Source organism: Miscanthus floridulus, chromosome 6, assembly GCF_019320115.1.
Source record: "Miscanthus floridulus cultivar M001 chromosome 6, ASM1932011v1, whole genome shotgun sequence".
Taxonomy (NCBI): Eukaryota; Viridiplantae; Streptophyta; class Magnoliopsida; order Poales; family Poaceae; genus Miscanthus; species Miscanthus floridulus.
Window position 1 is genome coordinate 24309768 of NC_089585.1, and position 72089 is coordinate 24381856.

The 72089-nt window shown below is 47.0% G+C and overlaps 2 protein-coding genes across 2 annotated transcripts; both read left to right on the top strand.

The window, feature by feature from the left end:
- Positions 1-11030: 11030 nt before the first annotated feature.
- LOC136461879 (beta-1,2-xylosyltransferase XYXT1-like) lies at positions 11031-15419 on the top strand. Its single transcript, XM_066461233.1, has 7 exons — positions 11031-11313; positions 11344-11542; positions 11654-11737; positions 11883-11984; positions 12209-12415; positions 12587-12826; positions 13795-15419. Exons 2-7 carry the CDS (start codon positions 11353-11355, stop codon positions 14991-14993), a joined length of 2022 nt encoding a protein of 673 aa, XP_066317330.1. The 5' UTR covers positions 11031-11313; positions 11344-11352; the 3' UTR covers positions 14994-15419.
- Positions 15420-46106: 30687 nt separating this feature from the next.
- LOC136461880 (beta-1,2-xylosyltransferase XYXT1-like) lies at positions 46107-50693 on the top strand. The gene is made up of 6 exons (XM_066461234.1): positions 46107-46609; positions 46721-46804; positions 46950-47051; positions 47278-47484; positions 47656-47895; positions 48865-50693. The coding sequence occupies exons 1-6, from the start codon at positions 46420-46422 to the stop codon at positions 50061-50063; spliced, it is 2022 nt and encodes a 673-aa protein (XP_066317331.1). The 5' UTR covers positions 46107-46419; the 3' UTR covers positions 50064-50693.
- The last annotated feature ends 21396 nt before the right edge of the window (positions 50694-72089 follow it).

Consider the following 72089-nt stretch of genomic DNA (forward strand, 5'->3'; position numbering starts at 1 on the left):
GTCGACAACAGAATACGGGTGAGCTTGTTCTTATATATTGCCTTATTCGTAGATCATGTATTCATCTTGTGGTTGGCCATGATGCTCTCGTTGCCTTGTCAACGTTATAATTAGTCGCTGCCTGTGCCTGGTACTGGACAACCACAGAACCACTGTGCACTGACGCACGTCTGTACACGTCGCGTACACGAGGAGCGTATAAATGTTCAGTTCGTTGGCTGATAAGTCATAGCTGAATATACTGTTGACTGATTTGTTGTGAGAGAAAAATATTATTCATTGGTTGAAAAGTACGGCTTATAATCTAATCAAACAGGACGAAAATTCATACCTACAAACACGAATATACAAGGACAAACTGTGTATCATATCATTAATAGTACTGTATGCAACAAAGAATCGGAAATGGAAGTAATTGATCGCTGTCGAACAGATTTGACCAGATTAGCTAGAGTCGTCGTAGGCGGCCGCTGGGTGGGGGTGCTTTTGTCCGTTTGCTTGCAAATCCTGCCGCAGGTCCAGTTAGGCAGGCATAGGCAGGCCGCAGCCATCTCGATCGGCATATCCACGCCAATCGCGATCTCCCTCCCTGACACCACCCGATCCCAGTCAGTGCTACTGCTGCTGTGGCGTGCTACACCTCCTAGACCCAACTGCTTGCACCGACGGTGAGCACAGGCGCGTCGTCGTCAGGTTCAGGTTGGGCTGGTTGGCCTAGGAGTAAGACGATGAGCAGTTGATTCAGTTCAGTAATAAGTAGAGAAGAGAATCACAAGTGTTTCCGGACGGTGAATGGAATTCGCCAAAGGCTACTACCACCATGTGGAGAAGGCCAAGGAGAACTCTCAAACAAGGGATCGTCTCGTAGAAGAACCAAGGGCGGAACGGAAGGAAGGCCTATGGAAGAGGAGTGGAAGAAGCAAGGTTAGCAAGATTCCAAGTTCCATCCAAGTTGGTTCCTGCCCTCCGTCCGAGGCACTGGCACTGGCACTGGCACTGGCAGTGTGGCAGCAGTGCCGATGGATGTGCAAGTGCGACCGGATGGCCACTCGTCGCTCTCGTGAAGCGATGTTGCAACCACTGCATCTCCACATGGTGCCATGCTTGCTGATGCCACACCATCCATTTCCAATCAGTGCCCGCTCCATCAATGATCATGGTCATGGACGGACGGCCCTTCATTCTGCAGTCCTCCTGGCTGCTACAGCACGTGCGTACGATCTGCCGTTCCTCTCCGTATGACGGCGATTCAGCAAGGAATTGAGCTACTAGGTATAGCTAGGTCTACCTGTATCCCAGCAATGGTATGGGAGTAATGATACTCCTACGTAGGAGTAGTGAAGAGGGTGGCGATATCTGGTTGGTACGAGTGTTCTCATGCTGCTACAGCAGTGCAAGGGTGGTACTACTTCACTGCTGCTGCAAGTGTCCAGGATTTATTTATTTATTATTGAGCTTTCCGGCTCGTAGGGGAATGGCGAAAAGGTCACCTGTGAACATACGTGTAGCATGTAACTTCTCCTGCCTTCGTCGTGAAGTTGCCCCTACGTACGCATCTTGTTGTCCGTTTGGCAGTTTCAGAATTGGGCCGGCAAAGCAACAACAGAATTATCATCAATAAATACACGGGCAGAAAGAAAAGATTGTGCGCGAGGCTGAGGCCTGGTCGGTGCCGAGGCTTGTACTGCGGTGGGGGGTCTCGGCAGGCACGAACCCCGAGATTGCCGAGGCCCCGGTGTACAATGCCGAGGCCTTGAGCGGGCGGCGGGTCGTGGGTGCAGCGTTAGGACACAGTGGCCGGTAACCCCCGTCATACCCTGTCCCAGGCGCTGATCGTGGACACAGTGCTGTGACACAGTTACCGGTAACCCCCGTCATACCCTGTCCCATGCGCTGATCGTGGACACAGTGCTGGGACACAGTTACCGGTAACCCCCGCCGTGCCCTGTCCCAGCCGGTACGGCGCTGATGCGACTTCGGGTCGCGTCGGCCATTCTGTGACGTTGAGCCGCTGTCCGACTGAGATTGCGGGAGTGGTTGAAAGTATTAATGAGACGTGACGCGCTGTCGGGAGGGTCGACCGAGGCGGGGGGCGACGGACCGCGGACGAGCCGGCCTCGAGCGACACGGAGAATGAGGCCTCGCGCGAGACGGAGATCAGGCTCCTTGCCGAGGCCTCGCGCGAGAGGCCTCACGCGATACGGAGAACGCGCTTCCTGCCGAGGCCTTCCGTGGAGAGCCTCGGGCGGGGCGGAGACGACGTTCCTTGCCGAGGCCTTCCCTGGGGAGCCTCGCGCGAAGCGGAGTTGGCGTCAGGATGCCGAGACCTTCTGCTCGAGGCTCGAGGCGAGGAGGGAGAGGACCCGGTGGGCTTGGTCGTGGCGGGTGAGGGGCCCACGACTTACCTTCTAGCTTTTTCTTTTTTGATGGGACTTTAGCAACCTATTTTAATGTTTTGCTTAGGGTACCCCATTCTAAGATACCCGACAGTAGGTATAGCTAGGTCTACCTGTATCCCAGCAATGGTATGGGAGTAATGGTACTCCTACGTAGGAGTAGTGAAGAGGGTGGCGATATCTGGTTGGTACGAGTATTCTCATGCTGCTACAGCAGCGCAAGGGTGGTACTACTTCACTGCTGCTGCAAGTGTCCAGGATTTATTTATTTAGGTCCTCTTTAGATCCCACCTAAAAACCAAAAATTTTCGAGATTTCTGGTCACATCAAATCTTGCGGCACATACATGGAGCATTAAATATAGATAAAAAGAATAACTAATTGCACAGTTTGCCTGTAATTGGCGAGACGAATCTTTTAAGCCTAAATAGTCTATAATTGGATAATTTTTACCAAATACAAACGAAAGTGCTACAATAGCCAAAAGCCAAAAATTTTCGGAACTAAACGCACCCTTATTATTGAGCTTTCCGGCTCGTTGGGGAATAGCGAAAAGGTCACCTGCGAACAACTACAGTAGTACATGTAGTACTGGCTTCGTTTCTGGGTTGATAAACCTGCTGATGGATAAGTCCTGGTTGAACGAGTGAACAGTACGCATCTTGTTGTCCGTTTGGCAGTTTCAGAATTGGGCCGGCAAAGCTTTGGTGAGTGGCGCGCAGGAACCTGCGCGCGCGCACCGACTCCTTCCTTCTCTGTCTAATAATATAATAATAAGGAAGAGAAAACGATGGCAAAGAGAGCAACTGATAACCGTGACAAAAACAACAACAGAATTATCATCAATAAATACACGGACAGAAAGAAAAGAACCCACCTACGTACAGAACAGCACACTTACTACTGAGATTGAGGTACTCCTCTTCAGGGCTACACGGCTACTGAATCCGACGTACCATAGCGTAGCACGCGTGCTACAGGTTTCCCGTTTTCACCACACGCACACCAGCACCGTTGTTACTGCCGAGCGAGCTCAGAATACTAATCCTGCCGGCTATCACTGCGTGCGTACACATTTACAGTCACCACGAGTAAACACAGTGCTGGCCATCTGATCTGCTGTGCTGAGTGGTTCAGTAAACGGGGAAGGTTTACTGGCATTTTTTGTCAACCTGCAAGACAAAAGGCGGCAGCGTCGCTCTTTCCGTGCTGTTCCTCAGCCGGCGCGGCGCAACTCGCGGGACGACGGGCCCCGCAAAATGCACTGTGGAACCGGAACACGCAATGGAAGCAGACGCAGAAAGCACGGAAGCAAGGAAACAGCGGCGGCTTTTGAGCGAGCGATCCGCCGATGCCCTCTCTTTCAGCAGCTTCGTCACACCTCAAAGTCCTCATCCGGTCCAGCCAACGCATGGACACAGAGTCACAGATGGATGCACTTTTCCTCTTGTTTTCGATCCGCGCAGACAAGCTTTTTTGTCACTGGGTGGATGAGTCACGCGATTCAGAGGACGCTTGTTCGTCCGAATTTTTTACTCTTTTTTTTTTTTTTTTTTTGTCCTTTTTTCGAAAGTTTCTCTCAAATAGATCCCTGGCGGAAAGAATTCTAGAAATGAACCCTTGACTAGGCGCCAGAGTGAGTGGCGCCGAGCTCCGCGCCAGAGTGAGTGGCGCCGAGCAGCTCCTGGCCACGGGCAAACGGCCTGTAAGGGGCTCGGCGCCAGAGCGGATGGCGCCGAGCTCGGCGCCGTAGATCTTGGCGCCGAGCTCGGCCTAAATATCTACTCGGCCTTCTTCCCCATCTCGTTGCCCTAGCCAGCCCCCGCCGCCGCCGCCGCGCCCACGCCCGCCCGCGCCCGACGTCGCCCGCGCCCGCCCCGCGCCGCGCGCAGCCACGCCGCGGCACCTGCCCGGCCCGCGCCCGCCCGCGCCCCGCCCGCGCCGAGCCGCGCCGCGCCGTGGCCCGTCCGCGCCGCTGCTGCTCCGGCGGCCGAGCCCGCGTCCGCTGCCTCCGCTCCCTCGCCCGACGCCCACACCGCGCCGCCGTGCCCTCGCGCTGTTGGCCATTGGTTGGCTGCAGCGCCGAGCCGCCACGCCCTCCACCGTCGTCGTAGCCTTTGTCTCCACCGCCGGCCTCGGCCTCGCCCCGCCTTGCCGACGTCCACCGCTGTCCTCGCCTCGCCCCGCCTCCCGCGGCCGTCGAGCCGGTCTCGCAGCGCGGAGCGCCGGCCACCCCGCGATCGCCGCGCGCCACCTCTGTCGTTGGCCGCGCCACCGTAGTCCTGGATATTCGCCTTGACCTACGCCCATCGTCCGTCGACCCGGAAAGGTATAAAATATGAATATGCAATATACTTATTTAGTTGGTGTATGTTATTGACTAGTTATATTGTGATGACTTTGTTAGTGATATGGTTATATATATACGTAGATAGATAGAAACATAGATACATTGATAAATAGATATAGTTAGATATCTACTTAGATATGTAGTTATATTTGTAGTTACCTACATATGATCTTGCTATTTAGTGAGTACACTATAAATATATACGTAGTTATTATCATGATTACTTAATTTGTAGTTAGAAAGTACTTGTTAGGTACTATCTATCGTATAATTTGGACTAAAGGACATGTGTTTCGTTACGTTTTTTAAATAGATGGACAACCTAGTGACCATATATTATGGAGGCACGGTTGAAAGCGATCGTTATGGATATGTTGAGTTTCTTGACATGCAAAGCGTGCCTGTGCTATTCAATGATAGGCCTTTATTTAGTGATATAGTTGCAAGGGCTCGGGAGGAGCTGCATTGCTTTGGAGATGATGACATTGCAGTTGATGGTGTACTGCACCTAGGTTGTCCTCCGAACATCTTCAGGCGAATGATCTCAATTGGTTGTGCGGATCAGTGGAACAATTATGTGAGATCGGCTATGAAGAGCCAGCTGTAATGTTTGGACGTGGTTGTTCGTCGGGTGTTAGTTGATCCAATCCCTCATGGGTTTACCCCCAGCAATGGATCATCCGGCATACATCGACCCTCCCGTTCCGGAATCTTACCTGCATGTGCAGATTGCGCCTACGGTTCCTGATGCTCAATCTGCCCCCAATGCGTTATTTGGAGATGGTTGTCATACTTATGTTTTCGTGGCAGATCCTCCTTATGAGATCCCTTTGACACAGAATCATCCGAGTAAGTGTCTTAACCGTATGGTTTTTGGGAGCTCATCAGAATCATGGTATTTTTTTATTCTTTCCTCATTTCTGTAATGACGTTGCAGGAGACATTCCTGAGAATATCGATGTGCCCCATGTTGCTGCGCAAGTGCACTTTTTAGATGGATTTCGTGGCTCCAATAATGTTGAAATTATGAATGATTCGGAGCCATATGAGATCGTATCTTGCGAATTTTTTGCGTGAATCTTTAATCATACTATACTTGTACAAAGACACAAATGTAGTACACAGATTAACTATAAATTTATTACGTTTATAATCCAGGAATATTTGTACATACGCTGTGTACAAGAATCTATGCATTTCAGAGAATCTATGCTTTTCAGAGAATAAATATAGACTTTTCAGATACACGGACATCATCGAATTATCACATCACTGATATAGACCTCTCAGCTGCAAGGACAACATGCAAGGAAGCACAACTAAACTCTATCTCCACCATCCATCTTATGACTGTTTGATCCAAGGGCTGAGATAAAGCGACACACGAATCGCTGACATGGCACATTGACAGGCCTCCATTCCTTCTCTTGACCTATAAATAACCACTCACTCCCTCTCATTCACACAAATAATAAGGAAGAAGAACACTCCTCAGCATTTGCTTTCGTTGTAGTACCAATGTCTGGAGGGTCGTCCAGAGGGAGAGGAAAGGGGAAGAAAACTACCTGAGGGTGGGAGGGTCCTCTTGGTCCCGATTTCTTTGAGGAAGCTCTTTATGAGATGTTCCCAGTTGAGAGCAAAAGTAATTTCACCAAAGAGGCACCACTGACAGGATACAATGAAAGAAAAGAAGAGTGGCCAAAATGCATGCATGGTGAGGACTGCCTAGTGCAGATGTTCACCGAGGGAATAGTTGGAGGTCGTCGTTTCTTCAAATGCCCACGAGCATGGGTAATTTTTTTTACTATTTGTTTCTTCAATATATTTGTCTTGTATATCACTTACACGACATACTTTTTGTAGTCTTCCTTGACAGAAGAAAACTGTGGGTTCAGTAGGTGGGTCGATCCTCGACCTATTTATCCGCATGCGGAGTACATCTACTACCTATAAGACCGTATCTTCGATCTAGAAAGAGAAGTTAGCAGCGGTTACAAGGACGACGAACAGGACGACAACAACAATGGTGCCGATTCACAGGAGGCACTCTGCAATGATCCATATTGCACCTGCCCTAACCACAAGAAAAAGGGGTCTCCCCCATCACCCCCGCCACCACCACCACCAACGGGAGGCTACTATGGAGAAAATGCAACACAATTTGCTATGTGGCCACACTACTAGGATGAGTTTATGTTTTTCTTGTGGAGAATCCCAGGTTTAATTATCTAAGGCATGTTAGGTTTAATTATCGAAGGCATGGTTTAATTACCTAAGGCATGTTAGGTTTAGTTAAAGAAAACAATATACCCAGGTTCGGTACCTGTAGTCACATGCCATTTAATGTGTTTCGTGTGTTGATTTCTATAATATCGTATGTCGTTAACTATTTTTTGCAGCACGTGTTCAAATAGAAATAAGTCTGTATCATTAAGCGGAATATTAAGACCATTGATAATGAAAAAATCACATAATGAAAAGTTAGATACTATGTCATATTACACAACATATTAATAGTATAACTAAGTGCCGACAGTAGATAAAGGGGTAAATGCACTTTCAAATCCTCAATCTGAAACATACTGAATAAGCAACTCATCATCCGAGTACCAGTCCTCTACTACAACCCTGTTGCTGTGGCTAGGCTCAACTGCGTTGCTCTCACCTGCCTGTCGCTTGTAGTAAGCGGCCTCCGCTTCGTCTGCGGCCGCTGCGGCCTGAGTGAAGAACGAGTCGTCATCCTCCTCTGCCTGTAAGCCTGCCTCTGCTAGGGCGATGAGCTCGCTCAGTCTGCCAGTGTCGTCGTCAGCCTCCTGCGCCTGAATGCCCGCCTCTGCTAGAGAGATGAGCTCGCTCAGTCTGCCTGTGTCGTCGTCAGCCTCCTGCGTCTGTATGCCCGCCTCTGCTAAAGCAATGAGCTCACTCAGTCTGCCAGTGTCATCCTCATCCTCGTCTCCATCATCACACAGCACAATCGATGATTGAACGGTGCGACCAGCTCATGATCTATGGGCATCTAACTTCTTCTCCTCATATCTTGCACGAGCCACCTCTGCAGCATGTTCTCCGCTGCAACCAATCCTTTGATGTATAAAATGCAATCAGTTAGCAACTCGATAATATTACATTTAAAACCAGGCAACGAAAAAAGGTTTTCAAGCACTCACTGGCACATAATGTAGCAACATGCTCGTCCAAGACCTGCATCTGTACTCTTGTCTCCTCCCTTGCCTCATTCCTTGCCCTCTCCTCCTCTAACGTCGTTCGCCTCTCCAATCCCCATTTGTTAAGCCCAACATCGATCGGGTTACAAATACCGCGCTGTCTAGCAAACTCACACATCTTTTCTTTGTGATGTTTAACGAATAGGTTGACGTAGTCAGGTCCATATCCCCTCTTCCGTGCAATTACTTGTCTCTTTTTTAGTTCATCCAAGAACTTAGCTTGACCATCATAACATTCCCAACTGCATTTCCTAGTACTCTGTTCAAAACAAATATTATATCATATATGTATTAGGAAAACAAACAAAATATGATTTCATGTTTATCAGAATTATAACAAACCTCATCATACTCAATCATATGGCCACAATAATGACCTATTCCAAGCTCCAAAGGGACTAGGCCATAGTTGGATTTTACACCACAATCGCACATGACAGGAGGTGCTTTGTAGATTACACGTTCTTTCTTCTTTTCCTTAACCCTCCGCGGTTCTTCCGCCCATTGGTTCTTAGGACCATACAACCACTCCTTGAAATGACACTTCGCCATTGAATACACCTAAATAATGAGACATCAGTACATAAACACATATAGCTCAAGATTTTAACACATACACTTTGCACTTACTTCATGCTTGTTTGGACACACAAACTTCAACGTATTCTCAGGGTTTATCACAGCTCGATCTCCGCAATCGCACAGAGGAGGTTCCTCGAGTCGTCTAACGGTGGCTAGGTGCTTCTCCTTAGCCATCATTGCCGGAGGGTTAGGGGGGGTGGAACCCACCGCTTGAAGTGCTCACGTGGATGTCTCCCTCTAAACCAATCGTCGAAAAAGAGGTACCTAGGATCAAACTTTCTGCACCATCGATCCACTGAAAGAAAAAGCACCTCTCATGGTCCTACACAACGAGATTCCAATAATATATTAGTACCATATTTAAACAAATAAAGAAAAAGGATAGTACAAACAATTTCTTACATTAAACCGACTACATGTGTAGAAGCAACGCGCGGCTGTGTTCGGATGTTTCGATTGAAAAACATGGGCCGGGAAACCACAATCACAGTTAGGGACAGGAAGGTCAGGGGGAACAGGGGTATCTTTGCTAGACGCGTCGGGGTATAATTCGCGAGGACGACCCCGTTTTCGCCAAAACTCCTCCTGAAACATTTCTTGCATCTAACAAATAGGATGTAATTTAGCAAACATAAATAAAAACATCACAACAAAATATCAATGAGAACCATAACTACAATACAATCAATTTTGTTATAAGAACCAAAAGCAGTTAACATTATACCCTAAACCTAGGGTTTCTCATTTCATCCACAACAATAAATCCATAACATAACTACATGCGGCTTGGTTTGCTAGCATTTTTCACGCCTTGAAATGAACCTACGGTTGTATAATACATATATTGAGGGATACAATGAAACCCTAAGTGATGACGATTCTTAGGTTAAAAAATCCGACTAATATGTACCGAATCTATACGAGAAAAACAAGGAGGTGAGCGAGTATACCTTGCTCTCGAAGATCTACGGATCAAATTAAGGTTTTCAAGGTCCAATATGTTGATTCGTGAGGTAGGATGAAGTGGCGAGAAAAAAAACCCGAGGAGAAAGAAGAGGAAGAACGCTCAGGGAAGAAGGCTGGGCGAGGGTTAAATGCAGGTAGCTCGGCGCCAGAGTGAGTGGCGCCGAGCTCGGCGCCAAGATCTACGGCGCTGAGCTCGGCGCCATCCACTCTGGCGCCGAGCCCCTTGTAGGCCGTTTGCCCGTGGCCAGGAGCTCGGCGCCAGTCACCGTGGCGCCGAGCTCGGCGCCACTCACTCTGGCGCCGAGCCAAGGGTCCATTTCTGGAATTCTTTTCGTCAGGGGTCTATTTGAGAGAAACTTTCAAAAAAGGGCAAAAAAGTAAAAAATTCAGCTTGTTCGTCCACACACACTTCTGCCTTCTCACTACATCACCAGGCCATCAGGGATTCAGGGCCACGACGAGAGGATTTCCTGTACCAACGCGAGGAGATCGTCTCAGATTCTCAGTGCAGTGCATGTGCCGAGTGCTTGACGGCCGTGTACCACCGAGCACGTTGTAACGATTCGCTGGTTCATTTCTGAGCTGATAAGTCCGACTGATGCTGGTGTGTGGTGAGAGAAAAACACTGTACCATGACTGATAAGCTCTGACTGAAACCAACAAACGAAAAGGCCGAATGATTCGTTCGTTCGTGCAGTGAGACGATAGATCTTCACACTGAGATCACCTCCACTCCAAGGCGGCTCCAAGAGAGATTCCCAATCTCGCATCGCATCGCATGGAACCATGCGGCCGTGCACTGTCGGTTGTGGAGCTTTGGCCCCTCCGTTCTCCATGGATCCCACGGCGGCTACTTTTTTTTTAATAATACGCATCTGTATTTCTAAATAAGAAAAATATACACCCAGACATGTACGTAAAGGATACAGAGACAACCGTCCTAACCTAACTTCACAAAGGGCCTAAAAAAGAAAAAAAATTACAACAAGGCCCCTAAATCGTTCACGAACCACCGATGCTCGACCTCATCCATGGTTTGGTCGTATTTGGCTTATAAATCATAGCTTATCAATCAATAAATAATATTTTTCACTTAACCAAACGGACCCACCCTATTTTTAAGCGAGGCCAGCCCAAACGAACAGCGCCTACTCGTCGCCGGCCGCCCGCGGCGGCTACTTGAGCCGTCAATAATGCACTGCGTGTCAGCGAGCCTGTCTGTCTGTCTGCAGCGTTACACGGGCCCGATCCGGTGCAGGCACCCAGCGGCCCATTTTTTCCCCGCACGTTACGCTGGTCAGCCATCTCCATTTTTTAATGTTTCTCAAAAAAAATCTCCATTTTTTAATGCTATATATACTTTTTTTGTTCTCTCGGAAAGCTCCAGCTGCGTGCGTTCTTTATTTTTGGCAGGGCAGGAAAATGGTGTTCCCGAAAACACAAGAAGTAAAATACGAGTGATGGCGATCTACTGTTAACAGGCGAGGCGGGGGCAGAGTTTATGGAGAGGAATAAATGGAGGTGGCGAGGTGGGGAGAGACGGACGAAACGGACGCCACCCCTCTCTTCTCCCCCTCCCACCTCTTCCTCGCCTTGCCGTATTCACTCGTTCATCCATCCACGCCCCGCCCCCAGCTCACTGCTCACGAGCGCAAGTTATTGCGCACCGCCTCGCCGCGTTAGCTCCGACGCTTTGGCGTGGGGCTTTTGCCTGTGTGGCGCTAGGCAGCTGCCAGCAGGTGCCGTGCCGCGTGCTCACGAGAGAGGGAGGCTCTGCTACTCTGCTGCTGCTCTGGTGGTTGAAGGGGCCGGGGCAGGGGCATAGGAGGTGAGCATGGGGATGGACGGCGGCGGCGGGAAGCTGCCGTACAGCTATGCCGCCCACCAGGACGGCGGCAAGCTGGTCAAGAGCTTCAGCCGCGTGGAGCCCCGCAAGTTCGGGCTCGGCCTCGTCGCGGGCTTCCTCCTCGTCACCTGCGCCTACTTCTCCACCGCCAAGTTCGACGCCATCCACATCGCCATGAGTAAGCCTCCGCAGCGGGTTCCATCTATCCCTCCGTCCCATCCCCCGGTTGCAATCCATGGCTGCTGCTGCTAACTCCTTGGATGTTTGTGAATAATGTTTGCTCGAGCAGTCAGCCCCATTTCCAGCAATGCGGCTGGGATCGGCTCGCTGGTGGGCGCCGCCGCCGACACCTCCAACTCTAAGCAGCGATTAGGTGAGCCGTCAGCTAATCCCTGGGATCTCCTCCAAGTACAGGACGAACTCCCTACTCACATTAACTGATCCCATCATCCGTAACGAGGTTACTGTACCAATCAATCCACGACCTGACCTGACCTGACGACCTTCTTTCCGTTCAGATTTGGGCGTGCAGGACCCGGACGCGCTGTCCATGTCCGAGGAGGGGAGCAAGGCCGAGGTGCTCGACAAAGTCGACGGCAAGGCTTCCTCTTCGGCGCCAGGTAAACTCCACCGGCAAGGCATCGCCTGTTGTTTCGAGATTGAGTGGCCGTGCTTGCCCTTCCGTGGGGGTGGGGGTCAACCTGTCCGGCCTCATGTGCCCCCCGTACTCCCACCGTCCTGCACCGCTGCACGCAAAGCCCAAAATCCGATAAAAAAGACTTGTTTTTTCCCCATTCTCCTCCCACCCCCCCCTAATCGCTAGGTTCTTTTGCCCTCTCGTCAGATTCCGGCCGCAATGCGCCGCTGGAGGACACGAGGAGAGACGAGACTTTTGTGGGGGACAGCGGTGATGCATCTTCCGCGGCGGCGAATCCTGCCGCAGCGGGTGGCAAGGGCGAGGCGGTTCCTGCCAAGGACGATGACGCCCCCGCTGCCGGTCTTCTTCCTCCCGTGTCGTCAGAGGAAGCCGCGAACAGCACGCAAGAATCAGGTGAGAAAGCAATCACTCATCCTCCAACTGCTAACTTATTACTGGTATTAGTATATACTCATTCAAGCAAAATAAATGCTTTGCTCGCTCTTTTGTTTGTTTGTTTGTTTCCGTCTTTGGGGAAGGAAGGGGAAATGCAGGATTTTAACGAGCTGCTGTGTTCTTGGTCAGGTGGTCTTGAGGACGAGGAGCTGCAGGTACAGGATGCTGTTGCCAATCCTTCCAAGAGGAGCAAAGACTCCGCCACCGCCGCCATCACCACAAGCAGCAGCAATGGCAGCTCGCCCTCTGTGGTTCACTCTGACCCTGCCATCCTCCCTTCTCCCCCGCAGCAGATTCCTCCTGGTACGCAAGAGCTCAAAGCTCCTGCTGATCAGCATATTCCAGCGATTCCAGAGGTTAAGCAAGCAGGTATCCTCCCTGATTCTTCTCTTCTTTGTGGTAAAAAGATGTTTTCTCTCCTGTCAAATTATTCCATAAGCAGCTAGCTAACCCAACCAGTGTGAGACACGGAGAAGAGAAAAGACCGTCCTTGCAATTCTTCAGGATCCCAGGGCTTTCCCAATAAAAGAAATTAATAGTTTTTATAACATAGAATATCGCATAAAAAAAAATACTGCTTTTCAATTTATGATTTCTATGAGTAATAATAATTATTTTCTTTTTCTCTCTTCCAACTCTATCTTCTTTCTCCAATGGAAATGCGACACGAGCTCCTAGAAACTGATGGTTTATCTCCAATGGCGATTTCATAGTTTCTTAATGCTTTGTGTCAAGAGTGAACCTGATTTCTTTATGAAGAAATCATTTCTATGATTTTTGCTCTCTTTTTTCATTAATTACGCTGCTATGTCAGCATTTTATCTACGCCACAAGTCATTTAATAAGAATAGAAACTATCTTCAATGCAACTGCCCTTACGCATGTCGTTGCAAAATGCATATTGGTCAGACTACCAGTCGTAGTGTTCTTCCCCACGCGCATTTTTTTGCAGCCTTCTATCTCAACGCAGGGCCCGATGCTGTTGCTGCTCTTGGACCACTGCTTTTGATTACACACTCTATCCCCTACGTATGTCCGTGCCGCTATGTCTCATCTTCTTCGCCTTTCTTGAGATGAGAGCAACGTACTAGTAGGCAGCATCATCCCGTTCCAATAGCTGATGGATTGCCCCATTTCTAGGCCTCTCGTGCGATCATAATTCCCTAGGGTCCGGTGGACGGTGGTCTACCATGAACCTTGTTCATTCTCCGTCAAGCTCTTTTTGCTGCTATTGAAAAAAAAAACACTCTTTTGGAGTTCCTTTTCTTGTCCAGCCGGTCATTCCATGATTAGCTGACAAGCAACGTGCTTGACTGATTTTTTTAATGGTTGCACAGATTCGGAGACGCCGGCGCGGGAGTGGAAGCCGCTGTGCGACATCACCTCGAACCGCCGCATCGACTGGTGCGAGCTCGACGGCGACGTCCGCGTGCTGGGCACCAACGCCAGCGTCACGCTGGTGGCGCCGCGGGGTGCGGACGATCGCACCTTCCGCGCGGAGTCGTGGCGCATCAAGCCGTACCCGCGCAAGGCGGACCCGAACGCGATGCACGTCGTCCGCGTGGTGACTGTACAGTCGGTGTCCGGCGAGGCGCCGGCGTGCACGGACCGATACGACGTGCCGGCGCTGGTGTTCTCGGACCGCGGGTACACGGGCAACTACTTCCACGCGTTCACTGACGTGATCCTGCCGCTGTTCCTGACGGCACGACAGTACTCCGGCGAGGTGCGGCTGCTGGTGACGAACCTCCAGGCGTGGTGGGTGGGCAAGTTCTCGCCGGTGTTCAAGGCCATCTCCAACTACGAGGTGGTCGACCTGGACAAGGACCCGCGCGTGCACTGCTTCCGGCACGTCCAGGTGGGGCTCACCAGCCACGACGACTTCAGCATCGACCCGCGCCGCGCGCCCAACGGCTACTCCATGCTGGACTTCACCAAGTTCATGCGCAGCACCTACGGGCTCCCGCGCGACGTCGCGGCCGCCGACCCGACGAAGCGCCCGAGGCTGCTGCTGATCGCGCGCGCGCGGACGCGGCGGTTCGTGAACACGGAGGAGATCGTGCGCGGCGCGGAGAGGCTCGGGTTCGAGGTGGTGGTGTCGGAGGGGACGCACGAGGTGGCGCCCTTCGCGGAGCTGGCCAACAGCTGCGACGCCATCATGGGCGTGCACGGCGCCGGGCTGACCAACATGGTGTTCGTGCCAACGGGCGGGGTGGTCATCCAAGTGGTGCCGCTGGGCGGGCTGGAGTTCGTGGCGGGCTACTTCCGCGGCCCCTCCAGGGACATGGGGCTGCGCTACCTCGAGTACCGGATCACGCCGGAGGAGAGCACGCTGATCGACCAGTACCCGCGCGACCACCCCATCTTCACGGACCCCAACGGGATCAAGAGCAAGGGCTGGGAGTCCCTCAAGGACGCCTACCTCGACAAGCAGGACGTGCGGCTGGACATGAAGAGGTTCCGGCCGACGCTGAAGAAGGCCATCGCGCACCTCAGGAAGGCCAAGGCCAAGGCCAACGGCGGCGGCGACAACTAAGCGTCGCCGACTCGCCGTGCGTGCATGTGTTCATTCATCCTCCTCTTACTCTACTCCTTTTTTCTTCTTCTTCCTTTTCGGGTTATGTCGGTGTATGTAGCAAGCAGAAATCGACCAAATGTATGATATGACAGGGAAAGAAGCTAGAACAAATCATATATTCTCTCTCTCTTTTTTTTTCACTTTTCGATCGGATGGCTTATGCCAAGTGACCAGGTGAGGGGCAATAGTGGATCGGAGGGCATCATCATGAAGCATGACAGCAAGCAGCGTACAAGGTTTAGATGTTTGTTAGTTCTTTTTTATGCAGCATTTGTCCATTGTTGTGTTTCTTGGGGCTTTGGGTGGTAATAAGCTTGTTGAGGTGATTAGTTAGTGCAAATGATATACACCTCAATACATACAGAAATGGGAATTGCTATTAAACAGGCGCCTGATTTCTCCAAAAAGTTCAGGCGACGTGTGATGGTCAAACGGTGATAGCCTTTGTTCTTCCTTTCGTCAGCTCAGCAGCAAAGTAGTAGATCGTGTCCTGAACTCGTCGCCTGAGAGCTCAGGCAACTGAACTCTAGGAGATGTGTACATATATATATGAGCAGTAAAAAGAATATATTTTTTTTCTCATCTTCAAGACTGTTGAGACGGCGATACTTGGGTGAAGCTATTTTTTTGCTTGGACTTTCGTGCCCTCTTTGTCACATGATTTTTCCTGTTTTCACATCTCCCCCTCTCCATCTTCCGTGGGTTTATTCTAGAAAAAAATAGCATGGCTATTTAACCAATAGTTATTAGGACCTGATCCGACATTGAACTGATGATGTTATCGTTTCACTGGCTCATTGGTCCAGCCATAAAGAACCGGTTAAAGAGCTGGTTCAATAGTTTTAGACCAAATGAATCGAACCGCATATAAATACTTCAAACCGTGCAATATAATAATGTGCAATAGATAGTTAACAACATATAATTGATCCCATATACAAATAAGCCAATAAAAAACACAAGTTATATAACCCGCTTCCAACTAATCTAGCCGCAAGTACAAAAGGTACTCCAAAATTAGCATGTGTCTGTTGGTGGTTCTTAACTCAAATAATACGATCGCCAAAATATAATAAAATGTTAACGTTTCCTAATGCATCATAGCAAGATGGTCTTAATTTAACAAGTTCCACAAGCTTTGGTACTCTAGAATTCTTTTACAGGATATGCAAAAGTACACATGAAAAGATAGTAAATGGAGAATTTACAAACTAAAAAAAGACTTCATTCAAAATTTCACCGTTGTAAAACAATCTCAAATGCTAAAATGAAGTGCATCACAGTGAAGAGCTTGTCGAGTAACACTTGGTGCTATGGTTGAGTAACACAGTGAACAGCATGTTCGTTTCGGCTGAAACGATCATGAATTATAAGCCAAAAGTACTGCTGACTGGTTTAGTGTGAGAAAAAATACTGTTGCAGTTTATAATCCACGATCGTATAAGCCGAACCGAGCTGCATGGTAGTTGGCAGCTCCTACGTACGATCTTGTGTTGGGACTTGCATGGCAGCTAGAATAGCACAAGCACAACGTACGCTCAATATCCGATCCCGGGCGGTGTGTCGTGTAAAATAGGCAATTGTAGAACATTATTTTCTAGACTGAGGTATGTTCATGTAAAATACCCGATCCCTGTCTGCTTTGCTTTGGAATAAGAAAATACTTTAGGACCTCGATGATATGCCAAACAAAAACACCCACGGGAAACAAGAAAGGTACGGTCCTTTAGTATATGATCGGCCTGTTCGCTGGTTGGTTTCTGAGCTGGTTTGGACTGGCTGATGCTGGTTTGTTGTGAGAGGAAAATATTGTTGGCTGGCTGGTTTAGGTTGACTGAAACCAACAAATGAATAGGGTGGATGTTTTGTAGGAGTATCAGGGATTCAGGGGAAGGGTTTTTACCATCTTCGTTATTCTCTCTAATCATCGCACTGTCACGCCAATCATGCATCGACAACGTACTTAGTAGTACTAGTACTTCACTACAGAAACAATCATCCTGTAGGTGTACTCCTTTTTTTTTTTTTGATAGAAGGTGTACTCCTAATTTATCAGTGTCATGGGAACATGGCTGGGTCTTCCGGAGTGTTCTTAGTGCTACTAGAGTAGTGCACTAGTACTGGCATAATTTAATCATGCACATGCATATGCTGACTACTGTTCTGTTACAGCTCCACCAGCAAGTGACGAGAGGGATCTCGCGCTCACAGGTTACGGCTGTTCGGCTGATAAGCTGGCTAAAAATGTTTTTTTTTATGAGAGAAAAATACTGTAGATTATAGTTGATAAGTACAAGTCACAGAGTAGAGCGCTGCACGTAAACTAGATAAAAATCCAGGAGAGACCGTGATTTTTTATCTGATGATGACTGAGCTCATCCGTTCCAACTCCGCGGCCTGCCTATGCAACAAAAACAGAACAAACACAGAGATAATCTCCATCTCCACGACCATGCATGGCTTGCTTGAGGAAGAACGAAGCAGAGGGGCTAAGTAGGCAGGAGTACGCCTGAAGAAGTACTAATGTTTGGCACCTGTAAACAGCAGGTTGCGCCGGAGAAAGTATATGCGTATTGACTATAAACTACGGATTAGTACTGTCGGTGCCAATTCTGCCGTACATGCATGCAACTCGATCGACTAGCTATACCTCATCATGGATGCAGCACGATTGTACACGATTTTGCAACTTGATCGATCCATCGGGACCATCACACACTTGGTACGTAATCATCATTCCTTGAAAAATAATCGCGAGGAATTAGCCGGAGACATGCATGACACGAGATCTCCACTGATGGGGCCGGGTCTCAGCTCTTCTCTTCTCTTCTTTCATTCCGTGGACGGTTATTATGGCCTCGTTCGCTGGTTTAAAATTTGACTGAAAAATAATGTTCCAGCTAAATTGATGTGAGAGAAAAAAACTGTTCTGACTAAAAAAAACCAGAACAAATCGAATATAAGGTAAGCCGAACAGAGCCTATATTGGATTGGACGTCACACTGCTATTGAGGAAAAAAAGAGTGAAAGAAACGGTTAACGGATCTGCTGCAGTTTTGAACGATGGGGGCCGGCCGGGCGACACACATTCAATAATTCATTCGCAGAATGCATGATTGATCGGGGGAAGGGAACGAATTCAATCAATCAATATGAACGTACTCCCACCGACGGCTTCCATGGCAGGATGTGGTGACGTCGTTCTTGTTCAGAGCCCCAGCAGCTAGCTAGGATTTTTTTTTTAATTTTAACTCTTTTTAAATATAATTTTAAATCTAATATTATCGGTTTTTTTTAACTAATACTTTTATTGTCCTGACATGGCCAAATGCCTGTGCCGCGCCATGCATGGTGGCGCGGCAGAGGGCTGATGTGGCGTGGGCCGGCCTGGGGGACCGATGACGTGGCAGGTCTGCCGTGCCACCGACCTTGGCGCGGCAGTGCCGCGCCCTGTTGCGTGGCGCGGCTGGACCAAATATATCGCTCGAGCAGCTACACCACCTGGCCGCTGCGCCTGCCGCCCGCCCGGGCTACCTGGATGGTTGAATCGAAACGCGTCGCGCCCGTATTTTGTTGAGTTTTTTTTATGGCCGAATAGAGAATTTGATAAGCCAATGATTAGTTTTTCGTCTTTCATAATACGGTTATGCACTATTTTAACTAATCAATTACGAAAAATTGCCACCGGCGTCCAGATACGCCGGGACTGCCGGTTCCCGAACGCAGGGTACTTAATCTCGCCGACAGTGCTGCCGCGACTCAAAGAAACGAAATAAGAAGCAAGTTGATAAGCTGCCACATAACATATTCATTATTTTGACATAAGTTTGAGATAACATAATCAAATAACCCGGTAAGTTTCGGATGCCAATATTCGTTTGACCTAACAAACTAAGACCTAGGAGTGTAAGGATCCCTCGGACGTCTCTATCTCTTCAGATTTGTTGGCAACACATTGGGAGTATAGCCAACGTTGGTATGGTCGCGTCGACGGTGCGTACGGCTCGTACCCTACATGTATATGATACGCATGATTACTTATAATTCTTTATGATCATTAGTTCATGGAGCCTACGTATTGAAACAAACTATCTTTGTAGTACCTGTGAGGCTCCTTGGGTGCCAAGCGGGGCACCACCTAGCTGAGACATGTCGATCTCGTCCTGCGGCCATTCGTCCCATTGGTCGTGCTGTCCGCGGAAGCCCGGGGGTTCGTCGTCGTCGGCATCATCCTCCTCGTCGTCCTCGGTTATAGGGTCCTTTCCAGCGCTATGATGTGGTGGTGTACGCACCGTGAAAGTGGCACCCTACGTCATCGGCTGAGAAGAACCGGCTGGTGTCCTCAAAGAGGCTAAAGACGTGCCACCCGACCACGTGGGGAGTGGCAGTTCCTCGTAAGGAGTGTCCATGCAGCTCAACTTCTGAGCTAGCTTCCTGTAGCTCTTCTTCACCTTCTGTATAAATAGACGTTAAAGTTAGTTCATTACCCAAACGCATATACACTAAAGAAATATTTTCAAAACAAACAAGTTTATGTTTACCTCCACAAAAGCCGCGAGAATGTCTGGCCCCTGCCCTCTAGACTCGTGAAGCCGGAACGCTGCTTCGTTGGACAGCCTTGACAATTATGTCGCCTGGGTATAGAAACGTGGTTGGACAGTTTTAGTACACATACTTAATACCAAAAGGATAACAAATTATATCATTCAAGTATCTTACCACGCATCTTTGAAGCCAGGCTCTTTGTAGCTGTGTGTCCTCCCTAGTGATAACGTCGTACACATCTTCGATGACATCTTCCTCCGAGTCCTCGTCAATCGCCACGTCAGTGTACGGCGGCTTGATATGTGTCCTCGTAGACCTGTGAAGCCACCGCAGGTACTCGTCGAAGGTGTGCTGGTCATGTGGAGGACCCATAAGGACCGCATGTGGTACCCTGGTCTGCCACAAATGGATGTACGAGCTGTGTGTCACGCGTCAATCCTTGGGCTTATACCTCTTCCTGCGGTCAAACCTGCAACAAAACGATGTTAGTTGTACCAAACACTCTTCTGAATTGTAGCATTATTATTAATCGATAACGCACCCGTGTAATTCTTGATTGGTGGAGTAAAGCGGTGGTGGGCAGCTTGTCATTCTTCCAAACTGTCTGCAGACCCGGATGAGCAAGTGAATCTCGACCACATGAAAGAAAATAAGAGGGACGTCGCAGCGATACTCGTGTGACTCGTCCCCAGTGATAGGACTCAGATAGCCCTGGAGCTCCAGAGAATTCCAAGGACACCAAAACACCTGAAATTTCGTAATTGTGTTAGATTGTGATATAGGTACATCGAAGAAGACACTGCTACGATAGTATAGAGAGCGTAACCTGGTGCTGTGTTAAGACGTCGAGACCGTCCGTATACTCCCTGTACTTGCGCCACGTATTCCCTCTAACTAACTGTGCTTCCGTCCAGATATACAGAGCTATAGGGAGTGTATCACGCCCGTTCCATCGCTGCATTGAACACAATAATGAATTAGCAACAATAATCTCATCATATCTAACTGTTTGGAAGAATATAATGAACCGAAGTACTTATCGGTAAAACTATTATTAAGGGGCCTCCCAATGGGCAATTGTTCCCAACACCAAACCTGGAGTAGGTAGGAGCAATCCTCAAGGTTCACATGTCCTAAGGTTCGACGGCAGGCAACGCATAGCTGTCGATATGTCCGTGCCAGGACTGCGCTGCCCCAGCTGTACCCTGCTATGTTCTTCCACGGCTGTCGAAGTATGTCAAGCAAGATCCAGCTGATGGTGTTGCCCGAGGCATCTGGGAAGAGGAAAGCACCAAGAAAGTGCTAGAGCCACACTCGAGCGAACTTGTCGATCTATGGCTCCTCAGCTTGTGGGTCCAAGTACTCAAAGCGCTCTGTGATCCAGGACGACGAAACACCGAAACTTTTCCTGTAATTGATCAAAGAAAATAAGACCCGATGCCAGCTGTAAAGCAATGCAAGTATTAAATAGGCTTGAATTACTCACTTATTTTTCTTAGAAGCATCATCGTCCGGTGGAAGAAAGCCAGTAAACTGAGCCACCAGCTCCCTCCAATGATCGTTGTCAACTATCCCTGTCACTGAAAGTCCCTCCAGGCGAAGGCCTAAAATAGCCTTCACGTCCTGCAACGTCAAGGTCATCTCGCCATAAGGTAGGTGGAACATGTGGGTCTCAGGCCTCCACCTGTTATAAGAATAGAACGACTGTTAGTTGCCTTCAATTTGTTACAAGAAAGTTTACGTACAAAGAATGCACTCGCACCTGTCTACAGCTGCAGTAAGTAGTGTTGGGTCAAGTGGCGGAAGACCGTGGTTGACAACACGGACAAGCTCGAGGAAGCGGCACGCCGTATGTACGACGTTATAACGCTCATCCCCTGATGCGCCCTGGTGTGAGTGTGTGGCCTCAAATGAGGCAAGGACACCTCTGCGTCGTTGTCACTCAAGATGTGTGCTCGGTGCTGGTCGTCGTACTCCACCTTAAGAATAGGGTACAACGGGTGCTACGTGAGAGGGGCCATCCTGTTATAAATTGATAAACAAAGCGTTAGAGTATTCAAATTAACAAAATTCAAGTTTACAATTAGTAAGTTCACAAACAAATCACAAATAAATTCACTAACCTAACTAGCCTAAATCCCTAAACCCAAAATCCTAACTATACTAGATAATAAATACATAATCAATCCATATAAAACTTTGGTTCCAAATTATAAGTAATCCCTCCGTCTCAAAATAAATACACATCTTGCTTCTCGAGTAGTCAAATATGTTTAAGTTTGATCAAAACTAAAAAAAACGGTATCAATATTTGATCTCCTAATAAGTTTATACGAAAGTATACTCCATGCTTAATGTAATAGTACCTATTATGTATCATAAATATTAGTACGCTATTATATAAATTTGGTCAATTTTTTTTAAAAAATTTAACTTCAGGAAGCGAGATGTGCATTTATTTAGGACGGAAGGGGGTACTTCCTCCGTCACATAACAATAGTCGTTCTAAGATATCGCAAAGACACTAATACTCAATGAAAATAGCCTCGATGCCCCTACATGCTCCTAGAAATGCTAGCACTAGCAGACCATCATCAACTCTTTTGCTTCTGCGCCGGTCGCTCGAGGATTGCGCGGACACGTGGGGGTATCGTAGGGACAAAAAAATACTAACTATACTAGATAATAATAAAAAAAATATGAAATCGAGAGGGAGGTACCTTAGGAGCGGGTGGCCTTGACGCGCTGGCGTTCGTGGCGCGGGAAGGCTAGGCGCTTGCGCGGAGGCGGGAGTGGCAAGGGCACGGCGTGGGCAGCGGCTGAGGCCGGGCCGTGCGGGCGTGGGCGGGCGAGGCGAGTGGCCGGGCGGGGCACGGGCGCATGCGGCCGCAGGCAGGGCGCTGGCGGCGTTCGTGCGGGCAGGCAGGACAGGGGTGCGTGCGGGCGGGCAGGCTCGCACGCGGTATATATTTGGGCCAGCCGCGGCACAGATCAGGGCGCGGCACTGCCGCGCTAAGTTCGGGTGGCGCGGCAAGGACCTGCCACGTCATCGGTTCCCCAGACCGGCCCACGCCACGTCAGCCCTCTTCCGCGCCACCATGCATGGCGCCGGACATAGGCATTTGACCACGCCAGGGCAATAGGCGCGACCAAAAGTGTTAATTTAAAAAAATCAGACAGTAATAAATTTAAAATTATATTTAAAAAATAGTTAAAATTATAAAAAAAATCCTAGCTAGCAAGGTCATGATATATATGCTCCTTCAATTCAGCTCCTACACGGTTAATATATATATATATATATATATATATATATAAATATAGGTTGTTGATTAATTGAGTATTCTGATCGTGTTAACCGTGTACGAGCTGAATTGAAGGAGCATATATATTAGCATATACTAGCATAAGTAACGCGGCTTGCACGTATGCCGAAGCTCCTAGTCGACAGGATCAATACATCGTTAAGCAAGTGTGTACATGTACCATATGCATCGGAGACCTCCCTCTCTCCAATTGTCAAATGCAAAACCAATGAATTCCGTTGCTCCCCTATTTCCAGTTGCCAAATCAATAATTCCTGTGCAGATCAACCAAATCGTGATCGCCACTTCTATTTCTTATTATATTGTGCTAAGTTTTATTGTTAGGACATGCTTAGTTGCCTATATAGTTGGCCATGTAGCCCGTGGCCTGTTGGCACCGCATGAAGCCATGTATTTTAGCCTAGCATGAGCAGAAGCACGGCCCGGTGGACTAGGCGGGCATGGCCCGGTGACTAGCGGGCCCAGACAGGCACGGCTCGGTGACTAGGACCGTGCCTGGGCCGCTTCTAGGCACGGCGAGCGGCATGGCACGGCCCGCTAAACATGCTTCGGCCCGATGCTGGCCTGTTAAATTGGCAACCTTAAAAGTTAGGGTTAAGAAGTGAAAACATCATACATACATTGCTTCTCCCTCTGTCTCCCTCCCCAGCAAGTGACGGTTGGCCTCCTATACTCCTGATTCCTCGACAACCTCTTCGCGACTCCGCCCGTGTCACTTCTCACCCGATGCCCCAGCCGACCCCGCACCGGCAACCGCGCAAGAGCTTCCTCCACTCGTCCTCCGCAGCTCCACTTCTCAACTCCTCCCTGTCCCAGTAGCCATAGCTTCGGCTCCGGCGCTGCCGCTGCGAAGCGCGCCCGGCCGCGGACGTGAGCGTGAGCGCAGCTAAAGGAGAGCGTCGCTGTTCACTTGTCCCTGCTCCATCTCGCCGCAGGCGGCGCCCTGTCCCTACCTCTCCTTCCCTCCCCTAGTGGGCCTCAGGCTAGCCCGACCTGTTGGCCGAAGCGTGCTTTTTCGGGCCAGCCCGGCCCAAAAATCGGCCCGAGGAGCCGTGCTTGGGCCGATAGCCAGGCACGAAGCACGTCCTTGGCATGGGCCGGCGGCCCACCATGCCTTGCATGGCCCGCCCCGATCGAGCCGTGCCTGACTCGGGCTCGTGCGGGCCGGGTTGGGCGGCACGAATGGCCATCTATAGTAGCCTGCCGGATATCACCACATCACATTTGTTTGATACCCTCTCCGTCCATAAAATAATTGCAATTCTTCACACTTCAAGAAGTCAAACAGTTTTAAACTTTGACTAAAATTATATGAAGAATGTACTAACATTTATGAGACAAAATAAGTATGATTAAATTAGTTATAGAATATATTTTCATAATGAATTTGTTTCGAGACATAAATGCTAATACTACCACTATAAACTTGGTCAAAGCACGTTGCCCATGATTGCATTCTTTTTTTTTGACAGAGGGAATATATGTGTTTGTTTAAGTCCCGTCTCAGTGGAGAGTTTCATTGCACTGTTTCCAAGACTGCAATGTCATATAAAATGAAATGAAACTTGGTTGAAACACTCACTCTCAATGCAAAGTTTTTATTCTAGAGTTTCATAATCATTTAATTCTAAGACTCATATAGAGTTGGTAATCGTGGTCATGGCAGGTTCATTCCATGAAACTAATTTCTTTTCTCTCTTCGTTAAAACATTATCATGTTATCAAAAATACATATGTGGGAGGATATTAAATACAAACGAAACTCTAATGAAACTTCCTGAAGCTAGCGTAAGCGTCACAGATTTCAAGCATGTGCGTGAGCTTGCACCTCGCCGAGTCCAGTGTGCCACGTTTTTCAAGCATGTGCGTGAGCGAGGCAATATCAGCAGCACATGCATATTACTGACGCATGGGGGGAAAAAGTACTTGTAGCATTTGGGACTCCACTGCTGGGCTGCAGGCGTCTGCGTGGCCCGGGGGTCCGGAAAGAATAGTTGGCCAGTTGGCCTCTCATATGAGAGAGAGAGAGATTTGGACCTCCCGTTTAGTTGCACTTCATTTTATAAAAAAATTTAAGATTCTTCGTCACATTGAATTTTTGGACGCATGTATGAAGCATTAAATATAAATAAAAAATAAAACTAATTACATAGTTTAGACGAAATTCACGAGACGAATCTTTTAAACTTAATTAGACTATAATTGACACTAATTACTAAATAACAACGAGAAAGCGCTACAGTACCATTTCGTCGAAAATTTTGCAAAGTAAATAAGGCCGGCCTGCTTCCTGATGGAAAGTGGATCCCTGACCTGACTTGACCGCTGCTACTGCTAGCATGGCACGGCAACCTTTCCAGCCTTCCTCGTGTGGCTACTAGCCGTCTGCCCTCGCAAGGCCTATTGTAAATTTTTTTTTAATCTGGACACTGTAGTATATTTTGTTTGTATTTGACAAACTTTGTGTGATCATAGACTAACTGAGCTCAAAAGATTCGTCTCGTGATTTACAACCAAACTATGCAATTAGTTATTTTTTTTACCTACATTTAATGCTTTATGCATGCGTCTAAAAATTGATGTAATGAAGAGAGAGTAAAAAAACTTGGAATTTGAAGGTGATCTAAACATGGCCAAGTGTCGGTGGTTCGGGCGTCGGGCATCGGAACTTGGAAGACCCTAGCGTGGTTGGCTGAACCATAGACGCTCACGGAGGCAAGCAAGTCAGCAGAGCTGTGAAAAAAAAAAGACTCGAGTCCGAGTATAAAGTGCGTACGTATTTGTCTGCTGCCTGTGTTGTATTTCTAGTTTTCTACAGTGACCGATCGCATGTTTGTGTACTAATATAGTGTCCACAAGTAGAGCGCAGAAGAGAGTACGTACGTAGTATACCTTGTAATTTTGATGAGATCATGACAACCATACCATTTCGAGTCGAGAGAGACCAAGGTGTTTGTCGGTACGATGGATGGATGCCGACGCTGCCTGCTGCCGAAGGACCCCGGCCGTACGTCGCTTTCGAACGACGCTTGCGGACGAGGAGCCATACGCGGGCCTCCGTCCCCGTCGCCGTCGCCGTCGCCGTCAGCTACCAAACTCCGGCCGCCTGGATTCACTATCCTTCCGCGAGTTGGAGTTGGGGTAGCGTCTCATCACGCTCAAAGGCTAGCTGTCCGACGTGGTTGGCAGTGCGCGTGGATGTCGATCGCCTGGCGACGACCTGCTGCCCACAAGAGACAGCCGCCGCCCACGCGCGCCGAACCAACGCAGTCTACCTTTGAATCTGGCAGAATCCGGCAGGATCGTCCGACTCAAAATTCCTCACATTGACATTGCGTGCTGGATCGACGAAGAGACCGACAAAACAAAGTCAGAAAATGTTAGGCTGTTGCCTTGCAATGGCAACCCTGGGTGTCGGTTTCCGACCAGTTTAATTAGCTGCCCGGCCACAAGGCGGAGTGTTCCCCTCTGAAACCAAAAACAAAGAAGAAAAGAAAAGGGAGGAACGTGCAAGAATGTGCACCAGCACCAGCAGCACGTTCAGCCGGATTGACCTGGCCCCGGAAACAAACATGTCTCGCCGCACCGCACGCAGGGGAGACTGGAAAGCACGTAAGCCAATTGCGCGCAGGAAATCGCTCCGCTAATCCCGGCCAAGACAAACGCAAACTCTTCTGTTCTCAACTTCCCGCCAAAAGTACTCATTCGCGCTCAATAGAATCACCGTACGAAACGCGGCAGCCACGTCGACGAGACCCGCCCAAGGCCCAACCCCAGCAATCTCAAACTACTGAGATGGGCCCACATTGCCAGCCTGTTTGCCGGGCGCCATCGAGATTTGTGGGCTCACACATCCAGGACATACTTGGGCCTAATTCACAGATGGGCTGAACTTTCTTCTAACAATGGGCGTGGATCTAGTGCTTCTAGTTCCGTGGGCATTTTCAGGGAACTGGCGATCTTAGAAATGGGCTCTTCCCGGCAGGTGCAGTGCAGCGGCGGGGGGTAATGTATTCCTTCCAACGGGCCCTGGGTGAATGAATACCTCGTGCGCGATGCTACCAACATTTGTGGAAACTTTATTGCTGCAAATAGAGCAAACTTTGCATCTAGCGGTTAGAATTGTAGCTAAAAATTTTCTCGCAAGAGTAGTAGCAAATATGATGGTAAAAAATAACAGAAACGCTAGTTACCAATATGAATGAGACGAAACTAAGGGCCTGTTTGGCAGGGCTCCTCCTCGACTCCAGCTCTGGCTTCAGCCCTGCCAAACGTTTTCATGGAGGAGCTATTTTTCAGTAAAAGCAGAAGAGCCGGAGCCGTTTTGACATTGTGGCTCATTCAAAACGGTTCTAGCTCGTCCGAAGGAGAGCCCCTCAGGAGAAGCCGTGTCAAACACCCCCCGAAAGCAAGATAGAATGCGTTGGCACTTGGCACCACCCTGGTTGCTACCAAAACTATTGTCTTTTTATAACACCAAACCTATTGTTGAGCTAACAATCATTAACTACATATCAAGGTAAAAGAGAAATGGCTAGATGAACCGACTTATAGACCAAAGGGGATACGGGTAGGGGAGGGAGGGGGAATCGGGATGCATAAGTCATTTCATATCTAACTTGTGTGGATTCCATTTTTTTAAATCATTTAATATGCTCTAAGTTAACAGACATCCAAACCAGAAGCAAACGGCTCATTCGTTTAAAATCATAAAGGTCAAATCACAAAGTTAAAAACTAGCGGTAAAATCACGATTGGACTTTGGTTATGGGCAAAGAACAACCGTTCTCCCTAATAATACTGATTGAAATGCAGTAAATACAAGTATACAACACATACCTCGGACCCTCGCATGGGTAAATTTATCTTACGGTTTCCTTAAGCGTTGGAAACTAGCTTTAGATAATCCTGCTCAATATCATGCTGCTATTCATCTACTCATCATTCATTTTATTTCTTCCTTGGGTCTTGATAATATTTCATAGCGGGGAAGGTTCTTTACCTTGTCAACGGTTGATGTTGTCATGGGTAAAATCAACACAAGTTCAATGAGTCGATAAAAAAAAAAATGTGTATGTCTATCACTTTGAACCATCTGATCCACGTTCGAGTGGGATTGCCATTTTGCCAAGGCACCGACGGACGATCAACGCCGATCCACCGAACGTGCTTATATATGTCAAAAAAAAAAAAAACCTAGTACGCGCGTACTGCGAACAAGTACAGGTGTGGAACGAACAACTCCCTAGATCGCACTACGACGACTCGAATCTCGAGATCACTGGCAATTGCTTAGCTAATACTGACCTGATCTGTGCTTTGACCACAGTATATGTGATCATGCGAGCACACCGCGTGCCACTCGATTCCCGATCGAAGAAATACCCCAAAATAAAATTAGTAGCCCACACCGCTTTGATCCGCAGACGCGATCGCCATATTATAATCTAACTAGCTAGCCATCTCCACGATTGCGGTGAAAATCATAACTAGCTACAAAGAACAACAGTGTTACACGGTGAAAAACTCGTGCTAACTCGTAAGAAAAATATTTATTTTAATAGTTATCATGGATGGAAAAAATGTTTCCTTACCAATCATGCATCAATGACACTGACAATTCGCTTTAAGTTATAATACCTCATGATAATAAAATTAGTAAGTTTTAGTATAAATGAGTTTTTATACGTTTTCAATAAAAAATATGCCATATCAATATTTATACTTTAATTCTAAAAGTTAGATTTATGTTTTATAAAATAATACTACAACATATACAATTCTTCGATATAGCAAACCCATCATCTTTAGAGCAACTCCGGCAGGGCTCCTACTTGAATCCTCGTAGCTAAATATGAATGTCGAGTAAAAAACACAGGTACAATAGGGCTTCTACTAGAGCACCCAAATTTAAGTGGGTATCCAAATCGCCCCTCCGGCACCCATTCCTAGGGACTCTAGGCCAAGCACCAAATCTGTTGGCATTTTGTTTCACTCGCGCGCGTCCGTTCTCCCCGACGGACTCGCCTCTCCCTCGCTCGTGCCGCCATTCTTCGCCGCACGCCCAACGCCCCACGAGGACTAGGCCCGCGCCACGTTCGCCGATGGCGGCGAGGAGGGTCGCGCCTGACGCCCCGGCGCTAGCGAGCTTGGGCAGCTCCTCCATCGATCTCCGGTGCATCTCCATCCGCCACGTGGGCCACTGCCCCGTAGCGCTGGTGCACTACCCTCCGCCGCACGGGTCGATGCCCCCGCCACGCGGGCGCGCTACCCCTTGCCATGCGAACCACCCCCGCCACACGGGTGCTCTGCCCTCCATCGCGCGTGCCTCTGCTCCGCCGTGCAAGCGCATGGGAGCGGACCCTCTCCGTTGGCTGGCATTCTCTGCCCCGTTGAAAGGTCCTAATATGGCTAGAGGGGGTGTAGCACCCGGTTTAAAGAACAAAACCAGATACACACCATATGTGAGCCTAGGAAGTCAAATCTCACATATACCTATAAATAAGGGTAATATCATAAGACAATGCTTATTACATAGCATATTGGTATAAAGAACACAACCTCCGAGTATAGACAGCGGAAAGACAACTCCGATTTTAGGTGAAGACTCTAATTTCATAGGAATAACTGACTGGTTAATCAAAAGCCTAATTTCTCTAAACTCTAGCAATCTTGTACCCATCCAGAATTTTTCTAAAGATTTAAAAAGTAAAGCAAGCGTAAGTACATGTCGTACTCAACAAATATAACATGGGGTTCATGAGGCTCAAAAGGCTGACACTGGTTTAACTATGATTAGCTTTTAATGAGTCATCTTTAGCAATTGGGTGGCAACAAGTTTATTCACATGCCCATATCAACATATGATCAGGTAAACATGAATAATAAATAGCATAAACAGTAATCATTAGTGAGCATCTTTATCATCAATGTTCATCATCTATTCCATAAGGGTCCAAGGCCGTTTGTGACTGTGAGCATGGCTGATATACCAGTTTTACACTCTGCAGAGGTTGTACACTTTCACTATGAGTCGTGATTGACCCTTTCGCCCGAGGTAGCTAATCTCTTAACCCACTTCTAAGGAAGGTCGACAGGGTTCACTATGAAGCCTTTCAAAGGTTCGTCTAACAAGTTAGGACTATTAGATTCACTCGACAAACAGATGTAGAGCCTCCTTCCCGATGGCACAATGACGCGCAACCTATAGACAAAGGGACATATGCCGTACTATACCTAATTCGTCAAGCCATTCTTATACCAATAAAGGTAACAACTAACAAGCTAGAAAAGGTCCTCATACTGAGCTAAAGCCAGAGCCATGTAGCCCTTACAGCTGTACTGTAAGTCCTGGATTATCACTTACAGATAAGTCCTTAGGGAGAGGAATCTAGAGCACCATAAAAACAGCCCAAAGCTCTAGCCCCCGAATTCCAAATTGCTAAAAAGCATCGTTTAGTGTTTATTGCATATTCCATTAGTCAAGTTACAAGATCATGGCTTTAGTTGAGCACTAGCAAAGCTACCTAATGCAATAACCCATAGGTGACAAGGAATACATGATATTAAATAGTATGAAAATTATTATGATTGTCAAGGTAGACACATGTAGTATGAATTAAATGACTAAAGGTGTATAGGACAAACAAGGAAGATAGACCATGGAAACTAAACCCGCTACACATCCTCGGGCTGTCCAAAAAACGTGGACAATTCGAAACAGATACGGTTATAGATATGCAAAAATTTGCATATTTCCAACCGTATCTCTTTCGAACGGGAGACGCCTAACTAGGTTACGTGATATATGAACATCAAATGAAAAGAGAGGTGTATGATGCCTCACCTTGCTATCCGGCAAAGTGACGAGTCAAGGACGGTCCTTGTGAGTCTCTCCTGCAACAAAATGAACATATAGTGTCAAGTCAAAATTTTGGCAGCACCTCCCCTGCACGGGGAGGTTTCCAAAACCTGCATCAAATATAACGGCACGATGGCCGACAACCACATCCACACCAACAGAACGGCACGATGGCCGACAACCACATATAGCTCACAAGAAAGCAAATAATTCATGGTTTATCCTTTTCTAATTTCTAAAAAAAGTCATATCACCTCTATAGACATCCTACTACCTCTCAATCTTCTCTAAAAAAAGTCCATTTCTATCACTTTCTAATTTCTTTTCTAATTTCTAATTCATCCTACCTTTTTATAATTTCTAAAAACGACACTGATAGTGGCCATACTAGGCTACTTTCGAAAGATGTTTCAGGTTTAACCTACAACATTTTAGTGCTCCAACCTACGAAACAGCAAAAGGGCCTAAACAACAATCCTGGACATACAAGACTGCAGTATAACGATATTTCAGGTTTTCCCCACATAATATTGCACAAACCAAATTGCAGGAAAGGTTTAAGGGAAGTGTGTGGAAGTGTATGTGGAAGGGAAGCAGGTGTAGAGAGGATGCATTAGTTTGATGATTTGTTAAAACTGAGGCTGGGAACTTGGCCTCTGATTGAATAAATCTTATATAATTATTATATATATAAGCAAGTTGTTTCTACTTTCTGTAACAAAAACCTAATCTGTGTAGAACTCAAGAAATTTGCTAATACTGAACTCTCGCTGTTTTACAAACTAGTAAAACCCTTCTGGACTCAGAAAAGGTACACATTCAACCTAATGTCAATATTTTATAAGTTTCTCAGAACTTTAAACAGACAAATCAACTTTTGAGTAAAACTTTCCACTTTTTAACCAGACTTTTGGAGTCAGAAAGGGATACATTCAACTTTATTTAATTTTTTTTATAAGTTTCTCAGAATTTTCAAACATTAAGTTAGACAAATCAGACTTTTGACTTTGAATTTTAAGCTTTCCACTTTGTAACCCAACTAGTGAAACTTCTAAGTACTGTACATTATCTCCAGTCATCATTCAAAATTGATGGCCACATAGTCATCATTCAAAATTGATGACCACAGTAGATGTGGTTTAAAATGGATCGGCACAGTAGATGTGAATTGTCTTCTTTCTTTCTTTCCTTTTTTTTTGCTAGTTCTTTCTCACTTAAAAAGCCCCAAACCATAAGAGAAGAAATCTTCACAGTTTTCCATAAGAGGAGAAATCTTCACAGTTTTGTCTGCATTCACGTGTCTATCAGTCTATGTATCAGGTACAGAAAACAAGTGTGTGTTCTTAGAAACAAGAAAAAAAAATGAAGCATCTCTAAAAGTAAGCCCTTTAACTGGCCAAACAGTGTCCTAGTTCTTTAATCACTTTCACATCAAATATTCAACCCTGGAAAGGGTTCAGCAAACAGAAAGCCAGAAACGGCTGCTCTCACGAGTCTAACCACCAAACAAGAATGCAGTGTAGCTATCGGCCTATCGATCGGCAGAAATTCATGTATTGAAAATCAAGAACCAATCCAGCAGCTAGTGAGGCTCGATGGGTCAGATAACCCATCCCGACAAGGAATTACAGGAATTTCTGGTTGGATTGCTCGAATCTACCGAAAATTCAAGGGCGGAACCGCAGAAGCCTTAGTAGAACAGGGAATATAATTTCAATCCGAGCAAGCAACGTTAGGGCTTCCTTACCAGCAACGACGAGAAGGTGAGGACGAATTCGACTTGATTCCGTTCCGATTCCCGCTCCGCTCGGTGGCCTCGCCGCCGCGGGCGCCATCGGTGTGGGGGGGGGTGGCGCCGCCGGTGGAGCCGCCGCGGGCGTGGCGCGCCGGGGCCCGGAGGGCGACGCCGAGGGGCGCGGCCACGCCTCCGGTGTGTGTGGGGGGGCGGTGGCGCCCCCGGGTGAGCCGCCGTCGTGGCGCGCCGGGGCCGGGAGGGCGACGAGGACCGGGAGGCGCCGCCGGGGGATGGAGCGGGGGCGGGGACGCCGGCGGGGGGAGGCGGCGGGCACGCCGGCGGGGGCACCGGCGGGACGGGGTCGGGTGGTCGCGGTGTGTGTCTGTGGCGTTTGTGCGTTGTGTGCGTGTGTGTGTGGCGTGCGGGGTCGCGCCGGGTTAACTGTTAGGGGGTATGCCGAGTGCCCGCGATCTGGCACTCGGCATAGCTCCTTTTTTATTTTTTCAAAAGGTCTACTCGCGCGGCAGTGGGCCTGCACCAAGACTTTGCCGAATGTTTTCTATAAGACACTCGGCAAAGATACTTTACCGAGTGTTATATAGAAACACTCGGAATTATGCTAATATTTTATGTATACCTTTAATAGCTTCTTTTAGTAACTTTTTTCCTATATATTTTGAAAAAAACTTGTCAAATTCACTCAAAATGCATATTTGTTTTTTCTACTAATATATTTCATTATTTCATGCAGTTATAGCTCAAAATTAATTTATATCAACTAAAATTCTATAATTGCAATTAATAAATAAAAATATCAAACGGATCCGAAATTTGTCAAAATTTGACATGAACTAATCTATGTTGTGTATTGCCTATACAAAAAATTTGAACTCAAACCCAATTAACATATCACTTGGACTCTAAATCTTATCGGATCCTTCTAAGTTCTACGAATTTTCTCCCGGAGATGCTTCCGTTTGTAAGCATCATACGTCACAAATTATGCGAAACATTCTCAATTTTTTACCACAGCCTCCACATATGATATCATGACATCTTGACAAATCTCGTGATTTTCAGACTTCGTTTGGTTTTGGTAGAATTTTAAAATCATTCGAACACACGTTCGTGGTCGTGTTTCCTGAACAAAATGTTCGAAATTTCTTTTCATTTCCTGTATGAGACATCAATCCGGATTCAATGACATGAATATGATTTTTCCACTCATTTTATTCTATTATTTCAATCACTTGCAGTTCAAATTTCGTTTAAAATCAATAAATTACTCAAATGAAATTAATTCACTAAATATAGCAAACAGACCAAGAAATAGACCAACTTTTAACATGCAGTACCAAATGTCGTATGTGGGGAGTAGAAAAATTGTGGAGGGCCGAGGAGGGAAAAATTATTTTTCATTCGCCGAGTGTCTCCATAAACACTCGGCAAACCCATACACTTCGCCGAGTGCCGAAATAAAACACTCGGCAAATCAATACTTTGCCGAGTGTCTCTAACGGACACTCGGCGAAGTACTAACGGCCGGCACGCCGCCCGGTAGAACGGCGCACGCGCGGGTCACGTGTTGGTTATTGCCGAGTGCCCCCTAGAGGCCGAGTGTTGACACTCGGTAAATATTAGATATGCCGAGTGTAATAGTATGCCGAGTGTCTTGGAGTAAACACTCGGCAAATGTTCTGTTTGCCGAGTGCCCGATATAATGCACTCGGCAAACAGAAAGCACTCGGCATTGTCACCGTTTCCCGTAGTGATTGTGTGTAATTTGTTTTAAAAAAAAGTACCACTGTGTGTAAACTCATTACCATCCCTAGTCTCAACAAAGTTCAACAGTCCAGATAAAGTGTTTGACTTTATGCTTTAAATAGAAGTTGTCTTACGTGTATGTATGAACGATGAAGCGCATTTTGTTTCAAAGAAAGTCAAACTCAACTGATTTTGACAAACGTGTTTATTGGTCAGATTATTATATACTTGTTCAGTGGACAAAAATTGCATCCATTAGTTAATATCTGGATGGTTGATTGGATGATGTTGATTTTTGAGCAACCAATAATATCTGGAAATTTTCTCACTCAGTCACTCTAAATATTTTTTTGTGTTGATACAAAGAGATTAGCACATACTATGCGAACCTTTTGCATTGTTCAATGCATACAAAACAAAGTACATTATATATTAAAAATTCAGAAAAAAAACATATAAAAGGACAATATGGGGCATCAATCAACTACATATATAGCTATAAGAGCATCCACCCCGCTAATAAAGCTCTTGTCCTTTTTGTTTGAATCCTTGGTTTGCTTCACTTTTTTTTCTCAAAAAGAATACAGACATTGAAAAAAAGTAAAGCCTTTTGTGATCATCACATAGGCCCTATTCGGCCTTACCTCATATTCGGCCTTGTTCGGCTTTTTTTTCAGCCGGGGAATAGTATTTTTCTCTCCCAACAATTCAGCCGGAATATAGTTTTCAGCCAGTTTCAGCCAGTTTCGAACCAGCGAACGGGCCATAACGGCTTCTGGCCCATACCTCAAGTCGACAACAGAATACGGGTGAGCTTGTTCTTATATATTGCCTTATTCGTAGATAATGTATTCATCTTGTGGTTGGCCATGATGCTCTCGTTGCCTTGTCAACGTTATAATTAGTCGCTGCCTGTGCCTGGTACTGGACACCACAGAACCACTGTGCACTGACGCACGTCTGTACACGTCGCGTACACGAGGAGCGTATAAATGTTCAGTTTCGTTGGCTGATAAGTCATAGCTGAAATATACTGTTGACTGATTTGTTGTGAGAGAAAAATATTATTCATTGGTTGAAAAGTACGGCTTATAATCTAATCAAACAGGACGAAAATTCATACACTACAAACACGAATATACAAGGACAAACTGTGTATCATATCATTAATAGTACTGTATGCAACAAGAATCGGAAATGGAAGTAATTGATCGCTGTCGAACAGATTTGACCAGATTAGCTAGAGTCGTCGTAGGGCGGGCCGCTGGGTGGGGGTGCTTTTGTCCGTTTGCTTGCAAATCCTGCCGCAGGTCCAGTTAGGCAGGCATAGGCAGGCCGCAGCCATCTCGATCGGCATATCCACGCCAATCGCGATCTCCCTCCCTGACACCACCCGATCCCAGTCAGTGCTACTGCTGCTGTGGCGTGCTACACCTCCTAGACCCAACTGCTTGCACCGACGGTGAGCACAGGCGCGTCGTCGTCAGGTTCAGGTTGGGCTGGTTGGCCTAGGAGTAAGACGATGAGCAGTTGATTCAGTTCAGTAATAAGTAGAGAAGAGAATCACAAGTGTTTCCGGACGGTGAATGGAATTCGCCAAAGGCTACTACCACCATGTGGAGAAGGCCAAGGAGAACTCTCAAACAAGGGATCGTCTCGTAGAAGAACCAAGGGCGGAACGGAAGGAAGGCCTATGGAAGAGGAGTGGAAGAAGCAAGGTTAGCAAGATTCCAATTCCATCCAAGTTGGTTCCTGCCCTCCGTCCGAGGCACTGGCACTGGCACTGGCACTGGCAGTGTGGCAGCAGTGCCGATGGATGTGCAAGTGCGACCGGATGGCCACTCGTCGCTCTCGTGAAGCGATGTTGCAACCACTGCATCTCCACATGGTGCCATGCTTGCTGATGCCACACCATCCATTTCCAATCAGTGCCCGCTCCATCAATGATCATGGTCATGGACGGACGGCCCTTCATTCTGCAGTCCTCCTGGCTGCTACAGCACGTGCGTACGATCTGCCGTTCCTCTCCGTATGACGGCGATTCAGCAAGGAATTGAGCTACTAGGTATAGCTAGGTCTACCTGTATCCCAGCAATGGTATGGGAGTAATGATACTCCTACGTAGGAGTAGTGAAGAGGGTGGCGATATCTGGTTGGTACGAGTGTTCTCATGCTGCTACAGCAGTGCAAGGGTGGTACTACTTCACTGCTGCTGCAAGTGTCCAGGATTTATTTATTTATTATTGAGCTTTCCGGCTCGTAGGGGAATGGCGAAAAGGTCACCTGTGAACATACGTGTAGCATGTAACTTCTCCTGCCTTCGTCGTGAAGTTGCCCCTACGTACGCATCTTGTTGTCCGTTTGGCAGTTTCAGAATTGGGCCGGCAAGCAACAACAGAATTATCATCAATAAATACACGGGCAAAAGAAAAGATTGTGCGCGAGGCTGAGGCCTGGTCGGTGCCGAGCTTGTACTGCGGGGGGGGTCTCGGCAGCACGAACCCCGAGATTGCCGAGGCCCCGGTGTACAATGCCGAGGCCTTGAGCGGGCGGCGGTCGTGGGTGCAGCGTTAGGACACAGTGGCCGGTAACCCCCGTCATACCCTGTCCCAGGCGCTGATCGTGGACACAGTGCTGTGACACAGTTACCGGTAACCCCCGTCATACCCTGTCCCATGCGCTGATCGTGGACACAGTGCTGGGACACAGTTACCGGTAACCCCCGCCGTGCCCTGTCCCAGCCGGTACGGCGCTGATGCGACTTCGGGTCGCGTCGGCCATTCTGTGACGTTGAGCCGCTGTCCGACTGAGATTGCGGGAGTGGTTGAAAGTATTAATGAGACGTGACGCGCTGTCGGGAGGGGTCGACCGAGGCGGGGGGCGACGGACCGCGGACGAGCCTGCCTCGAGCGACACGGAGAATGAGGCCTCGCGCGAGACGGAGATCAGGCTCCTTGCCGAGGGCCTCGCGCGAGAGGCCTCACGCGATACGGAGAACGCGCTTCCTGCCGAGGCCTTCCGTGGAGGAGCCTCGGGCGGGGCGGAGACGACGTTCCTTGCCGAGGCCTTCCCTGGGGAGCCTCGCGCGAAGCGGAGTTGGCGTCAGGATGCCGAGACCTTCTGCTCGAGGCTCGAGGCGAGGAGGGAGAGGACCCGGTGGGCTTGGTCGTGGCGGGTGAGGGGCCCACGACTTACCTTCTAGCTTTTTCTTTTTGATGGGACTTTAGCAACCTATTTAATGTTTTGCTTAGGGTAACCCCATTCTAAGATACCCGACAGTAGGTATAGCTAGGTCTACCTGTATCCCAGCAATGGTATGGGAGTAATGGTACTCCTACGTAGGAGTAGTGAAGAGGGTGGCGATATCTGGTTGGTACGAGTATTCTCATGCTGCTACAGCAGCGCAAGGGTGGTACTACTTCACTGCTGCTGCAAGTGTCCAGGATTTATTTATTTAGGTCCTCTTTAGATCCCACCTAAAAACCAAAAATTTTCGAGATTTCTGGTCACATCAAATCTTGCGGCACATACATGGAGCATTAAATATAGATAAAAAGAATAACTAATTGCACAGTTTGCCTGTAATTGGCGAGACGAATCTTTTAAGCCTAAATAGTCTATAATTGGATAATTTTTACCAAATACAAACGAAAGTGCTACAATAGCCAAAAGCCAAAAATTTTCGGAACTAAACGCACCCTTATTATTGAGCTTCCGGCTCGTTGGGGAATAGCGAAAAGGTCACCTGCGAACAACTACAGTAGTACATGTAGTACTGGCTTCGTTTCTGGGTTGATAAACCTGCTGATGGATAAGTCCTGGTTGAACGATGTGAACAGTACGCATCTTGTTGTCCGTTTGGCAGTTTCAGAATTGGGCCGGCAAAGCTTTGGTGAGTGGCGCGCAGGAACCTGCGCGCGCGCACCGACTCCTTCCTTCTCTGTCTAATAATATAATAATAAGGAAGAGAAAACGATGGCAAAGAGAGCAACTGATAACCGTGACAAAAACAACAACAGAATTATCATCAATAAATACACGGACAGAAAGAAAAGAACCACCTACGTACAGAACAGCACACTTACTACTGAGATTGAGGTACTCCTCTTCAGGGCTACACGGCTACTGAATCGACGTACCATAGCGTAGCACGCGTGCTACAGGTTTCCCGTTTTCACCACACGCACACCAGCACCGTTGTTACTGCCGAGCGAGCTCAGAATACTATCCTGCCGGCTATCACTGCGTGCGTACACATTTACAGTCACCACGAGTAAACACAGTGCTGGACATCTGATCTGCTGTGCTGAGTGGTTCAGTAAACGGGGAAGGTTTACTGGCATTTTTTGTCAACCTGCAAGACAAAAGGCGGCAGCGTCGCTCTTTCCGTGCTGTTCCTCAGCCGGCGCGGCGCAACTCGCGGGACGACGGGCCCCGCAAAATGCACTGTGGAACCGGAACACGCAATGGAAGCAGACGCAGAAAGCACGGAAGCAAGGAAACAGCGGCGGCTTTGAGCGAGCGATCCGCCGATGCCCTCTCTTTCAGCAGCTTCGTCACACCTCAAAGTCCTCATCCGGTCCAGCCAACGCATGGACACAGAGTCACAGATGGATGCACTTTTCCTCTTGTTTTCGATCCGCGCAGACAAGCTTTTTTGTCACTGGTGGATGAGTCCACGCGATTCAGAGGACGCTTGTTCGTCCGAATTTTTTACTCTTTTTTTTTTTTTTTTTTTGTCCTTTTTTCGAAAGTTTTCTCTCAAATAGATCCCTGGCGGAAAGAATTCTAGAAATGAACCCTTGACTAGGCGCCAGAGTGAGTGGCGCCGAGCTCCGCGCCAGAGTGAGTGGCGCCGAGCAGCTCCTGGCCACGGGCAAACGGCCTGTAAGGGGCTCGGCGCCAGAGCGGATGGCGCCGAGCTCGGCGCCGTAGATCTTGGCGCCGAGCTCGGCCTAAATATCTACTCGGCCTTCTTCCCCATCTCGTTGCCCTAGCCAGCCCCCCCGCCGCCGCCGCCGCCGCCCGCCCGCCCGCGCCCGACGTCGCCCGCTCCCGCCCCTCGCCGCGCGCGCCACGCCGCGGCACCCTGCCCCTCTCGCCGCCCCCCGCCCTCTCCCCTCCGCCGCTCCTCCCGCTTCCGCGCCGTCCCGTCTTCTCTCGGCTCTGCTTCCTCTTCCCGCGCCGTCCTGCTCCTCTCCCCGCCCCCCCACACCGCCCGCCGTGCCCTCGCTGTTGGCCATTGGTTGGCTGCAGCGCCGAGCCGCCACGCCCTCCACCGTCGTCGTAGCCTTTGTCTCCACCGCCGGCCTCGGCCTCGCCCCGCCTTGCCGACGTCCACCGCTGTCCTCGCCTCGCCCCGCCTCCCGCGGCCGTCGAGCCGGTTCTCGCAGCGCGGAGCGCCGGCCACCCCGCGATCGCCCGCGCGCCACCTCTGTCGTTGGTCCGCGCCACCGTAGTCCTGGATATTCGCCTTGACCTACGCCCATCGTCCGTCGACCCGGAAAGGTATAAAATATGAATATGCAATATACTTATTTAGTTGGTGTATGTTATTGACTAGTTATATTGTGATGACTTTGTTAGTGATATGGTTATATATATACGTAGATAGATAGAAACATAGATACATTGATAAATAGATATAGTTAGATATCTACTTAGATATGTAGTTATATTTGTAGTTACCTACATATGATCTTGCTATTTAGTGAGTACACTATAAATATATACGTAGTTATTATCATGATTACTTAATTTGTAGTTAGAAAGTACTTGTTAGGTACTATCTATCGTATAATTTGGGACTAAAGGACATGTGTTTCGTTACGTTTTTTAAATAGATGGACAACCTAGTGACCATATATTATGGAGGCACGGTTTGAAAGCGATCGTTATGGATATGTTGAGTTTCTTGACATGCAAAGCGTGCCTGTGCTATTCAATGATAGGGCCTTTATTTAGTGATATAGTTGCAAGGGCTCGGGAGGAGCTGCATTGCTGTTGGAGATTGATGACATTGCAGTTGATGGTGTACTGCACCTAGGTTGTCCTCCGAACATCTTCAGGCTATGCGAATGATCTCAATTGGTTGTGCGGGATCAGTGGAACAATTATGTGAGATCGGCTATGAAGAGCCAGCTGTAAATGTTTGACGTGGTTGTTCGTCGGGTGTTAGTTGATCCAATCCCTCATGGGTTTACCCCAGCAATGGATCATCCGGCATACATCGACCCTCCCGTTCCGGAATCTTACCTGCATGTGCAGATTGCGCCTACGGTTCCTGATGCTCAATCTGCCCCCAATGCGTTATTTGGAGATGGTTGTCATACTTATGTTTTCGTGGCAGATCCTCCTTATGAGATCCCTTTGACACAGAATCATCCGAGTAAGTGTCTTAACCGTATGGTTTTTTGGGAGCTCATCAGAATCATGGTATTTTTTTATTCTTTCCTCATTTCTGTAATGACGTTGCAGGAGACATTCCTGAGAATATCGATGTGCCCCATGTTGCTCTTGCGCAAGTGCACTTTTAGATGGATTTCGTGGCTCCAATAATGTTGAAATTAATGAATGATTCGGAGCCATATGAGATCGTATCTTGCGAATTTTTTGCGTGAATCTTTAATCATACTATACTTGTACAAAGACACAAATGTAGTACACAGATTAACTATAAATTTATTACGTTTATAATCCAGGGAATATTTGTACATACGCTGTGTACAAGAATCTATGCATTTCAGAGAATCTATGCTTTTCAGAGAATAATATAGACTTTTCAGATACACGGACATCATCGAATTATCACATCACTGATATAGACCTCTCAGCTGCAAGGACAACATGCAAGGAAGCACAACTAAACTCTATCTCCACCATCCATCTTATGACTGTTTGATCCAAGGGCTGAGATAAAGCGACACACGAATCGCTGACATGGCACATTGACAGGCCTCCATTCCTTCTCTTGACCTATAAATAACCACTCACTCCCTCTCATTCACACAAATAATAAGGAAGAAGAACACTCCTCAGCATTTGCTTTCGTTGTAGTACCAATGTCTGGAGGGTCGTCCAGAGGGAGAGGAAAGGGGAAGAAAACTACCTGAGGGTGGGAGGGTCCTCTTGGTCCCGATTTCTTTGAGGAAGCTCTTTATGAGATGTTCCCAGTTGAGAGCAAAAGTAATTTCACCAAAGAGGCACCACTGACAGGATACAATGAAAGAAAAGAAGAGTGGCCAAAATGCATGCATGGTGAGGACTGCCTAGTGCAGATGTTCACCGAGGGAATAGTTGGAGGTCGTCGTTTTCTTCAAATGCCCACGAGCATGGGTAATTTTTTTTACTATTTGTTTCTTCAATATATTTGTCTTGTATATCACTTACACGACATACTTTTTGTAGTCTTCCTTGACAGAAGAAAAACTGTGGGTTCAGTAGGTGGGTCGATCCTCGACCTATTTATCCGCATGCGGAGTACATCTACTACCTATAAGACCGTATCTTCGATCTAGAAAGAGAAGTTAGCAGCGGTTACAAGGACGACGAACAGGACGACAACAACAATGGTGCCGATTCACAGGAGGCACTCTGCAATGATCCATATTGCACCTGCCCTAACCACAAGAAAAAGGGGTCTCCCCCATCACCCCCCGCCACCACCACCACCAACGGGAGGCTACTATGGAGAAAATGCAACACAATTTGCTATGTGGCCACACTACTAGGATGAGTTTATGTTTTTCTTGTGGAGAATCCCAGGTTTAATTATCTAAGGCATGTTAGGTTTAATTATCGAAGGCATGGTTTAATTACCTAAGGCATGTTAGGTTTAGTTAAAGAAAACAATATACCCAGGTTCGGTACCTGTAGTCACATGCCATTTAATGTGTTTCGTGTGTTGATTTCTATAATATCGTATGTCGTTAACTATTTTTTGCAGCACGTGTTCAAATAGAAATAAGTCTGTATCATTAAGCGGAATATTAAGACCATTGATAATGAAAAAATCACATAATGAAAAGTTAGATACTATGTCATATTACACAACATATTAATAGTATAACTAAGTGCCGACAGTAGATAAAGGGGTAAATGCACTTTCAAATCCTCAATCTGAAACATACTGAATAAGCAACTCATCATCCGAGTACCAGTCCTCTACTACAACCCTGTTGCTGTGGCTAGGCTCAACTGCGTTGCTCTCACCTGCCTGTCGCTTGTAGTAAGCGGCCTCCGCTTCGTCTGCGGCCGCTGCGGCCTGAGTGAAGAACGAGTCGTCATCCTCCTCTGCCTGTAAGCCTGCCTCTGCTAGGGCGATGAGCTCGCTCAGTCTGCCAGTGTCGTCGTCAGCCTCCTGCGCCTGAATGCCCGCCTCTGCTAGAGAGATGAGCTCGCTCAGTCTGCCTGTGTCGTCGTCAGCCTCCTGCGTCTGTATGCCCGCCTCTGCTAAAGCAATGAGCTCACTCAGTCTGCCAAGTGTCATCCTCATCCTCGTCTCCATCATCACACAGCACAATCGATGATTGAACGGTGCGACCAGCTCATGATCTATGGGCATCTAACTTCTTCTCCTCATATCTTGCACGAGCCACCTCTGCAGCATGTTCTCCGCTGCAACCAATCCTTTGATGTATAAAATGCAATCAGTTAGCAACTCGATAATATTACATTTAAAACCAGGCAACGAAAAAAGGTTTTCAAGCACTCACTGGCACATAATGTAGCAACATGCTCGTCCAAGACCTGCATCTGTACTCTTGTCTCCTCCCTTGCCTCATTCCTTGCCCTCTCCTCCTCTAACGTCGTTCGCCTCTCCAATCCCCATTTGTTAAGCCCAACATCGATCGGGTTACAAATACCGCGCTGTCTAGCAAACTCACACATCTTTTCTTTGTGATGTTTAACGAATAGGTTGACGTAGTCAGGTCCATATCCCCTCTTCCGTGCAATTACTTGTCTCTTTTTTAGTTCATCCAAGAACTTAGCTTGACCATCATAACATTCCCAACTGCATTTCCTAGTACTCTGTTCAAAACAAATATTATATCATATATGTATTAGGAAAACAAACAAAATATGATTTCATGTTTATCAGAATTATAACAAACCTCATCATACTCAATCATATGGCCACAATAATGACCTATTCCAAGCTCCAAAGGGACTAGGCCATAGTTGGATTTTACACCACAATCGCACATGACAGGAGGTGCTTTGTAGATTACACGTTCTTTCTTCTTTTCCTTAACCCTCCGCGGTTCTTCCGCCCATTGGTTCTTAGGACCATACAACCACTCCTTGAAATGACACTTCGCCATTGAATACACCTAAATAATGAGACATCAGTACATAAACACATATAGCTCAAGATTTTAACACATACACTTTGCACTTACTTCATGCTTGTTTGGACACACAAACTTCAACGTATTCTCAGGGTTTATCACAGCTCGATCTCCGCAATCGCACAGAGGAGGTTCCTCGAGTCGTCTAACGGTGGCTAGGTGCTTCTCCTTAGCCATCATTGCCGGAGGGTTAGGGGGGGTGGAACCCACCGCTTGAAGTGCTCACGTGGATGTCTCCCTCTAAACCAATCGTCGAAAAAGAGGTTACCTAGGATCAAACTTTCTGCACCATCGATCCACTGAAAGAAAAGCACCTCTCATGGTCCTACACAACGAGATTCCAATAATATATTAGTACCATATTTAAACAAATAAAGAAAAAGGATAGTACAAACAATTTCTTACATTAAACCGACTACATGTGTAGAAGCAACGCGCGGCTGTGTTCGGATGTTTCGATTGAAAAACATGGGCCGGGAAACCACAATCACAGTTAGGGACAGGAAGGTCAGGGGGAACAGGGGTATCTTTGCTAGACGCGTCGGGGTATAATTCGCGAGGACGACCCCGTTTTCGCCAAAACTCCTCCTGAAACATTCTTGCATCTAACAAATAGGATGTAATTTAGCAAACATAAATAAAAACATCACAACAAAATATCAATGAGAACCATAACTACAATACAATCAATTTTGTTATAAGAACCAAAAGCAGTTAACATTATACCCTAAACCTAGGGTTTCTCATTTCATCCACAACAATAAATCCATAACATAACTACATGCGGCTTGGTTTGCTAGCATTTTTCACGCCTTGAAATGAACCTACGGTTGTATAATACATATATTGAGGGATACAATGAAACCCTAAGTGATGACGATTCTTAGGTTAAAAAATCCGACTAATATGTACCGAATCTATACGAGAAAAACAAGGAGGTGAGCGAGTATACCTTGCTCTCGAAGATCTACGGATCAAATTAAGGTTTTCAAGGTCCAATATGTTGATTCGTGAGGTAGGATGAAGTGGCGAGAAAAAAACCCGAGGAGAAAGAAGAGGAAGAACGCTCAGGGAAGAAGGCTGGGCGAGGGTTAAATGCAGGTAGCTCGGCGCCAGAGTGAGTGGCGCCGAGCTCGGCGCCAAGATCTACGGCGCTGAGCTCGGCGCCATCCACTCTGGCGCCGAGCCCCTTGTAGGCCGTTTGCCCGTGGCCAGGAGCTCGGCGCCAGTCACCGTGGCGCCGAGCTCGGCGCCACTCACTCTGGCGCCGAGCCAAGGGTCCATTTCTGGAATTCTTTTCGTCAGGGGTCTATTTGAGAGAAACTTTCAAAAAAGGGCAAAAAAGTAAAAAATTCAGCTTGTTCGTCCACACACACTTCTGCCTTCTCACTACATCACCAGGCCATCAGGGATTCAGGGCCACGACGAGAGGATTTCCTGTACCAACGCGAGGAGATCGTCTCAGATTCTCAGTGCAGTGCATGTGCCGAGTGCTTGACGGCCGTGTACCACCGAGCACGTTGTAACGATTCGCTGGTTCATTTCTGAGCTGATAAGTCCGACTGATGCTGGTGTGTGGTGAGAGAAAAACACTGTACCATGACTGATAAGCTCTGACTGAAACCAACAAACGAAAAGGCCGAATGATTCGTTCGTTCGTGCAGTGAGACGATAGATCTTCACACTGAGATCACCTCCACTCCAAGGCGGCTCCAAGAGAGATTCCCAATCTCGCATCGCATCGCATGGAACCATGCGGCCGTGCACTGTCGGTTGTGGAGCTTTGGCCCCTCCGTTCTCCATGGATCCCACGGCGGCTACTTTTTTTTAATAATACGCATCTGTATTTCTAAATAAGAAAAATATACACCCAGACATGTACGTAAAGGATACAGAGACAACCGTCCTAACCTAACTTCACAAAGGGCCTAAAAAAGAAAAAAAATTACAACAAGGCCCCTAAATCGTTCACGAACCACCGATGCTCGACCTCATCCATGGTTTGGTCGTATTTGGCTTATAAATCATAGCTTATCAATCAATAAATAATATTTTTCACTTAACCAAACGGACCCACCCTATTTTTAAGCGAGGCCAGCCCAAACGAACAGCGCCTACTCGTCGCCGGCCGCCCGCGGCGGCTACTTGAGCCGTCAATAATGCACTGCGTGTCAGCGAGCCTGTCTGTCTGTCTGCAGCGTTACACGGGCCCGATCCGGTGCAGGCACCCAGCGGCCCATTTTTTCCCCGCACGTTACGCTGGTCAGCCATCTCCATTTTTTAATGTTTCTCAAAAAAAATCTCCATTTTTTAATGCTATATATACTTTTTTTGTTCTCTCGGAAAGCTCCAGCTGCGTGCGTTCTTTATTTTTGGCAGGGCAGGAAAATGGTGTTCCCGAAAACACAAGAAGTAAAATACGAGTGATGGCGATCTACTGTTAACAGGCGAGGCGGGGGCAGAGTTTATGGAGAGGAATAAATGGAGGTGGCGAGGTGGGGAGAGACGGACGAAACGGACGCCACCCCTCTCTTCTCCCCCTCCCACCTCTTCCTCGCCTTGCCGTATTCACTCGTTCATCCATCCACGCCCCGCCCCCAGCTCACTGCTCACGAGCGCAAGTTATTGCGCACCGCCTCGCCGCGTTAGCTCCGACGCTTTGGCGTGGGGCTTTTGCCTGTGTGGCGCTAGGCAGCTGCCAGCAGGTGCCGTGCCGCGTGCTCACGAGAGAGGGAGGCTCTGCTACTCTGCTGCTGCTGCTCTGGTGGTTGAAGGGGCCGGGGCAGGGGCATAGGAGGTGAGCATGGGGATGGACGGCGGCGGCGGGAAGCTGCCGTACAGCTATGCCGCCCACCAGGACGGCGGCAAGCTGGTCAAGAGCTTCAGCCGCGTGGAGCCCCGCAAGTTCGGGCTCGGCCTCGTCGCGGGCTTCCTCCTCGTCACCTGCGCCTACTTCTCCACCGCCAAGTTCGACGCCATCCACATCGCCATGAGTAAGCCTCCGCAGCGGGTTCCATCTATCCCTCCGTCCCATCCCCCGGTTGCAATCCATGGCTGCTGCTGCTAACTCCTTGGATGTTTGTGAATAATGTTTGCTCGAGCAGTCAGCCCCATTTCCAGCAATGCGGCTGGGATCGGCTCGCTGGTGGGCGCCGCCGCCGACACCTCCAACTCTAAGCAGCGATTAGGTGAGCCGTCAGCTAATCCCTGGGATCTCCTCCAAGTACAGGACGAACTCCCTACTCACATTAACTGATCCCATCATCCGTAACGAGGTTACTGTACCAATCAATCCACGACCTGACCTGACCTGACGACCTTCTTTCCGTTCAGATTTGGGCGTGCAGGACCCGGACGCGCTGTCCATGTCCGAGGAGGGGAGCAAGGCCGAGGTGCTCGACAAAGTCGACGGCAAGGCTTCCTCTTCGGCGCCAGGTAAACTCCACCGGCAAGGCATCGCCTGTTGTTTCGAGATTGAGTGGCCGTGCTTGCCCTTCCGTGGGGGTGGGGGTCAACCTGTCCGGCCTCATGTGCCCCCCGTACTCCCACCGTCCTGCACCGCTGCACGCAAAGCCCAAAATCCGATAAAAAAGACTTGTTTTTTTCCCCATTCTCCTCCCACCCCCCCCCTAATCGCTAGGTTCTTTTGCCCTCTCGTCAGATTCCGGCCGCAATGCGCCGCTGGAGGACACGAGGAGAGACGAGACTTTTGTGGGGGACAGCGGTGATGCATCTTCCGCGGCGGCGAATCCTGCCGCAGCGGGTGGCAAGGGCGAGGCGGTTCCTGCCAAGGACGATGACGCCCCCGCTGCCGGTCTTCTTCCTCCCGTGTCGTCAGAGGAAGCCGCGAACAGCACGCAAGAATCAGGTGAGAAAGCAATCACTCATCCTCCAACTGCTAACTTATTACTGGTATTAGTATATACTCATTCAAGCAAAATAAATGCTTTGCTCGCTCTTTTGTTTGTTTGTTTGTTTCCGTCTTTGGGGAAGGAAGGGGAAATGCAGGATTTTAACGAGCTGCTGTGTTCTTGGTCAGGTGGTCTTGAGGACGAGGAGCTGCAGGTACAGGATGCTGTTGCCAATCCTTCCAAGAGGAGCAAAGACTCCGCCACCGCCGCCATCACCACAAGCAGCAGCAATGGCAGCTCGCCCTCTGTGGTTCACTCTGACCCTGCCATCCTCCCTTCTCCCCCGCAGCAGATTCCTCCTGGTACGCAAGAGCTCAAAGCTCCTGCTGATCAGCATATTCCAGCGATTCCAGAGGTTAAGCAAGCAGGTATCCTCCCTGATTCTTCTCTTCTTTTGTGGTAAAAAGATGTTTTCTCTCCTGTCAAATTATTCCATAAGCAGCTAGCTAACCCAACCAGTGTGAGACACGGAGAAGAGAAAAGACCGTCCTTGCAATTCTTCAGGATCCCAGGGCTTTCCCAATAAAAGAAATTAATAGTTTTTATAACATAGAATATCGCATAAAAAAAAATACTGCTTTTCAATTTATGATTTCTATGAGTAATAATAATTATTTTCTTTTTCTCTCTTCCAACTCTATCTTCTTTCTCCAATGGAAATGCGACACGAGCTCCTAGAAACTGATGGTTTATCTCCAATGGCGATTTCATAGTTTCTTAATGCTTTGTGTCAAGAGTGAACCTGATTTCTTTATGAAGAAATCATTTCTATGATTTTTGCTCTCTTTTTTCATTAATTACGCTGCTATGTCAGCATTTTATCTACGCCACAAGTCATTTAATAAGAATAGAAACTATCTTCAATGCAACTGCCCTTACGCATGTCGTTGCAAAATGCATATTGGTCAGACTACCAGTCGTAGTGTTCTTCCCCACGCGCATTTTTTTGCAGCCTTCTATCTCAACGCAGGGCCCGATGCTGTTGCTGCTCTTGGACCACTGCTTTTGATTACACACTCTATCCCCTACGTATGTCCGTGCCGCTATGTCTCATCTTCTTCGCCTTTCTTGAGATGAGAGCAACGTACTAGTAGGCAGCATCATCCCGTTCCAATAGCTGATGGATTGCCCCATTTCTAGGCCTCTCGTGCGATCATAATTCCCTAGGGTCCGGTGGACGGTGGTCTACCATGAACCTTGTTCATTCTCCGTCAAGCTCTTTTTGCTGCTATTGAAAAAAAAAACACTCTTTTGGAGTTCCTTTTCTTGTCCAGCCGGTCATTCCATGATTAGCTGACAAGCAACGTGCTTGACTGATTTTTTTAATGGTTGCACAGATTCGGAGACGCCGGCGCGGGAGTGGAAGCCGCTGTGCGACATCACCTCGAACCGCCGCATCGACTGGTGCGAGCTCGACGGCGACGTCCGCGTGCTGGGCACCAACGCCAGCGTCACGCTGGTGGCGCCGCGGGGTGCGGACGATCGCACCTTCCGCGCGGAGTCGTGGCGCATCAAGCCGTACCCGCGCAAGGCGGACCCGAACGCGATGCACGTCGTCCGCGTGGTGACTGTACAGTCGGTGTCCGGCGAGGCGCCGGCGTGCACGGACCGATACGACGTGCCGGCGCTGGTGTTCTCGGACCGCGGGTACACGGGCAACTACTTCCACGCGTTCACTGACGTGATCCTGCCGCTGTTCCTGACGGCACGACAGTACTCCGGCGAGGTGCGGCTGCTGGTGACGAACCTCCAGGCGTGGTGGGTGGGCAAGTTCTCGCCGGTGTTCAAGGCCATCTCCAACTACGAGGTGGTCGACCTGGACAAGGACCCGCGCGTGCACTGCTTCCGGCACGTCCAGGTGGGGCTCACCAGCCACGACGACTTCAGCATCGACCCGCGCCGCGCGCCCAACGGCTACTCCATGCTGGACTTCACCAAGTTCATGCGCAGCACCTACGGGCTCCCGCGCGACGTCGCGGCCGCCGACCCGACGAAGCGCCCGAGGCTGCTGCTGATCGCGCGCGCGCGGACGCGGCGGTTCGTGAACACGGAGGAGATCGTGCGCGGCGCGGAGAGGCTCGGGTTCGAGGTGGTGGTGTCGGAGGGGACGCACGAGGTGGCGCCCTTCGCGGAGCTGGCCAACAGCTGCGACGCCATCATGGGCGTGCACGGCGCCGGGCTGACCAACATGGTGTTCGTGCCAACGGGCGGGGTGGTCATCCAAGTGGTGCCGCTGGGCGGGCTGGAGTTCGTGGCGGGCTACTTCCGCGGCCCCTCCAGGGACATGGGGCTGCGCTACCTCGAGTACCGGATCACGCCGGAGGAGAGCACGCTGATCGACCAGTACCCGCGCGACCACCCCATCTTCACGGACCCCAACGGGATCAAGAGCAAGGGCTGGGAGTCCCTCAAGGACGCCTACCTCGACAAGCAGGACGTGCGGCTGGACATGAAGAGGTTCCGGCCGACGCTGAAGAAGGCCATCGCGCACCTCAGGAAGGCCAAGGCCAAGGCCAACGGCGGCGGCGACAACTAAGCGTCGCCGACTCGCCGTGCGTGCATGTGTTCATTCATCCTCCTCTTACTCTACTCCTTTTTTCTTCTTCTTCCTTTTCGGGTTATGTCGGTGTATGTAGCAAGCAGAAATCGACCAAATGTATGATATGACAGGGAAAGAAGCTAGAACAAATCATATATTCTCTCTCTCTTTTTTTTTCACTTTTCGATCGGATGGCTTATGCCAAGTGACCAGGTGAGGGGCAATAGTGGATCGGAGGGCATCATCATGAAGCATGACAGCAAGCAGCGTACAAGGTTTAGATGTTTGTTAGTTCTTTTTTATGCAGCATTTGTCCATTGTTGTGTTTCTTGGGGCTTTGGGTGGTAATAAGCTTGTTGAGGTGATTAGTTAGTGCAAATGATATACACCTCAATACATACAGAAATGGGAATTGCTATTAAACAGGCGCCTGATTTCTCCAAAAAGTTCAGGCGACGTGTGATGGTCAAACGGTGATAGCCTTTGTTCTTCCTTTCGTCAGCTCAGCAGCAAAGTAGTAGATCGTGTCCTGAACTCGTCGCCTGAGAGCTCAGGCAACTGAACTCTAGGAGATGTGTACATATATATATGAGCAGTAAAAAGAATATATTTTTTTCTCATCTTCAAGACTGTTTGAGACGGCGATACTTGGGTGAAGCTATTTTTTTGCTTGGACTTTCGTGCCCTCTTTGTCACATGATTTTTCCTGTTTTCACATCTCCCCCTCTCCATCTTCCGTGGGTTTATTCTAGAAAAAAAATAGCATGGCTATTTAACCAATAGTTATTAGGACCTGATCCGACATTGAACTGATGATGTTATCGTTTCACTGGCTCATTGGTCCAGCCATAAAGAACCGGTTAAAGAGCTGGTTCAATAGTTTTAGACCAAATGAATCGAACCGCATATAAATACTTCAAACCGTGCAATATAATAATGTGCAATAGATAGTTAACAACATATAATTGATCCCATATACAAATAAGCCAATAAAAAACACAAGTTATATAACCCGCTTCCAACTAATCTAGCCGCAAGTACAAAAGGTACTCCAAAATTAGCATGTGTCTGTTGGTGGTTCTTAACTCAAATAATACGATCGCCAAAATATAATAAAATGTTAACGTTTCCTAATGCATCATAGCAAGATGGTCTTAATTTAACAAGTTCCACAAGCTTTGGTACTCTAGAATTCTTTTACAGGATATGCAAAAGTACACATGAAAAGATAGTAAATGGAGAATTTACAAACTAAAAAAAGACTTCATTCAAAAATTTCACCGTTGTAAAACAATCTCAAATGCTAAAATGAAGTGCATCACAGTGAAGAGCTTGTCGAGTAACACTTGGTGCTATGGTTGAGTAACACAGTGAACAGCATGTTCGTTTCGGCTGAAACGATCATGAATTATAAGCCAAAAGTACTGCTGACTGGTTTAGTGTGAGAAAAAATACTGTTGCAGTTTATAATCCACGATCGTATAAGCCGAACCGAGCTGCATGGTAGTTGGCAGCTCCTACGTACGATCTTGTGTTGGGACTTGCATGGCAGCTAGAATAGCACAAGCACAACGTACGCTCAATATCCGATCCCGGGCGGTGTGTCGTGTAAAATAGGCAATTGTAGAACATTATTTTCTAGACTGAGGTATGTTCATGTAAAATACCCGATCCCTGTCTGCTTTGCTTTGGAATAAGAAAATACTTTAGGACCTCGATGATATGCCAAACAAAAACACCCACGGGAAACAAGAAAGGTACGGTCCTTTAGTATATGATCGGCCTGTTCGCTGGTTGGTTTCTGAGCTGGTTTGGACTGGCTGATGCTGGTTTGTTGTGAGAGGAAAATATTGTTGGCTGGCTGGTTTAGGTTGACTGAAACCAACAAATGAATAGGGTGGATGTTTTGTAGGAGTATCAGGGATTCAGGGGAAGGGTTTTTACCATCTTCGTTATTCTCTCTAATCATCGCACTGTCACGCCAATCATGCATCGACAACGTACTTAGTAGTACTAGTACTTCACTACAGAAACAATCATCCTGTAGGTGTACTCCTTTTTTTTTTTTGATAGAAGGTGTACTCCTAATTTATCAGTGTCATGGGAACATGGCTGGGTCTTCCGGAGTGTTCTTAGTGCTACTAGAGTAGTGCACTAGTACTGGCATAATTTAATCATGCACATGCATATGCTGACTACTGTTCTGTTACAGCTCCACCAGCAAGTGACGAGAGGGATCTCGCGCTCACAGGTTACGGCTGTTCGGCTGATAAGCTGGCTAAAAATGTTTTTTTTATGAGAGAAAAATACTGTAGATTATAGTTGATAAGTACAAGTCACAGAGTAGAGCGCTGCACGTAAACTAGATAAAAATCCAGGAGAGACCGTGATTTTTTATCTGATGATGACTGAGCTCATCCGTTCCAACTCCGCGGCCTGCCTATGCAACAAAAACAGAACAAACACAGAGATAATCTCCATCTCCACGACCATGCATGGCTTGCTTGAGGAAGAACGAAGCAGAGGGGCTAAGTAGGCAGGAGTACGCCTGAAGAAGTACTAATGTTTGGCACCTGTAAACAGCAGGTTGCGCCGGAGAAAGTATATGCGTATTGACTATAAACTACGGATTAGTACTGTCGGTGCCAATTCTGCCGTACATGCATGCAACTCGATCGACTAGCTATACCTCATCATGGATGCAGCACGATTGTACACGATTTTGCAACTTGATCGATCCATCGGGACCATCACACACTTGGTACGTAATCATCATTCCTTGAAAAATAATCGCGAGGAATTAGCCGGAGACATGCATGACACGAGATCTCCACTGATGGGGCCGGGTCTCAGCTCTTCTCTTCTCTTCTTTCATTCCGTGGACGGTTATTATGGCCTCGTTCGCTGGTTTAAAATTTGACTGAAAAATAATGTTCCAGCTAAATTGATGTGAGAGAAAAAAACTGTTCTGACTAAAAAAACCAGAACAAATCGAATATAAGGTAAGCCGAACAGAGCCTATATTGGATTGGACGTCACACTGCCTATTGAGGAAAAAAAGAGTGAAAGAAACGGTTAACGGATCTGCTGCAGTTTGAACGATGGGGGCCGGCCGGGCGACACACATTCAATAATTCATTCGCAGAATGCATGATTGATCGGGGGAAGGGAACGAATTCAATCAATCAATATGAACGTACTCCCACCGACGGCTTCCATGGCAGGATGTGGTGACGTCGTTCTTGTTCAGAGCCCCAGCAGCTAGCTAGGATTTTTTTTTAATTTTAACTCTTTTTAAATATAATTTTAAATCTAATATTATCGGTTTTTTTAACTAATACTTTTATTGTCCTGACATGGCCAAATGCCTGTGCCGCGCCATGCATGGTGGCGCGGCAGAGGGCTGATGTGGCGTGGGCCGGCCTGGGGGACCGATGACGTGGCAGGTCTGCCGTGCCACCGACCTTGGCGCGGCAGTGCCGCGCCCTGTTGCGTGGCGCGGCTGGACCAAATATATCGCTCGAGCAGCTACACCACCTGGCCGCTGCGCCTGCCGCCCGCCCGGGCTACCTGGATGGTTGAATCGAAACGCGTCGCGCCCGTATTTTGTTGAGTTTTTTTTATGGCCGAATAGAGAATTTGATAAGCCAATGATTAGTTTTTCGTCTTTCATAATACGGTTATGCACTATTTTAACTAATCAATTACGAAAAATTGCCACCGGCGTCCAGATACGCCGGGACTGCCGGTTCCCGAACGCAGGGTACTTAATCTCGCCGACAGTGCTGCCGCGACTCAAAGAAACGAATAAGAAGCAAGTTGATAAGCTGCCACATAACATATTCATTATTTTGACATAAGTTTGAGATAACATAATCAAATAACCCGGTAAGTTTCGGATGCCAATATTCGTTTGACCTAACAAACTAAGACCTAGGAGTGTAAGGATCCCTCGGACGTCTCTATCTCTTCAGATTTGTTGGCAACACATTGGGAGTATAGCCAACGTTGGTATGGTCGCGTCGACGGTGCGTACGGCTCGTACCCTACATGTATATGATACGCATGATTACTTATAATTCTTTATGATCATTAGTTCATGGAGCCTACGTATTGAAACAAACTATCTTTGTTAGTACCTGTGAGGCTCCTTGGGTGCCAAGCGGGGCACCACCTAGCTGAGACATGTCGATCTCGTCCTGCGGCCATTCGTCCCATTGGTCGTGCTGTCCGCGGAAGCCCGGGGGTTCGTCGTCGTCGGCATCATCCTCCTCGTCGTCCTCGGTTATAGGGTCCTTCCAGCGCTATGATGTGGTGGTGTACGCACCGTGAAAGTGGCACCCTACGTCATCGGCTGAGAAGAACCGGCTGGTGTCCTCAAAGAGGCTAAAGACGTGCCACCCGACCACGTGGGGAGTGGCAGTTCCTCGTAAGGAGTGTCCATGCAGCTCAACTTCTGAGCTAGCTTCCTGTAGCTCTTCTTCACCTTCTGTATAAATAGACGTTAAAGTTAGTTCATTACCCAAACGCATATACACTAAAGAAATATTTTCAAAACAAACAAGTTTATGTTTACCTCCACAAAAGCCGCGAGAATGTCTGGCCCCTGCCCTCTAGACTCGTGAAGCCGGAACGCTGCTTCGTTGGACAGCCTTGACAATTATGTCGCCTGGGTATAGAAACGTGGTTGGACAGTTTTAGTACACATACTTAATACCAAAAGGATAACAAATTATATCATTCAAGTATCTTACCACGCATCTTTGAAGCCAGGCTCTTTGTAGCTGTGTGTCCTCCCTAGTGATAACGTCGTACACATCTTCGATGACATCTTCCTCCGAGTCCTCGTCAATCGCCACGTCAGTGTACGGCGGCTTGATATGTGTCCTCGTAGACCTGTGAAGCCACCGCAGGTACTCGTCGAAGGTGTGCTGGTCATGTGGAGGACCCATAAGGACCGCATGTGGTACCCTGGTCTGCCACAAATGGATGTACGAGCTGTGTGTCACGCGTCAATCCTTGGGCTTATACCTCTTCCTGCGGTCAAACCTGCAACAAAACGATGTTAGTTGTACCAAACACTCTTCTGAATTGTAGCATTATTATTAATCGATAACGCACCCGTGTAATTCTTGATTGGTGGAGTAAAGCGGTGGTGGGCAGCTTGTCATTCTTCCAAACTGTCTGCAGACCCGGATGAGCAAGTGAATCTCGACCACATGAAAGAAAATAAGAGGGACGTCGCAGCGATACTCGTGTGACTCGTCCCCAGTGATAGGACTCAGATAGCCCTGGAGCTCCAGAGAATTCCAAGGACACCAAAACACCTGAAATTTCGTAATTGTGTTAGATTGTGATATAGTGTACATCGAAGAAGACACTGCTACGATAGTATAGAGAGCGTAACCTGGTGCTGTGTTAAGACGTCGAGACCGTCCGTATACTCCCTGTACTTGCGCCACGTATTCCCTCTAACTAACTGTGCTTCCGTCCAGATATACAGAGCTATAGGGAGTGTATCACGCCCGTTCCATCGCTGCATTGAACACAATAATGAATTAGCAACAAATAATCTCATCATATCTAACTGTTTGGAAGAATATAATGAACCGAAGTACTTATCGGTAAAACTATTATTAAGGGGCCTCCCAATGGGCAATTGTTCCCAACACCAAACCTGGAGTAGGTAGGAGCAATCCTCAAGGTTCACATGTCCTAAGGTTCGACGGCAGGCAACGCATAGCTGTCGATATGTCCGTGCCAGGACTGCGCTGCCCCAGCTGTACCCTGCTATGTTCTTCCACGGCTGTCGAAGTATGTCAAGCAAGATCCAGCTGATGGTGTTGCCCGAGGCATCTGGGAAGAGGAAAGCACCAAGAAAGTGCTAGAGCCACACTCGAGCGAACTTGTCGATCTATGGCTCCTCAGCTTGTGGGTCCAAGTACTCAAAGCGCTCTGTGATCCAGGACGACGAAACACCGAAACTTTTCCTGTAATTGATCAAAGAAAATAAGACCCGATGCCAGCTGTAAAGCAATGCAAGTATTAAATAGGCTTGAATTACTCACTTATTTTTCTTAGAAGCATCATCGTCCGGTGGAAGAAAGCCAGTAAACTGAGCCACCAGCTCCCTCCAATGATCGTTGTCAACTATCCCTGTCACTGAAAGTCCCTCCAGGCGAAGGCCTAAAATAGCCTTCACGTCCTGCAACGTCAAGGTCATCTCGCCATAAGGTAGGTGGAACATGTGGGTCTCAGGCCTCCACCTGTTATAAGAATAGAACGACTGTTAGTTGCCTTCAATTTGTTACAAGAAAGTTTACGTACAAAGAATGCACTCGCACCTGTCTACAGCTGCAGTAAGTAGTGTTGGGTCAAGTGGCGGAAGACCGTGGTTGACAACACGGACAAGCTCGAGGAAGCCGGCACGCCGTATGTACGACGTATAACGCTCATCCCCTGATGCGCCCTGGTGTGAGTGTGTGGCCTCAAATGAGGCAAGGACACCTCTGCGTCGTTGTCACTCAAGATGTGTGCTCGGTGCTGGTCGTCGTACTCCACCTTAAGAATAGGGTACAACGGGTGCTACGTGAGAGGGGCCATCCTGTTACAAATTGATAAACAAAGCGTTAGAGTATTCAAATTAACAAAATTCAAGTTTACATTAGTAAGTTCACAAACAAATCACAAATAAATTCACTAACCTAACTAGCCTAAATCCCTAAACCCAAAATCCTAACTATACTAGATAATAAATACATAATCAATCCATATAAAACTTTGGTTCCAAAATTATAAGTAATCCCTCCGTCTCAAAATAAATACACATCTTGCTTCTCGAGTAGTCAAATATGTTTAAGTTTGATCAAAACTAAAAAAAACGGTATCAATATTTGTATCTCCTAATAAGTTTATTACGAAAGTATACTCCATGCTTAATGTAATAGTACCTATTATGTATCATAAATATTAGTACGCTATTATATAAATTTGGTCAATTTTTTTTAAAAAATTTAACTTCAGGAAGCGAGATGTGCATTTATTTAGGACGGAAGGGGTACTTCCTCCGTCACATAACAATAGTCGTTCTAAGATATCGCAAAGACACTAATACTCAATGAAAATAGCCTCGATGCCCCTACATGCTCCTAGAAATGCTAGCACTAGCAGACCATCATCAACTCTTTTGCTTCTGCGCCGGTCGCTCGAGGATTGCGAGGACACGTGGGGGTATCGTAGGGACAAAAAAAATACTAACTATACTAGATAATAATAAAAAAAATATGAAATCGAGAGGGAGGTACCTTAGGAGCGGGTGGCATTGACGCGCTGGCGTTCGTGGCGCGGCCGGCTAGGGCGCTGCGCGGCGGGAGTGGCCGGGCACGGCGTGGGCGAGCGGCTGAGGCCGGGCCGTGCGGGCGTGGGCGGGGCGAGGCGAGGCCGGGCGGGCATGGGCGCATGCGGCCGCAGGCAGGGCGCTGGCGGCGGGGCGCGTGCGGCTGGCGGCGTTCGTGCGGGCAGGCAGGACAGGGGTGCGTGCGGGCGGGCAGGCTCGCACGCGGTATATATTTGGGCCAGCCGCGGCACGGATCAGGGCGCGGCACTGCCGCGCTAAGTTCGGTGGCGCGGCAAGACCTGCCACGTCATCGGTTCCCCAGACCGGCCCACGCCACGTCAGCCCTCTTCCGTGCCACCATGCATGGCGCGGCATAGGCATTTGACCACGCCAGGGCAATAGGCGCGACCAAAAGTGTTAATTTAAAAAAATCCGACAGTAATAAATTTAAAATTATATTTAAAAAATAGTTAAAATTATAAAAAAAATCCTAGCTAGCAAGGTCATGATATATATGCTCCTTCAATTCAGCTCCTACACGGTTAATATATATATATATATATATATATATATATATATATATATATATATATATATATATATATATATATATATATATATATATATATATATATATATAGAACTACTATCCTGTAGCTGGCTACAGAATAACTTATTCTGTAGCCACTTTGAGTTACGATAATTACTATGTTAATTTACGAGATTATAGTAACTTCTTACTAAGTGGTTTAATATAACGTTATGGTAAATATCCCCATGTGTTATAGTAACCCAACTATTGTAAAATATGTATTGACATTATGGTAAATTAGTATATAAAATTATAGTAAATGGAGGTGGCTACAGAATAACTTATTTTGTAGCCGGCTACTGAATAGCCTCTCCCTCTATATATATATATATATAATATAGGTTGTTGATTAATTGAGTATTCTGATCGTGTTAACCGTGTACGAGCTGAATTGAAGGAGCATATATATTAGCATATACTAGCATAAGTAACGCGGCTTGCACGTATGCCGAAGCTCCTAGTCGACAGGATCAATACATCGTTAAGCAAGTGTGTACATGTACCATATGCATCGGAGACCTCCCTCTCTCCAATTGTCAAATGCAAAACCAATGAATTCCGTGCTCCCCTATTTCCAGTTGCCAAATCAATAATTCCTGTGCAGTCAACCAAATCGTGATCGCCACTTCTATTTCTTATTATATTGTGCTAAGTTTATTGTTAGGACATGCTTAGTTGCCTATATAGTTGGCCATGTAGCCCGTGGCCTGTTGGCACCGCATGAAGCCATGTATTTTAGCCTAGCATGAGCAGAGCACGGCCCGGTGACTAGCGGGCATGGCCCGGTGACTAGCGGGCCCAGACAGGCACGGCTCGGTGACTAGGACCGTGCCTGGGCCGCTTTAGGCACGGCGAGCGGCATGGCACGGCCCGCTAAACATGCTTCGGCCCGATGCTGGCCTGTTAAATTGGCAACCTTAAAAGTTAGGGTTAAGAAGTGAAACATCATACATACATGCTTCTCCCTCTGTCTCCCTCCCCAGCAAGTGACGGTGGCCTCCTATACTCCTGATTCCTCGACACCTCTTCGCGACTCCGCCCGTGTCACTTCTCACCCGATGCCCCAGCCGACCCCGCACCGGCACCGCGCAAGAGCTTCCTCCACTCGTCCTCCGCAGCTCCACTTCTCAACTCCTCCCTGTCCAGTAGCCATAGCTTCGGCTCCGGCGCTGCCGCTGCGAAGCCGCGCCCGGCCGTGGACGTGAGCGTGAGCGCAGCTAAAGGAGAGCGTCGCCGTTCACTTGTCCCTGCTCCATCTCGCCGCAGGCGGCGCCCTGTCCCTACCTCTCCTTCCCTCCCCTAGTGGGCCTCAGGCTAGCCCGACCTGTTGGCCGAAGCGTGCTTTTCGGGCCAGCCCGGCCCAAAAATCGGCCCGAGGAGCCGTGCTTGGGCCGATAGCCAGGCACGAAGCACGTCCTTGGCATGGGCCGGCGGCCCACCATGCCTTGCATGGCCCGCCCCGATCGAGCCGTGCCTGACTCGGGCTCGTGCGGGCCGGGTTGGGCGGCACGAATGGCCATCTATAGTAGCCTGCCGGATATCACCACATCACATTTGTTTGATACCCTCTCCGTCCATAAAATAATGCAATTCTCACACTTCAAGAAGTCAAACAGTTTTAACTTTGACTAAAATTATATGAAGAATGTACTAACATTTATGAGACAAAATAAGTATGATTAAATTAGTTATAGAATATATTTTCATAATGAATTTGTTTCGAGACATAAATGCTAATACTACCACTATAAACTTGGTCAAAGCACGTTGCCCATGATTGCATTCTTTTTTTTTGACAGAGGGAATATATGTGTTTGTTTAAGTCCCGTCTCAGTGGAGAGTTTCATTGCACTGTTTCCAAGACTGCAATGTCATATAAAATGAAATGAAACTTGGTTGAAACACTCACTCTCAATGCAAAGTTTTATTCTAGAGTTTCATAATCATTTAATTCTAAGACTCATATAGAGTTGGTAATCGTGGTCATGGCAGGTTCATTCCATGAAACTAATTTCTTTTCTCTCTTCGTTAAAACATTATCATGTCATCAAAAATACATATGTGGGAGGATATTAAATACAAACGAAACTCTAATGAAACTTCCTGAAGCTAGCGTAAGCGTCACAGATTTCAAGCATGTGCGTGAGCTTGCACCTCGCCGAGTCCAGTGTGCCACGTTTTCAAGCATGTGCGTGAGCGAGGCAATATCAGCAGCACATGCATATTACTGACGCATGGGGGGAAAAAGTACTTGTAGCATTTGGGACTCCACTGCTGGGCTGCAGGCGTCTGCGTGGCCCGGGGGTCCGGAAAGAATAGTTGGCCAGTTGGCCTCTCATATGAGAGAGAGAGAGATTTGGACCTCCCGTTTAGTTGCACTTCATTTTATAAAAAAATTTAAGATTCTTCAGTCACATTGAATTTTTGGACGCATGTATGAAGCATTAAATATAAATAAAAAATAAAACTAATTACATAGTTTAGACGAAATTCACGAGACGAATCTTTTAAACTTAATTAGACTATAATTGACACTAATTACTAAATAACAACGAGAAAGCGCTACAGTACCATTTCGTCGAAAATTTTGCAAAGTAAATAAGGCCGGCCTGCTTCCTGATGGAAAGTGGATCCCTGACCTGACTTGACCGCTGCTACTGCTAGCATGGCACGGCAACCTTTCCAGCCTTCCTCGTGTGGCTACTAGCCGTCTGCCCTCGCAAGGCCTATTGTAAATTTTTTTTTAATCTGGACACTGTAGTATATTTTGTTTGTATTTGACAAACTTTGTGTGATCATAGACTAACTTGAGCTCAAAAGATTCGTCTCGTGATTTACAACCAAACTATGCAATTAGTTATTTTTTTTACCTACATTTAATGCTTCATGCATGCGTCTAAAAATTGATGTAATGAAGAGAGAGTAAAAAAACTTGGAATTTGAAGGTGATCTAAACAATGGCCAAGTGTCGGTGGTTCGGGCGTCGGGCATCGGAACTTGGAAGACCCTAGCGTGGTTGGCTGAACCATAGACGCTCACGGAGGCAAGCAAGTCAGCAGAGCTGTGAAAAAAAAAAGACTCGAGTCCGAGTATAAAGTGCGTACGTATTTGTCTGCTGCCTGTGTTGTATTTCTAGTTTTCTACAGTGACCGATCGCATGTTTGTGTACTAATATAGTGTCCACAAGTAGAGCGCAGAAGAGAGTACGTACGTAGTATACCTTTGTAATTTTGATGAGATCATGACAACCATACCATTTCGAGTCGAGAGAGACCAAGGTGTTTGTCGGTACGATGGATGGATGCCGACGCTGCCTGCTGCCGAAGGACCCCGGCCGTACGTCGCTTTCGAACGACGCTTGCGGACGAGGAGCCATACGCGGGCCTCCGTCCCCGTCGCCGTCGCCGTCGCCGTCAGCTACCAAACTCCGGCCGCCTGGATTCACTATCCTTCCGCGAGTTGGAGTTGGGTAGCGTCTCATCACGCTCAAAGGCTAGCTGTCCGACGTGGTTGGCAGTGCGCGTGGATGTCGATCGCCTGGCGACGACCTGCTGCCCACAAGAGACAGCCGCCGCCCACCCGCGCCGAACCAACGCAGTCTACCTTTGAATCTGGAAACAAGGTAGGCAGGATCGTCCGACTCAAAATTCCTCACATTGACATTGCGTGCTGGATCGACGAAGAGACCGGCAAAACAAAGTCAGAAAATGTTAGGCTGTTGCATTGCAATGGCAACCCTGGGTGTCGGTTTCCGACCAGTTTAATTAGCTGCCCGGCCACAAGGCGGAGTGTTCCCCTCTGAAACCAAAAACAAAGAAGAAAAGAAAAGGGAGGAACGTGCAAGAATGTGGCACCAGCACCAGCAGCACTTTCAGCCGGATTGACCTGGCCCCGGAAACAAACAGTGTCTCGCCGCACCGCACGCAGGGGAGACTGGAAAGCACGTAAGCCAATTACGCGCAGGAAATCGCTCCGCTAATCCCGGCCAAGACAACGCAAACTCTTCTGTTCTCAACTTCCCGGCCAAAAGTACTCATTCGCGCTCACCTAGAATCACCGTACGAAACGCGGCAGCCACGTCGACGAGACCCGCCCAAGGCCCAACCCCAGCAATCTCAAACTACTGAGATGGGCCCACATTGCCAGCCTGTTTGCCGGGCGCCATCGAGATTTGTGGGCTCACACATCCAGGACATACTTGGGCCTAATTCACAGATGGGCTGAACTTTCTTCTAACAATGGGCGTGGATCTAGTGCTTCTAGTTCCGTGGGCATTTTCAGGGAACTGGCGATCTTAGAATGGGCTCTTCCCGGCAGGTGCAGTGCAGCGGCGGGGGTATGTATTCCTTCCAACGGGCCCTGGGTGAATGAATACCTCGTGCGCGATGCTACCGAACATTTGTGGAAACTTTATTGCTGCAAATAGAGCAAACTTTGCATCTAGCGGTTAGAATTGTAGCTAAAATTTTCTCGCAAAGTAGTAGCAAATATGATGGTAAAAATAACAGAAACGCTAGTTACCAATATGAATGAGACGAAACTAAGGGCCTGTTTGGCAGGGCTCCTCCTCGACTCCAGCTCTGGCTTCAGCCCTGCCAAACGTTTTCATGGAGGAGCTATTTTTCAGTAAAAGCAGAAGAGCCGGAGCCGTTTTGACATTGTGGCTCATTCAAAACGGTTCTAGCTCGTCCGAAGGAGAGCCCCTCAGGAGAAGCCGTGTCAAACACCCCCGAAAGCAAGATAGAATGCGTTGGCACTTGGCACCACCCTGGTTGCTACCAAAACTATTGTCTTTTTATAACACCAAACCTATTGTTGAGCTAACAATCATTAACTACATATCAAGGTAAAAGAGAAATGGCTAGAATGAACCGACTTATAGACCAAAGGGGATACGGGTAGGGGAGGGAGGGGGAATCAGGATGCATAAGTCATTTCATACCTAACTTGTGTGGATTCCATTTTTTTAAATCATTTAATATGCTCTAAGTTAACAGACATCCAAACCAGAAGCAAACGGCTCATTCGTTTTAAAATCATAAAGGTCAAATCACAAAGTTAAAAACTAGCGGTAAAATCACGATTGGACTTTTGGTTATGGGCAAGAACACCGTTCTCCCTAATAATACTGATTGAAATGCAGTAATACAAGTATACAACACATACCTCGGACCCTCGCATGGTAAATTTATCTTACGGTTTCCTTAAGCGTTGGAACTAGCTTTAGATAATCCTGCTCAATATCATGCTGCTATTCATCTACTCATCATTCATTTTATTTCTTCCTTGGGTCTTGATAATATTTCATAGCGGGGAAGGTTCTTTACTTGTCAACGGTTGATGTTGTCATGGGTAAAATCAACACAAGTTCAATGAGTCGATAAAAAAAAATGTGTATGTCTATCACTTTGAACCATCTGATCCACGTTTCGAGTGGGATTGCCATTTTGCCAAGGCACCGACGGACGATCAACGCCGATCCACCGAACGTGCTTATATATGTCAAAAAAAAAAAAAAACCTAGTACGCGCGTACTGCGAACAAGTACAGGTGTGGAACGAACAACTCCCTAGATCGCACTACGACGACTCGAATCTCGAGATCACTGGCAATTGCTTAGCTAATACTGACCTGATCTGTGCTTTGACCACAGTATATGTGATCATGCGAGCACACCGCGTGCCACTCGATTCCCGATCGAAGAAATACCCCAAAATAAAATTAGTAGCCCACACCGCTTTGATCCGCAGACGCGATCGCCATATTATAATCTAACTAGCTAGCCATCTCCACGATTGCGGTGAAAATCATAACTAGCTACAAAGAACAACAGTGTTACACGGTGAAAAACTCGTGCTAACTCGTAAGAAAAAATATTTATTTTAATAGTTATCATGGATGGAAAAAATGTTTCCTTACCAATCATGCATCAATGACACTGACAATTCGCTTTAAGTTATAATACCTCATGATAATAAAATTAGTAAGTTTTAGTATAAATGAGTTTTTATACGTTTTCAATAAAAAATATGCCATATCAATATTTATACTTTAATTCTAAAAGTCAGATTTATGTTTTATAAAATAATACTACAACATATACAATTCTTCGATATAGCAAACCCATCATCTTTAGAGCAACTCCGGCAGGGCTCTTACTTGAATCCTCGTAGCTAAATATGAATGTCGAGTCAAAAAACACAGGTACAATAGGGCTTCTACTAGAGCACCCAAATTTAAGTGGGCATCCAAATCGCCCCTCCGGCACCCATTCCTAGGGACTCTAGGCCAAGCACCAAATCTGTTGGCATTTTGTTTCACTCGCGCGCGTCCGTTCTCCCCGACGGACTCGCCTCTTCCCTCGCTCGTGCCGCCATTCTTCGCCGCACGCCCAACGCCCCACGAGGACTAGGCCCGCGCCACGTTCGCCGATGGCGGCGAGGACGAGGGTCGCGCCTGACGCCCCGGCGCTAGCGAGCTTGGGCAGCTCCTCCATCGATCTCCGGTGCATCTCCATCCGCCACGTGGGCCACTGCCCCGTAGCGCTGGTGCACTACCCTCCGCCGCACGGGTCGATGCCCCCGCCACGCGGGCGCGCTACCCCTTGCCATGCGAACCACTGCCCCGCCACACGGGTGCTCTGCCCTCCATCGCGCGTGCCTCTGCTCCGCCGTGCAAGCGCATGGGAGCGGACCCTCTCCGTTGGCTGGCATTCTCTGCCCCGTTGAAAGGTCCTAATATGGCTAGAGGGGGTGTAGCACCCGGTTTAAAGAACAAAACCAGATACACACCATATGTGAGCCTAGGAAGTCAAATCTCACATATACCTATAAATAAGGGTAATATCATAAGACAATGCTTATTACATAGCATATTGGTATAAAGAATACAACCTCCGAGTATAGACAGCGGAAAGACAACTCCGATCTTCAGGTGAAGACTCTAATTTTATAGGGATAACTAACTGGTTAATCAAAAGCCTAATTTCTCTAAACTCTAGCAATCTTGTACCCATTTGGGATTTTTCTAAAGATTTAAAAAGTAAAGCAAGCATAAGTACATGTCGTACTCAACAAATATAACATGGGGTTCATGAGGCTCAAAAGGCTGACACTGGTTTAACTACTGATTAGCTTTTAATGAGTCATCTCTTAGCAATTGGGTGGCAACAAGTTTATTCACATGCCCATATCAACACATGATCAGGTAAACATGAATAATAAATAGCATAAACAGTAATCATTAGTGAGCATCTTTATCATCAACTGTTCATCATCTATTCCATAAGGGTCCAAGGCCATTTGTGACTGTGAGCATGGCTGATATACCAGTTTTACACTCTGCAGAGGTTGTACACTTTCACTATGAGTCGTGATTGACCCTTTCGCCCGAGGTAGCTAATCTCTTAACCCACTTCTAAGGAAGGTCGATAGGGTTCACTATGAAGCCTTTCAAAGGTTCGTCTAACAAGTTAGGACTATTAGATTCACTCGGACAAACAGATGTAGAGCCTCCTTTCCCGATGGCACAATGACGCGCAACCTATAGACAAAGGGACATATGCCGTACTATACCTAATTCGTCAAGCCATTCTTATACCAATAAAGGTAACAACTAACAAGCTAGAAAAGGTCCTCATACTGAGCTAAAGCCAGAGCCATGTAGCCCTTACAGCTGTACTGTAAGTCCTGGATTATCACTTACAGATAAGTCCTTAGGGAGAGGAATCTAGAGCACCATAAAAACAGCCCAAAGCTCTAGCCCCCGAATTCCAAATTGCTAAAAAGTATCGTTTAGTGTTTATTGCATATTCCATTAGTCAAGTTACAAGATCATGGCTTTAGTTAAGCACTAGCAAAGCTACCTAATGCAATAACCCCATAGGTGACAAGGAATACATGATATTAAATAGCTAAGGAAAATTACTTATGATTGTCAAGGTAGACACATGTAGTATGAATTAAATGACTAAAGGTGTATAGGACAACAAGGAAGATCTCATGCTATACTTACCTTAAACTTAGATCATCTTCTTTTGATTCATAGCGTCCTAAAGAACTACTTCTTGATCACCACGTAAAACTCACCGACTGGACAAGATCATAAAGCACCACATAAGCATCCATGCAATCATACATGAAGCAAACAATAGATCTAAATTAGAACTATAAACCAAACATAAAATCAAGATGAAAAGGTTATAAAATGAATATGTCTCGCTATGAACACACAGACAGCGAAAAACACCCTAATCGAAGCTATAACAAAAAAGTTATGAATTAAACAAGATTTTCTTTAATAAAATAATAGATTAAATCTAACCTCAAATTTCAAAAGTTGAAAATATATTTAATAGTAGGGATGAACATGTAGATTACTCAATTATGAATCTAACGCAACTTGAATAGATCAAAACAGAGTTAAAACAAAGATTTTATGGCCTAAATAAGACTGGTGGCAAAACTGTAAATAGATGAAAGCGTATTTTGGATCTAACCGAAAAACTACTATTTTCAAAAGAAGAAAAGGTATTTTGAATCTAACTGAGGGATTTTACGCTTTCTAAGAGAGAACATATTCTGAATCTACTAGAAAGAAACTACGCTTTTGAAATAGGAAAACGTATTCTAGAAGTGCGCCATGGACTGCGGGTTATATTATGCGAAACTGTAGGGGCTCTTTTGCAAATAAACCCGATGAAGGGGTACGGGCGATCTTGGACCATTGGATTGAATCTGGTCAGCCCAAATTAGAAAGGAGGGGGAGAGAGAGTCATCCGGTCGAAGAAGAAAACCAGCAGCGGCGGAGCTCCTATTACCGGCGACGAGAAGCTCCCTAGAGCGTTTGGTTAGGGCCCTAGAGGCCACGGTTTGATGAGCTGAGAGCACAGGGAACAAGAGGAGAAGATGGTGAACTCACCTAGGGCCTTCATGTGATCGACGGTGGGACTACTGACGTCGGACAGCGCGGCGGCAACGATAACGACGAGAGAAGGAGAAAAAATCTAATTTACTACACTGAGAGATTTTCCCAAACTAAGGGCTCTCCTTACGGTAGTTTTGGTGTGCTTTGCCTAAGGGGTTGGTACATATTTATTGAGAAAAAACTACCCACATCTAAATCAACTAGCAATATGGTACTAATTGATGTCGCACCCTCCACATTTACTAATGGACCTAAATAATCATTAAATGCATGTGCCTTTGAGATTTATTAGGATTATTGCACATGGGCTTTGAGAGTTGGTTGGAAAATGAAATATATTATTTATTTTCGAAATTAATTAATTTTACGAATAAAATAATTCTAGAAATGTCCAGAATTGATATTTAAGCCACGAAAAATACTTCAAGACCTCCAAAAATTTAGGGAAAATTCCCAGAGACACTTTAGAACATGATGAACCCAAATAAAGTATTTGAAGCTCATGAAAAGATTGTTGGGAACTTGGAACATAAAGATTGAGGTGAAGGAGGTAGGAATTAAATTCTAGAAAGAATTTGGAAAATTCCTAGAGATAGATATTGGTCTCCTAAACGTATTTAAAAAAACACATTCTGCACATAGAAACACAAGGTGCGACCGACATGAATGCAACAAACACATTTCTACCTTAAGATAAATTTTAATCTAATGAAAATTTATTGTTTTTCCATGTTTTCATGACCATAAAAATATAAAATTAAATCATTTTAGCTCTATTTCAAGAGAAGAAAATTTTAGGGTGTTATAGGGGGGGTGAATAGCCTATTTAAAAATCTACAAGATCACTAGAGCAATTGATTAGTATGACAAACTGGCAAAATACAAACTTGCTCTAGTTCTACAAGGGTTGCAAGCCACCTACCCAATAGTTCTAGTTGCTATAATCTCTATGCACACAAGAGGCAAAGTCACTACTTACTGAGAGCTCTCAATATGGCTACACTAAATAGCTCCACTAGATGAAACTAAGCTCTCAATTCTAGTGACACTAAACAGCTTGCTACAACTAGTTTATGAAAAGTAATGGAGTGAGTAAGGTAATTATACCGCCGCGTCGAGGAATGAACCAATCACAAGATGAATACCAATCAATCACCAGGAAAAATCCAAGAGATAAGTGACACACCATTTTTTCTCCCTGAGGTTAACATGCTTGCCGGCATGCTAGTTCCCATTGTGCCAACCAACACTTGGTGGTTCAACAGGCTAAGAGGTGTTGCATGAATGTCGTCCACATAATTGGAGACCGCAAGAACCTACCCAAAAGTGAGGTAACTCAATGACATGAGCAATCCACTAGAGTTATCTTTCGACGCTCCATCGGGGAAGGTACAAGACTCTTCACAATCATCGAAGCCGGCCACAAACAATCACCAACACGTGCCAAAGCTCCTTCGCTGCTCCAAGCCATCTAGGTGGCAGCAACCACCAAGAGTAACAAAAAATCTACAGCCACAACGATCCCCAAGTGCCACTAGATGCAACCACTCAAGCAAATACACTTGGAATCACTCCCAATCTCACTATGATGATAAATCAATGATGGAGATAAGTGAGAGGTGTTTGCCTAGGCTCACAAGGATGTCAAGTATGTCAAAGTACCAAGAGAGTGAGCCCCAAGCCGGTACCTTCCTATTTATAGAGCTCCAAGACTCAAAGAGCCATTAGGCACTCTTGGGCTGACCAGACGCACTGATCGGACTCAGCCCAACGTCTGGTCAAACCAATGGCTACCATGTGTCTTCATTCAAACCTCAGCCATCAGATCTCAGTGGTCACTTAACATTCAATGCCATAGTCAATGAGTGATCGGACGCGCCGCTCTAGTGATCGGACTCTATGCCCCTCAGTGTCAGATCGACTCTAGAAAGGTTCTAGAGCTAATAAAAGCTAACCGAACATGTCCGATCGAACGTGACCTAATGCACCACGGCGTCAAGTCTTCACTAGCCTCCTCTCTACGCGTGACTTCAACGTATGTTAGCATATTTGCTTTACTCCTTTGTGTCTGATCGCTTTATTGCTCCTGCGTCCGATTGTGCCACTGAGCACTGCGTCTCCACTGTTGTGCGTGACTGGACGTGACCCCATGTCAGGTCTAGTATCCAATCGCGTTCCCTACGCTCTCGGTCAATGCTATGCCACCTCGCTATAATTGATCCGACATGCTGGGGTGAGTCTGGTCACCCCGTGGCCAGCGTCCGGTCATGGACTTTCAGGTTCTTTTCTTTTTCTAAGTCCACAACCACTTTGCCTTTGCTTCCAACTTGCTAAGCACAAAGTGTAGAACTTGTGTGCACATGTGTTAGCATTTTTCAAAGCATTTTACAAGGGTCAAAGTTAGCACACTAGGTTCCTAAATGCATATGCAAGAACAATGTCACCTAGTGGCACTCGATAACCGCTTAGCCAAAGATTTCCCCTCTTTATAGTATGATTATCGATCCTAAATCACTCACACTGTCTATGATGTCTTGAGTGCAAACCAAAAATGGATCCTATCGATATACCTTTGCCTTGATCACCTTGGTTTTGGTTTTTCTATTTCTTCTTTTCCAAGTTGGAGCTTGACCATCTTCATTTTATGTCGTGGCAGAACCGCCTAGAATAATACACTTCCGGAGATGCTTGTCTTCCACTAGACACTAAGCACCTTGAAAGGGAGCTATATCGAACAATTCCATCGAGCACACACCAAGGAAGAACTCAAACCAATCCATGTTTTACATCCAAAATCCAATAATGAGTACAAACTTACAATACTTAGTACATTTCATACAACTAGAGTTCTTGGAAATCATTTATTGCAATACTAGAGTTCAGAGTGTGATAATTAAATAGCGAAATGAAAATAAACATCTAGCAAAATCGATACAAGGATCCGTCTATGCCCACTAGAAAATCCTCCACACAAGAGCTACTTCTCAAGCTACACTTGCAATAGGGGTAAAATAAACCCTGAGTACACAATGTACTCGCAAGACTTACCCGACTAGTAGAAATAGTTTCTCGACTCTCAAGGATATATAATAGGCAATATGGGTTTGCTGTTTTCTTTTTGTTTGCGGAAAGCATTACTAATAGTTCATCCTTATAGTCTAGTTTTATTAGCAGTCATGATTACTTCATTAGCTAACCATTCTAGATAAGCACCTATTCTACTTTCAAGCAAGGGTTGAGCAATCAGAATTATTTCACCATCTTTCATCTTTCAGTTCTTACTATGGTGCTAGACCATAGCCAAGTCATACTGTCTCATGGAAATAGTGATTCATGAACCAATGTATCCCAGCTAGGTACCCCAAAACACATGCCCCGTTTATACCCCAGGCACAAACAAGACCAACCCATGCCACTCCTATCATGGGGTCTAGGTCCCCGTCCAAACTTGGACTCCAAGCCCCCACACTTGAGATCCGGTCTCAGTATGGTGCTTAGACCATCACCTTTCCCCGCCTTCAATCAGTCGGCCCAAAAAGAGTCGGAACCCACGATAAGAGCGTAACGAGGCTTCCTGCTCCCATAAGCAAGTATGTGCTCAGGATAATAAGTCTATGACCTGACTACCATCCACAGCAATGGACGGTCCTTAATTGACATGAACAAGGAAAACACTATAACCAAGTTAACCCCCATTAGCCATGAGACACAACCTATTACACCCACCAATACTCATACCATATCCGTGCCCTATCTCCATTTTTCCTTTCACCATTTTATTATGAGAGTAATAATAATCACCTATTGTGAGTAACAACAAGTTACTCACGCTATTGAAAACCTAAGCATAGTAACTACTCAAACCTGTACTAGTAGGAGTCATAGGACAGTCATATCTATGCATGTGGTTTTTATAAAATTCCTGTAACATAAATGCACATCACACACACACACACACACACACACACACACACATATATATATATATATATATATATATATATATATATATTCAGTGATTATAAAAAATAAGGGTTATGCACCGGGGCTTGCCTTGGGCTGGCGTGGTGTCAGCTGAGTTAGTCTGTGGTGGCTCTAGGACCTCCTCCTGTATGAGAATCTCCTCCTCGTACTCCTTGAACTCATGGTCATTGGTGGTCACGTTCTCTGCTAACTCGTTCTCTACATGCAAACGATGATGAGGCAACACTTAGCATTTAAGCAATAACAACTCCTAAACTAAGAATATGCATACTAAGCTACTAAGCTAGCTCTAATGACTAAGGTACTAAGCTAACTATTATCTTTACCAAGCAAAGTGTTGGGTTCAACTAACAAACACCTAGCTTTACAATTGAAGGATATATCTTTATTTCTACTAATGATTTAATGTATATTTGAAACAAAGAGCATTTAACTATCATAATGTTTGTCTATTCTAAATCTACAAAAATTATAGTGAGCACATAATAATACCATGAAGCTACAATAAAATTTTTAGGACTAAAGCTATCACCAATTTACCACAAAAATCTACAATAATTAACTTAATAATATTGAGCACTCTCAAATGATTTAATAGCTCTTGGTATCAACATGTACATATATGAACTAAATACTCTAACAGATAGAGCATAATTTTAGGAACCTAACAAAATTTGTTTCACAATTTTTGGACATCTACATGATTTTATATGATTTACAAAAGATCAGTTCAAAAATTAAATTAGAAAACTATTTCTAATTCCTTATGAAAAAGAAAAACGAATCCTCCCAAGCGGCCCACGCGCGCGGCCCGCACGAGATAGCACGCGCGCAGCGGCCCACAGGCACGGCCCACGCGAGGCCGTCCCACGTGGAGACGGCCCGCGCCATGGAGTCCCCCGCGCGTCGATGACTTTGCAAAAGAGACCTTGAACTCCTCAAAATTTATAATTAAGTACTAACACTATTTTCTTCTCTCTCAGAACTTCTCACTTAACCCCCTGGCCTTTCCCTAATTCACCCGCATGCACCCTCGGTGACTCAGTGCACGGTGGCACGGCGAGTGGAGGCACGGAGCGCCTATGCCGACCACCTGGGACCTTCGCGGGCCCACCTAACGGGTCGATCACCATCTACGATCTTGGTGGCTATGCTAAGCGGTGGCGAGGGGTGACGAAACTTGCTA

Coding starts and splice junctions, on each gene's coding strand:
- LOC136461879 (XM_066461233.1), top strand. CDS start 11,353: ATGGGGATGGACGGCGGCGGCGGGAAGCTGCCGTACAGCTATGCCGCC. Junction 11,543..11,653: donor CGCCATCCACATCGCCATGA/GTAAGCCTCCGC, acceptor TTGCTCGAGCAG/TCAGCCCCATTTCCAGCAAT. Junction 11,985..12,208: donor GGCTTCCTCTTCGGCGCCAG/GTAAACTCCACC, acceptor CCCTCTCGTCAG/ATTCCGGCCGCAATGCGCCG.
- LOC136461880 (XM_066461234.1), top strand. CDS start 46,420: ATGGGGATGGACGGCGGCGGCGGGAAGCTGCCGTACAGCTATGCCGCC. Junction 46,610..46,720: donor CGCCATCCACATCGCCATGA/GTAAGCCTCCGC, acceptor TTGCTCGAGCAG/TCAGCCCCATTTCCAGCAAT. Junction 47,896..48,864: donor TCCAGAGGTTAAGCAAGCAG/GTATCCTCCCTG, acceptor ATGGTTGCACAG/ATTCGGAGACGCCGGCGCGG.